This window comes from Cibotium barometz, chromosome 32, assembly GCF_041138505.1.
Source record: "Cibotium barometz isolate CiBa-2024 chromosome 32, ASM4113850v1, whole genome shotgun sequence".
In the NCBI taxonomy this organism is placed as follows: domain Eukaryota; kingdom Viridiplantae; phylum Streptophyta; class Polypodiopsida; order Cyatheales; family Cibotiaceae; genus Cibotium; species Cibotium barometz.
In genome coordinates this window covers 20,517,289-20,587,568 of record NC_141077.1, presented here as the reverse complement: position 1 = coordinate 20,587,568, position 70,280 = coordinate 20,517,289, and the positions used below count along the sequence as shown (strand labels likewise).

General features: G+C 50.0%; 5 protein-coding genes across 5 annotated transcripts; 2 read left to right on the top strand and 3 right to left on the bottom strand.

Annotated features, from left to right (window-relative positions):
- The first annotated feature begins 13,516 nt into the window (after positions 1–13,516).
- On the top strand, positions 13,517–25,735 carry LOC147619937 (uncharacterized). Its single transcript, XM_086772752.1, has 2 exons — positions 13,517–14,371; positions 24,371–25,735. The coding sequence occupies exon 2, from the start codon at positions 24,398–24,400 to the stop codon at positions 25,733–25,735; it is 1,338 nt and encodes a 445-aa protein (XP_086628878.1). The 5' UTR covers positions 13,517–14,371; positions 24,371–24,397.
- Positions 25,736–31,009: 5,274 nt separating this feature from the next.
- On the top strand, positions 31,010–32,432 carry LOC147619936 (uncharacterized). The gene has a single exon (XM_086772673.1). It carries the CDS (start codon positions 31,409–31,411, stop codon positions 32,291–32,293), a length of 885 nt encoding a protein of 294 aa, XP_086628799.1. The 5' UTR covers positions 31,010–31,408; the 3' UTR covers positions 32,294–32,432.
- Positions 32,433–36,600: 4,168 nt separating this feature from the next.
- Positions 36,601–38,073, bottom strand: LOC147619935 (uncharacterized). Its single transcript, XM_086772672.1, has one exon. It carries the CDS (start codon positions 37,672–37,674, stop codon positions 36,790–36,792), a length of 885 nt encoding a protein of 294 aa, XP_086628798.1. The 5' UTR covers positions 37,675–38,073; the 3' UTR covers positions 36,601–36,789.
- A 2,821-nt stretch (positions 38,074–40,894) lies between these two features.
- LOC147619934 (uncharacterized) lies at positions 40,895–43,895 on the bottom strand. The gene is made up of 3 exons (XM_086772669.1): positions 43,272–43,895; positions 41,727–41,783; positions 40,895–41,367 (listed from the first exon to the last, which is right to left on the bottom strand). The coding sequence occupies exons 1-3, from the start codon at positions 43,386–43,388 to the stop codon at positions 40,930–40,932; spliced, it is 612 nt and encodes a 203-aa protein (XP_086628795.1). The 5' UTR covers positions 43,389–43,895; the 3' UTR covers positions 40,895–40,929.
- LOC147619933 (uncharacterized) lies at positions 43,850–54,685 on the bottom strand. The gene is made up of 2 exons (XM_086772671.1): positions 54,618–54,685; positions 43,850–44,559 (listed from the first exon to the last, which is right to left on the bottom strand). Exon 2 carries the CDS (start codon positions 44,243–44,245, stop codon positions 43,850–43,852), a length of 396 nt encoding a protein of 131 aa, XP_086628797.1. The 5' UTR covers positions 44,246–44,559; positions 54,618–54,685.
- Positions 54,686–70,280: the final 15,595 nt, after the last annotated feature.

Below are 70,280 nucleotides of genomic sequence, written 5' to 3'. Positions count from 1 at the left end.
AGTGATCGGTGTGGGAGAGCGGGGCTCTGGAAGTCTCCTCCAAGCAGTGGCCACATCACTACTCATAAGCATGTGGTATGTGTCCCGGTACTGAGCCTCCTTATAAGCTCACCGTTTACGGCGAGTAAGGGTGTGCATCCTCCTACCTGCCTGTCTCTGCGTGATCTCCCCACGAGCCCTCTGTACTCGAAGACTGCGATAGAGGTCTCTGCACTCGTCATCATACCATCGGTTCTGGGGCATTCTCCTAGATGTAGGTGGTCGTCCTGTCTGTATGTGGTGTGGGAAGCTCCTCGCAGCCCGCTGCCCACAATGGCTGTGGGTGATTGGAGGAGTGTCTCTCTGTGTCTCTGTATCTCCAGTAGTAAGTGACCAAGCTGTCGCTGATCTCTCGACTCCATCATCTCTTTGAGTGTGGGCTGTCCTGAAAACAAAGCAGTATAGTGGCTCCGTATGCCCTCATAAGCTCTACATCTGCATACATAATGCTCCTCATCCTCTATCTCCTCTGTGCATAGTCTGCAAAGCCTCTCTGCTCTAGGTATGCCCGTGGCTCTACCAGTCTCTATCTCCAATCTATGTGATGACACTCTGAGCTGTCCAATCGCTACTCGTGCACTGTGTGGTAGATGTATATCCCTATCTCCAATCTTTGTGATGACACTCTGAGCTGTCCAATTGCTACTCGTGCACTGTGTGGTAGATGTATATCCATGTAGCCTGGTCTCTGTATGAACCCATCTTCTGATATATGCATGAACTTCTCTCTATAGTATGACATCTTCGGTCTTGAACTTGGCCTTAAGGCCTTGTTCCCCCACCACTGCTGCTGCAGCCTTTTGTATACCCCCTGTTATGTTAGTCTTCTGTGTCTCTGGAGCTTTTCCTCCCAGTACTCATTACATTTTATTGGAGGTTTTTTACTCCAGATGTATCCATTGTTTGGCCATCGGCTGTCTTGTATACTTTTCAGTATTAATGAATGGGAACCAGCCCACCTCTTTTCATCAAAAGAGAGAGAGAGAGAGAGAGAGAGAGAGAGAGAGAGGAGGTCAGTCTTGCCGCTATCTGGGTTTTCAGGTCGGCTTGGACATTACTCCTGAGCAGCAGTTTGCGCCGGTTATGCAGTCGCTTCGCAGGAAGCTTTGTCACTGGTCTTCCCAGCATTTGTCTCTTGCTGGGCGGGTCCTAGTTGCCAATCAGGTGCTTTTGGCATCTGTTTGGTACATTGCTTCCTGTTGGATGCTTCATACAGGAGTGATGCGACAGGTACGCCGCCTGATTCGCAACTTCCTGTGGAGTGGCCATGATGGCACTGTTGACACTAGAGCTAGAGTTTGTTGGTTGACGATTATCAGGCCCATTACTGAGGGGGGCCTTGGCATTATTGATCCAGAGATGCAGTGTCGTGCTTTGCTTACCAAGTTCATTGTCCGTGCACTGTTCCCGGGGAATGAAACTTGGAAGCTACTTTTCCGATCAGTCTTGCACACAGTCACCCCACAGTTGGGGACTCGCGATGGTCATGCTTGGGCTTTGAGTATGCGCTACATTTTATCAGATGCTCCTTTGCATACCGCTCATTTGTCACCCTTCATGCGTTCCCTTCTACAGATTTGGATCTCCATGAGACAGGGCATGCACAGACGTCCTCCCACCTCTCTGCCTGAGATTGAGCGTCAGCCCTTGATCTGGAATCCCCATGTACTGGACGGTGAGGGTCGACAGCTTGGCCAGCGGACACATATGGACTGGGCATCTTGGGATAGAGGCCCTGCTGCGTCGATGCATACTTGGTCACAGACACGGCAGCTCCCGGCAGACTTTATCGGGGAGGAGTTCTCCATTGGCAGGGGTGTTGTGCCTCGGATTGCAGAGATTGATGCAGCTATTCCAGAGCTCTGGGACCGTGCCATTCGGGGCTTACATGACACGCCTCGGCACTTGGGTTGGTTATGCATGTTTGGTGCGGAGGGCACTCCCTCTCTTGTTTGGAGCTCACATTGTTATTGGCCTATGCTTTTTATTCCGGTAGGCATGCCAGATGCTTTTGGCCACGTCAGGCTACAGTTTCATGGATTGGGTTGCCGGGAGGAGCTACGACAGTCCGATTGGACTCCCATCCGTGTTGTAGGCTCCCACAGGAAAAGACGGGAGGTGGACCCGTCTTTTCACCTTGATATGGCCAGCCGCTTGAGATTATGGATCTGGGAGGGACGGCCTCTCTCGCAGCTCACTTGGGACCCCGGGGAGTGGGAGTGGCCTGCTGTGGAGACCGGTGCTAGGCATGCCTCCTTTTTCGGGTACACAGTTTGGATTGGGAGACATTGTTTGCTTCGACGACAGTTACATAGACCTACGCGTTTGGGCCCCTGGCTACATGCAGGTCTCTCTCATGCTTTCCTGGCACAGTATTGGGCATCTATCTGGAGACCGAGGACTGCTCGTCAGATTACCCTCTTCTTCTGGTTGATTGCTCATGCAGGTCTTGCAGTCGGCATTTGGGGTGCCTTGATGAGGCATGATCCCACTTGTATACGTTGTGATCGCCAGGTACAGGAGTCACAGGCCCATTGCCTCTGGTCGTGTCCTGCGGCTTTCTCTGTTTGGCGAGCAGTGGCATTATTACTCAGCAGGGCTGGCCGACATGCTGGCTTTCTCAGTTGGGGGTCAGTGTTATGGCTTCTTCCTTGGCCAGGCTCACATATGTTCTTTGAGGGTGAGGGCACGGATACTGTGCTCATGTTTACAGCGACGGGGTATCGGCGGGGGCACCTCAGTACGATTCCACCAGCTGCTCATCACATGGAGCATTGGTATAGAGATGAGGTATTCACGGTGATTACTGCGATTGCGATGTGGAACATCTGGAGAGCTCGTTGTCTCCATGTTCTTAGTCATGTGCAGCCTTCCACTTGTGATACTCTTGTCCTCATTTGGCTTGATCTTATCCGGACATTGCGGTCCATGTACGATGACTCTTCTCGGCCATCACGGACAGCTCAGGACAGGCACCAGACCTTCATTTGTAGATGGAGGCGCACGGGCATTTTCTTCAGGATTATTGAAGGACATGCCAGATGGGAGTACACTCCTCCACAGTGGTTTATATTGCACACATCACATCCACCACCCTGATTTAGCACTGATAGCTCACAGGCTACACGCCATTGGTTGTACCGTTTGTATGCCCCTTGAGTAGGCCACCATTGGCACTCTAGGGGATTTTCCATACTCAGTAATATAGCTATGTGCTTTCCTCAAAGAGAGAGAGAGAGAGGAGAGAGCGTGTCGTGCGAGAGCTTCCTGCTTCTCTTGCGTGTCTGCACCCGCCCCGCCCCCGCCCCCGCCCCCGCCCCCTTCCCCAGCCCCTTGCTCCTATTGCCCCTCTGCGCCCCTCCCGCTTCCCCCTTCGCGCGCCTCTTCCCCCTGTCTCCCCTGCGCCCCCTGCACCCCCCGTTTACCCTGCCCCGCTGCCCCCCTCGCCCTGTGCCCTTTCTCCCCTGCGCCCGCCCCCCTTGTCCCCCGCTTCCCCTGAGCCCGCCCTTGTTTCCCGCTTCCCCTGCACCCTTTGCCCCTGCGCAGCCCCTTTCCCCCCCTTTTTTCCCCTGCGCAGCCTGCCCTTTCCCGCTGCCTGTTGCCCCTCGCGCTGCCCCGCCCCTGCCCGCTGCCCCTCGCGCTGCCCGCCCCTGCCTGCTGCCCGCCCGCTGCCCCCACCCCACCCCTGCCCGCCCCTGCCCGCTGCCCCCTTCCCGCTGCCCGCCCCTGCCCGTTCCCCTTCCCCTTTCCCCTTTCCCTGGCCCCCGTTCCTCTTCCTCTCCTAGTTCCCTTTCCCCTTCCCCTTCTTTTTTTCCCCTCTCCCTTTCCCCTTCCCCTCCCCGTTCCCTTTCCCTTTCCCTCCCCTTTCCCCTTCCCTTCCTCTTCTGTTTTTTCCCCCCTTTTCCCTTTCCCCTTCCCTTCCCCTTTTGTTTTTCTCCCCTTCCCCTTTCTTCTTTCCGCGGGCATGGCTGCAACACCGGGAGATGTTTCTTTTGATGCTGATACGCGCAGGGATATGGCTCCCTGTGCTCTGCTGCGTCGCGTCGCGCCTTCCATGCCAAGCCTCTTCGCGCCCTCGCTGCCCTCTTCAGCCTCCTCGCGCATGCCCTGCTTCCGCCCTCCATCGCGCGCGTCCGCCTCCCTCTACACGCCCTGCATCCGCCCTCCATCGCGCCCCCCCCCCCCCCCCGCTCCCTCTACAGTCGCCCCCCGCCACCCTTCCGCCCTCCCTGCTGTGCCTCCCCTATGCCCTCCCCCCCTCGCGCGCTTCAGCCCTTCCGCCCTCCGCCTGCCTTGTCAGCCCCCGCTTCTCCACTCTGCTGCGCCTCCCCTATGCCCTCCCCCCTCGCCTCGCCTTCGCCTTCCTCAGCAGTCCCCCCTCCTTGGAGGCCCTCTACCCCCGCCTTTCCCGTCGCCTTTCCTTCCTCAGCCTTTCCAGCCCCCGCTTCCCCTCCCTTGGGTGCCCTCGGGTGCTCCCGCCTTTCTCCACCCACCTAGGACCTCCCTCTTCTTCGTCGGCTGGCCCCTCCGATCGCATATCTGTAACAGGTGTCAGCCCTCTCTCTCCCCCGTCGGAGCAGTTTGCCTATCTTTTGGAGGGTTGGTAGCCTCGGGAAGTGATCCCCGGCTTCATTTTTGGGCTCCTGGTCTTTCAGGTTATGGTCTCTCTTCTTCAGTTTGGAATGACGGCTGTTTCTTCTGCTAGGAGATTGTAGGAGGCCTTATGTTATATCTGTGGCCCGATCTCCGGTCCAGTGAAGGTGCTCTCATCTCAGATTTGTGGCACATTGGGTTTGCTGTCGCTACGAAGGGTAATCCGTGGCGAAGCATGGTGGAGATTCTTCCTTTTTCTCATTCTGAAGTTGATGGGTGACAGTATTATTTGAGGAGCTCAGTTCAGAGGGTTTGTCCTCCGGATATACTACCGCTTGCTTTTTGGCAGATTGGAGGACAGTTCTTGGCCAGGGTAACCTGGCTGTGTATTCAGATTAGGCACAATTGGTTATTACAGTGTGGCAGTGTGTATCTGGAGATTGCAGTTGGGAGGACTCAGCCCTCTCGGTTTTGAAGCTTGGCCTCAAGTTTCCCTTACCACTTCTCTGCAGCCCTTTGTTTACCCTCTGTTGTATGATTGGTTTCTGTGTCTCTGGAGCTTTTCCTCCCAGCTTATATGTATATTTCATGGAGGTTTTTACTCCAGGTTGATCTTGTATGTGGGCCCAAGGCCGTTTTGTAATGCTTTTAAGTATTAATGTAATGGGAACCGGCCCACCTCATTCTCGCAAAAGAGAGAGAGAGAGAGAGAGAGAGAGAGAGAGAGAGAGAGAGAGAGGATTTGGCTGGAGGTTATCTCCTCGCTTCGCAGCCAATGGGACTTATCAGATGGTTACTCCGGGGCAGCGGAGGAGAGACGGGCTGCATTCCTTCATCGTTGGTCTTGCTTCCAGTTATTCTTTTCCTACTCTCAGGGACACATAGAGTGGCAGTACTCTCCACCACAGTGGTTCATTCTTCACTCCTCACATCGACCTCCATGATGTACATAGCCTTCTGTTGTACACAGCTTGAGGGCATTTTGCCTCCCGCTATCAGCTTTTGGCCTCCTTCTGGCATCTCTTGGGACTTTCAGTACACAGTAATATAGCCCTGTTTCCCTCCCCTCCCCCCCCCTCCCCCCCCCCCCCCCCAAAAAAAAAGGGGAGAGAGAGAGGAGAGAGAGAGAGAGAGAGAAGACGATGCGTGGATCCTTGCCTCTCCTCAGATGACGCCCCCTCATGGCGCCTTTGGATTTGGGAGGGTAGACCTCTCTCTCAGCTTTATTGGGATCTAGGTGAGTGGAGGTGGCCTCACTCTGACCCTTCATGTGCTCCAGTCTCCTTTTTTGAGTACTCTGTCAGGATTGGCCGACTCTCTTTGATCAGACAGCAGACAGAGCAGCCGACTCGGATGAGAGTTTGGTTACACGAGGGTCTCTCACATGCTTATTTGAGACAGTTCTGGACCACTCTTTGGGATCTCCATGTGGCTCGCCGCATTTCCTTCTTTGTTTGGCTGTCTGCACATGCTGGCCTTCCTGTGGGGGGTCATGATCCAGTATGTGTCAGATGCAGGCCTCGCACTGATGAGTCCATTATTCATTGCTTATGGATTTGCCCTACTTCACACTTGGTCCGGAGAGCAGTTTGTCTTCTTCTGAGCAGGGCAGGTGTCCAGTTTGGTTTTGTGACTTGGGGGTCGGTTTCTTGGCTGATGCATCTTCCGGGCCCCCATCTTTTCTTCGAGGGGTCTGAGTCTGACCCGGTTTTCATGCTCACATCTTCCGGATATCAGAGGGGCACTTTGAGTATGATTCCTCCCATTGTTAGGGATGGTGATCCACAGTCTCGTGATGTGCGGTTCTCCACTATTGTTAGCGTGGCACTCTGGAATGTTTGGAAGGCCCGCTGCCTTCACGTTCTCAGTGCTGCTCCGCCTTCCTTAGTGGACATCCTTTCCGGTTTATGGATTGATATAGTGCACTCACTTCGTGGGCAGTGGGAGGCGTCAGTTGGCTCCTCTAGGGCAGCAGGGGAGCGCAGACATGCATTCATCAGACGATGGTATCCATCTCAGCTGTTTTTCTCTTTTGGGAGAGGTCATATCGAGTGGCGGTACACTCCACCTCAGTGGTTCTTACTACACTCCTCCTACAGACCTCCGTGATTTCCATGTTCCTGTAGGGCACCTCTATATCTTTCAGTTTTGTACACCCCAGTAGACAGGCCTTGTGGCATCTCATGGGGATTTCTGTACCTAGTAATACAGCTCTGTTTTTTCAAAAAAAGAGAGAGAGAGAGAGAGAGAGAGAGAGAGAGAGAGAGAGAGAGAGAGAGAGAGAGAGAGAGAGAGAGAGAGAGAGAAGTGTGTGTTCGAGCGGCCTTTTTGCATTCACTCGTCATGGCGGCTTCGCCGGTCTTGGGTGCTTCGCATGGCGCCCCTCCACCATCTACATGCCGTATTGAGTGCACTGGAGACGTTTTCGCTCGGGTGGATGCTAGAGCCCGATTACTCGTTGATTGCGCCTTGGTGGGTAGGATGGCTGGTCACTCTCAATCCAGGACCTCTCTTCGCGATTGGTGCCAGTCTACTTTGGGGGCCTTCCAGGGTAGGATAGTTGATCTAGCCTTGTGGGCAGAGGGACCTTTATGGTGTGATTATCTGATCTAGCAGCAGCGTCACGGGTATCTCCCTCGAATCTCATAATATACTTGGCATTTGCATACATAATACTTCTCAGTCTCCACGTCTATGTGACATAGTCAGCATATGCGAGCCTCCCTCAGTACTTGAGTTGCAATGTAAGAAGAAACTCTAAGCTGGCCCATTGTGACTCACGTGGCATGGGACATGTATACATCCATATATCCTTGCCTCCGGATGAAACCATCCTCTGTCAATTGTAAGAAGTGATCCATATAGTGTGCCTCTAAATGTATAGAGGGTGTTTAGAGTTGATCCATGTACCTCTTAATGTGTGTAACTGTGTTAGGTCATACCTGATGAGAGAGAGAGAGAGAGAGAGAGTGGCGTGCTCTGCGAGTCGTGGCGTGCTCTGCGTTCCCTGCTCCCCCGCTTCCCCTTTCCCCCCCTGCTCCCCTGCTCCCCCGCTTCCCCTACCCCCGCCCCCGCTTCCCCTTCCCCCGCTCCTGCTCCCCCGCTTCCCCGCTTCCCTTACCCCCGCCCCCGCTTTTCCGCTTCCCCACCCCCGACCCTGTTCCCCCGCTTCCCCGACCCCCGACCCTGCTCCCCGCCCTTGCTCCCCCGCTTTCCCTCTCTCCCCCCCTGCTCCGCCCCTGCCCGTCGCTTTGCCCTTGGCCCCGCCTGCTCCCTCCTGCCGCCCTTGCTCCCCTCGCTTTGCCCAGCCCCTGCCTCTGCCGCCCCCCGCTTGCCCCCTGCCCCCGCCTCCTCTTGCCCCCCGCCTCTGCCGCCCCCGCTTGCCTCCTGCCCCCGCCTCTGCCGCCCCTCGCTTGCCCCTGCCCCCGCCTCCTCTTGCCCCCCGCCTCTGTCGCCCCCCGCTTGCCCCCTGCCCCCTCTTGCCCCCTCTTGCCCCCCCCTCTGCCCCCCCCGCTTGCCCCCCCCCCCCCCCGCCGCCCTCCCCCTCCCCTTTTTTTCGCTTTTTTTTCATGGCCGCCTCCCCCGCTCCCGCTCCTTTCTCTTTCGATTCCGACACTCGCAGGGATATTGCTGAGCACGCAGATATTTTAGCCTCCAGAGGCGTGATTGGACGACTAGTTGGACATTCAGCACGTCGGTGTTCCATCAGAGACTGGGTTCAGTCGGCCCTCAACCCTCATTCAGAGCAGCTTCAGAGTATTATCTCGCTGGGTAGAGGCTTGTTTATTATGGTTTTCTCTCCGCAGCAGGTGCGCACTCTCTCGCAGCAAGGTGTCCTCTCCCCATTCAGCACCGGATATTATTTGGTGTCCCGTGGTATCCGGATTTCGAGATTTCCACCTTTGATGAGCGTCATCAGATCCCTAGGTTTCCAGTGAAGCTATCTTTTCCGGAGCTTCCAGCCCAGTTCAGGGTTGCTTCTGTGCTACAGAGTTTTGGTTCCATTTTTGGAATCCCTTTTCCGAGCTCCGCAGATTTGGGATCTTCTGTTCCTTCCATCAGGGTGGCTACTCCCCCCGCTCATGTGTTTCCAGCAGCCATCTCTTATGAGTGGGAGGGTGTGATCAGGGACCAGAGGTTGCTTGTTACTGGCAGGTATAATCAGTGCTTCTCTTGCCAGGCTTTAGGACACCTCGCGAGAGACTGTCCTAAGGCTTCTTCTAGACGTGCCAGTCGTCGCAGCCCTCAGTTGCAGCAGCAGAGCCAGCAGGAGAGAGCTCCTGTGGCAAAGGATAGAGTTTGTGTTAGCCAAGGTACCCGGAAAAGTCAGTCTTTGCAGCAGCAGCAGCCTCCTGTGATGGTTTACAGGAGGAAGGCCCCCTTGGCGGCACCACTTTCTGAGCTTTCTCGGCCTCCTGAGGTCCGGCCATCAGTCCCTCAGCCCCCTGAGCCTGACGACCCTTCGGCCTCATGTGGCTCTGCTTTTCCTTCTGCTATTGACGAGACCCCGGCTGTTCCTCCTACCAGTTTCCAGAGTCTGGAGGACGGGGCTCAGAGTCAGTCTGCTTCTCCTCCTCTCCATGTTTTTCCAGAGATATTTTTCAGAGAGGGTCCTTGGAGATCTCCTCTTCAGCAGATCAGGGCAGGACAGCTCCTTTGCGACATCATCCTCTTGCAGGATTCCAGACGGAAGGGTCCACATTTCCTTGGCAGCAGTGGTGGGCCCTTCCATAGATTCACTTTCGATTCTCAGTTCTTGGGGAGTGTCGCTTGGGACCCAGGTATGATTGCAGATGCCCTTTATTTCCAGGTGGAGGAGAGATTGGAGGACTTGGTTGGCAGTTCAGCTTCCGAGCTATTGGATGATTTTGAGCTGGGCATTGGGAGGTTGTTCTGGAGCGACTCCCTTTCTGCTTGGCTTCTCCCTGTTTCATTTATCATAGACAGTGATAAATGCTTTCCTCATCGCCTTTTCTTGCTGTCTCCTCGCCAGGCTGCTCCCGTTCTAGGGATCCAGGAGCATATTTTAGCAGACTGGATGACAGGGATGATACAGGGTCTTGGTCCAGGGTATTCTTTGCCCTGGGCAGTGGTTTCAGATTAGACACAGTATGTTGATGACAGAGGGACAGAGTGTTTCTGGAGATTGCAGTTGGGAAGACTTGTCTTCTCGGTCTTGAGGCCTGCATGGCTTCCCCTACCACTTCTCTGCAGCCTTTTGTATACACCCTGTTGTTATGTTTACCTGTTCTGTGTCTCTGGAGCTTTTCCTCCTAGCCATTGTATATTTGTGGAGGTTTTTACTCCAGGTTGATCTTCGTTTATGGGCCAAAGGCCGTTTTGTAATTTTTTAAGCATTAATGTTATGGGAACCAGCCCACCACTTTTTCTAAAAAAAAAGAGAGAGAGAGAGAGAGAGTATATGAAATGGCCAAAATGACCTATGAGTCAAAATCAGGTATACAAATTGCCCATGTCTAGAGCAAAAAAAATGTAAAAAAGATTTAAGAAACCACAAAGGTAAAATTTTTATTTAGGAGGTATAATTTGCATCTACTACCCGGGTGGAGAGTGGACTATGCCTAAGCTCTAATTTCAAATGAACTAGATCAAGTATGCTATATCAAATACAACCTCGAAGAAATGCAAGTTGTCACAAAGTGGAAGCACACTTGAGCTTTATTAATTGCATTGAATACACAAAACAAAGAGAGAGAGAGAGAAGATTGACACATCATTGGGGACCAGAAGCACACTTGAGCTTTATTAATTGCTTTGAATACACAAAACAAAGAGAGAGAGAGAAGATTGACACATCATTGAAATGATACACTCCTGCCTCTTAGTGAAACCGTAAGAATGGAGTGGATACTATCAACACTCCTTTCTCTTACCTTAACCTTAAGATTGAAGTGTAAACTTTCTAACTAGGCAAGAATGACAAATTAGAAATGATACACTTTGCCATCTCAATTTGAGACCTCTCTCTCTCTCTCTCATACACATTTTGAGATCAAAACAAAGCTCTCTTGCTTGTCATCTCTCCTTTATAATTAAATGCAATACTCTAGACAAAGATCTCCTCTCTCTCTCTCTCTCTCTCTCTCTCTCTCTCTCTCTCTCTCTCTCTCCCCGGAACCAAGATGAAAAAATCCCTCGAAATAGAGCATAAAGTACAACAGCTGAGGGGAAAAATCTCTTCGACAAATAGGGTAGAAATGATGTGTCAATCTTCTCTCTCTCTCTTAGTTTTGTGTATTCAATGCAATTAATAAAGCTCAAGTGTGCTTCCGCTTTGTGACGCAAGCTCTCTATCCTCATCCTAAATATATTGTAGGGTGTAAGAGGTCATACATTTGGCTCTTTTTGATATATCCAAAATGGGTTGTTGAGAGGCCTCCAATATCTTGTGTATGTGTCTCTGCTGATGAGGGTGTCCAGGGTAATGGTATGGTATTTGGAGTTTGCATGTAGCTTGTACCTCCATAACTCTAGGCAGTCGCAAGTGTGTCTCCACTAGTGGTGTTTGTATTGTGTGGATGAAGCTTTGACATAGGTATCATGGCTATGGACGATGGCTATGGACGGCATAGACTTCATTTGAAGAATCCCTACTATTGAGTCTGGTAATCTAGGTTTAAGCAGACTCGGATTGCACTCGATGTTTCTGTAGAATACCCTCTATATGTCTACAAGTCTCCATAAGAAACAGTACCAAGCATCTTTGGTCTAGGTAGCTCATGGTATGACTAAATTAGCCAAACCCCTCTTAGAATAGGCAATGGTATTTCCCTCTTATCTCATAATATGCTAGGCATTTGTATGTATGTATGTATGTATGAATGCGTTTATATATATATATATATATATATATACAGAGAGAGAGAGAGAGAGAGAGAGTATTAATGTCTATTGAAGGCATAGGCCAATATGGCCTATGAGACAAATCCAATTACAAGTATCCATGTCCGTGTGCATCATGGATTAATGAAAAAGAAAAATTGGATATGACAAAAATGTGAATGTAAAAGTGGCTCATAGCTATGCATCTCCGAACCCATGCATCCTACCCCTATCATGCTATAGGTATACAACCATGCTTAGTACTCTATGACCCCCATCGTGTGGATATCTCTGGGTGTAATATGAAGTACATAGGTGTAATATGAAGTACATATCTCATAGGCCGATATGGCCTATGAGACAAATCCAATTACAAGTATCCATGTCTGTGTGCATCATGGATTGATGAAAAAGAAAAACTAGATACAACAAAAAATATGAATGTAAAAGTGGCTTATAGCTATGCATCTCCAAACCCATGCATCCTACCCTTATCATGCTATAGGTATACAGCGATGCTCTAGTACTCTGTCCCCCATCCTGTGGATATCTTTGGTGTAATATGAAGTACATGGGTGGTGGTGCGATAGGTGTGCTGAAAGCTGCAGTGAAGGATGATGGGGAAATAGGGAAGGAAGTGAGATGTCTCTCTTTGTGCCAGGCTAGTAGCCCCTCCACCACTAGGGTGTCGGGGAAAAGGTCCTAGTGGCCATGGTCGGCGAGTGGCTCGTACCCTCAATGCTCTTCCAGTGGTGAATTCCCTACTAGATGTATGGGTCTGTGTAGTTGTAGTAGATGTGGCCGGTCCCTCTACTAGCATGAAAAAAGTGGTAATCCAGGTTGGGCCTTGACTTGTGAGTGTGATTGCTCCTAAAGTGCACTCTCTCTGTATTGGTGCATCCCCACGAGGAATAGTCCCAAGCAGCTTTGGTCTGAATCCTCCATGATCCTCTGTAATGGATGAAACCCCTCTTTGAAGAGACAATGGTATCTCCCTTCAATCTTGTAACATATGGGGCATCTGCGTATGAAGTACTCCTCAGACTCCACCTCCTAATGACATAGTCTGCATATCGGATGCTCTCTAGCATCCCCTCTTGCCCAGCCAACCTCAATCTCGAGTGTGTGAGATGATACCCTTATTTGACCAATGGTCCTCTCCATAGTATGGGACATATATATATATCCATATATTATGGGCGCTGGATAAGATCCTCCTCCGTGATCCCTAGAAAATGATCTCTATCGAATTGCATCCATGTCCTCCATGTGTAGAGCTATAATACATCACATCTCATCACCCGATTTCTCTCCACTCTGATGAATGGAGAATCACGGTCATATTGGAAAGGGGGAAGTCTATTAATATCAATCCCATGCTCTGTGAACTATCTCACCACGGCAGCATACCATGTGTGTCCTCTCCCCTGTGATGCTAGTCTTTGTGATGCCTTCCATGCTCTGTAGGTGATCCGATCCACATCCATCACCCGGTTCCTCTGTATGAAGCTTATGGTTTGAAATAATGCATCAATCATCATAGGAGAAGCTGCAAAATCTACCCTTACAGTATCGTGTGGTATTGATGGTTTGCTCCTGATCATCCATGATAGCATCGCAATCTGGGGCCCCTCGATGTATCCCCAATCCTCCATTGAAAGCTTTGGGGCCCAAACTGGTGTGACATATATCAATGCCGGTGTAACAATAGTGTCGAAAAGCCACTTAGTCATAGGCTCGTGGAAATGTGCATGATGACACTATCTGTCTAGCATAGCTGGTGCTGCATAACCTCGTGTCAATTAGGCTTGGCATGCCTGTTGCGCATGGAGAAGCGCCCACTCGGTCGGTGAAAGTGATTCCTAGATATACATATGATGTCAACACCTCCACCACCCTCCTCCATAAGTGATATGTGTCCTCTTTCTCACCCTTGTAGATGTTCAAAAAATCATGACCTTGGTTTTCTCTAGGGTCACCATGTGTCTGTAACCCCTCAGCTGACTTGGATATCAACACATCGTCATCGGCATATAATAAAATGGAGATCATCCCAGTAAGAGAATATCCAACCCCTCCCCCTCTAGCAATGAAGTTGTCAACCATCAATGTACAATCCAAATAGTGTAGGAGATACCCCTGCTTCACCCCGATAGTGCTCTTGATCACCTTAGACCATGCTCTTGGGCATCTCACCCTCCCAATCACCTGCTTATAAAGTCTTACAATGCTCCATACCATGTCATGTAAAACACCTAATGTGTGCAATAGCAATAATAGGTTGGCCTTGGGTCTTTGCGAAATCCACAAAGCAGCAATATAGTCTCCTTCCCTTTGCCTACTCAACTAAGCTCCTCAAAGTGAAGATGTGGTCCAAAGTAGAGTAATGTCTCAGAAAACTTGCCTGACCTCTAGCGTGTAGCCCCTCCCTCTTGGCAATATCACTAAGCTTTGTCTCTAGTACTGATCCATATAGTTTGGCCAAGAGGTGGCCGACCATGATTGTCCTATAGTTCCCGGCATCCAAGACATCTCCGAAATTATGAATAGGTGTGATGTTATTTATGGTCTAGGAATGGGGAAATCCCTCGACAATGGCCCATTTAAACATATGGGCAGAAGATCTTCAAGACAAACTTCACTGGCAAAAATGCCAATTTTGTACTTTAAAATCCCAATTATCTTGTAATTTTGGGGCTATTACGGCTTCCAGCTTGTACATTTGAGTTAGAATAGCAGCCCTTGATAGATTTCGGATGTTACATTTTCAGTGATCAGTGCCAGGTATAAATACCAGCACTTGTAATTTTGTAAAACACTTTTTGGAGCTAAGTAAAGAGAGAGAGCTTTGTTTAAAGAGAGCGCGTATTTTCTCGTGCTTGCTACACACAAACGGGTAAGCATTTCCATTTGAGCTTTCATACATGCATTCTTTAGTGTTTAATCTACATGTTGATGTGCTTCATGCGTGCAATGTGTGCGTTTATGCGTCGTAGTCGTCACGCATAAGTGCGTACTACTCGTGGCCATAGCTACTTGTAGGAAGCTCCGATTTGCGATTCAAGACCGTAGATGCAATCCTTAGAGCATGTAGAATAGGAATATGTGCTCAATCGACTGAAGCAGTGAGACTTTTTCGACTGGGTCATTTTTGTCTCACCTGTATGATTAACTGCCTTCCCCCTCTGTAATCTATGTGTAGCTCTTTCCACCAGACACTGTAAAGAGAGTAGAGTGGGAGGGGGATGGCTCTTGTGGGTAAGCTAACGGGGGCTGATTTGGTATTTGATATAATGAAGTAGCATATGTGTGTACTAGTATCTGAGATAGGAATAGGGGGGCACTGCTCACGAAATCTCTTCCAAGTGTGAGCCGAGCGATCGCTCAAGAACAGTTGGCACAAGTCCCAATATCATATGCTTGTTTCTTATGAGGAATGAAGGACTGGTTAAGTCTTTGTGCCCGACGGGCTGAGATTTTCCCATCCTTCATTTTCCGCTTGATCGATGCATGGTTTTGTTGACATCCGTTATTGTACCAACCATTCTAGGGCATCGTCCCGGTCTTGGCTCTTCCAAGATTTCGTGATGAGAGAGAGAGAGAGAGAGAGAGAGAGAGAGAGAGAGTGCTTAGAGTCTGCAGCTCTCCGGTTACAAGGTTGCGGACCAGGCGTTTTGGCTTATTGGGGTAGCTTTTCCTCACTTCATGTTAGCAAGGCTTTTGCCTTAGGTTTTGGCGCTGCTCTGCTGGAGTCCTCTCTGCAATCGTGGCCTCTACTTCAAATGCCCCCCACCGCTCGCGCTGCATGTTGTTGTTCTGGATCCCTGCCCAGATCTCCCTTGTGGTCTGTCAGAGGTTTTTCCCCTCATCTATGTGCTTCAAGTTTATCTTGAGGGGTTTTTTAATCTCTGCTCTTCTAATCTTGGCCTTTTGGCCGTTCATTGGCTTTTTAGCCGTTCATTTGTAATTGCCTTCGGGCTTTTTCAGTAATGTTAATGGGAACAAGCCCACCTCTTTCCACCAAAAGAGAGAGAGAGAGAGAGAGAGAGAGAGAGAGAGAGAGAGAGAGGAGTCGTACTGGTAGTATTCGGTACATTTTCTCGGATGCTCCCTTGTGTACTGATCACCTATCACCTTTCATGCGCTCTATTTTACAGATCTGGATTTCCATGAGACACAGTTTGCGCAAACGTACCGCCTGCCTCTCTTCCAGAGATTGAGCGATAGCCCCTCATCTGGAACTCATATGTTTTAGATGCAGAGGGTCGTCAGCTTGGACAGCGGACTCATATTGACTGGGCTACTTGGGATCGTGGCCCTGCTAGTTCAGTGCATGGATGGGTTCAGACATGCCAGTTGTCAGCGGATTTCATTGCAGATGAGTACTCCATTGGCAGAGGTGTCATCCCACGGATGGCAGAGATTGATGCAGCTATGCCTGAGCTTTGGGACAAAGCCATTCGAGGTGTGCACGTGATGCCGGTGCATATTGGCTGGTTATGTATGTTTGGCGAGGAGGGTACACCCTCTATTGTTTGGTGTGCGCATTCTTGTTGGCCTATGCTATTTATACCTCTGGGTTCTCCTGACTCCTTTGGGTATGTTAGACTACAGTATCATGGTTTGGGATGCCGGGAGGAGCTGCGGGGCAGTATGATTGGACTCCCATTCATGTGGTTGGATCTTACAGGAAAAGGAGGGAGGTGGACCCCTTTTTTCACTTTGATATGGCTCCTCGTTGGCGACTGTGGATTTGGGAGGGGCGCCCACTTTCACAGTTATCTTGGGATCCTGGTGAGTGGGAGTGGCCTGCTGTGGAGGCAGGAGCTAGACATGCTTCCTTTTTTGGCTATTCTGTGCGGATTGGGAGGCATTGTCTACTTCGTCGCTCGCTGCATAGACCCACCCGATTGGGTACCTGGTTACACTCCGAGCTATCACATGCTTTTCTGGCTCACTTTTGGAGTTCCATTTGGGGGTGGAGGATCCCTCGCAGGATCACTTTCTTCTTCTGGATGGCTGCTCATGGAGGATTGCCAGTTGGGACTTGAGGAGCATTGATGGGCCATGACCCTGTTTGTATGCGCTGTGATTTGCACACTTCTGAGTCTCAGGCCCACTGCTTGTGGTCATGTCCAGCAGCATTTTCGGTGTGGAGAGCGGTTGCTCTATTGCTTAGCAGAGCAGGTGTGCATGTCGGCTTTCTCAGTTGGGGTTCTGTTCTCTGGCTTCTCCCTTGGCCTGGGCCGCATATATTCTTTGAGGGAGAGGATACAGACAGTGTTCTTTTTTTTTTCCGAACAGAGATCCTGACATTAGTTAACAAAAAACTGCCCAGTGGGCTACAAAACACTCCACAGAATAGGAGTATAAAAGACTAGGCTACCCGGGAGACTCTCCCAAGGTGCAAGACAAAAGGAGTACAAATGAGGCTAAATCATATAATGGGAGGGGGGAAAAGCCACACAGGTGGCCTGTAATGCCAGACAGGGGTGTCCGCGCGAAGGCTGTAGAAAGGTCCCTGCCTCCAAGTGGAGTGAAAGGCCTGTCGCCGAAGAATGGCCCGATCCGAGTCACCCCGAATGCGGTCATACTGTCCTCTGAGAGTATGTATCAGCTCCTGCCAAATAGCACGGACAGTCTCTACAGGAGGCTCGGGCCGTCCCTCAAAAACCGGGAAGCAGCGAGCCCTCCAAATAAACCATGGGCAACTGTGGCGCGGGAGCATCCACAAGGCCTCCCTCAGCTTTGCATCTGAAAGGGGCAAGGCCAGATCAGCTCTCATCTGCTCAGTGACTCTCCTCTGCACATGTGTCCAAATAGTCTGTCGACAAGTATCTCGGACCTCAGACGGCGGCTCCGCCGAGAGAAGGTTCCGATAAAAGACAGTGGCTATACTACGAACCTCCTCTGGCTCACAAGCAACCGATCCATCATGCCGCACGAGGTACCGCACGCCTGCCCTCGAATGTCTCGGTCCTGTAATCTCAAAGAACTCGCCCGAAACCCTGTCCCCAAGCTGGGTCCACTGTGAGGCCTGTCTATGAAAATAGAAATTATGTCGCCTCTCCTCGATATCACGCACATCCTGACGAGCCTGTCTCAGCTGAGCCTCCACCCACTCACAGGCAGGTTGCTGCTCCTGCAGACGCTGGAGAGAGGAAAGGCCACGCCGCAAACTCTACTCCCTCTCCCTAAGCTCACCCAAGCGGGAGAGGGCTGCCTCATGAAGAAAGGTGCTAATAGTCGAGATCCCCTGGGCGCACTGCTCTGCTGCATCGCAAGCAGTGCTCTGACTAGCCTACCAAAGCCGCTCAATATCCGCAGATAGACTCTCATCTAGGAGCACCCTGTCGGGAATATGCAACTGCAAACGAGGCGCACGCACCTGCTCCTCCAACGTCAACACGACTGGCGCATGATCAGAGAAAGAAGTGCCAGCAAGAATCCCAACAGAACCTCCCCTCTCACCGAGAAGGTCCCCCGCATAGAACCGATCAATACGAGAAAGATTAACTCCTCCCTGACGGCGGTCAGAACGGGAGAAGCTCAGACTGCCCTGCAGCCGATGAAAGGACGCAAGCTGCCAAACATCCGAAATCCTCAAAGTCATACATAAATGCTCCCAAGCAGCAAGCTCCGCTCCGTGCAATGTGGCACAACTACCACCCACCCGGTCAGCTGGGTCCTCAAGCATATTAAAATCACCTCCAATGCACCAATGGTCCACAACAGCAGGCAAAGCATCCACAATACATGACCAAAAGTCTGCCCGAGCACTCGCATGATTAGGCGCATAAACATTGAGCACTCCAATGTGCTCACCATGCACTCGCATCGAAATGAACTGTGCTCTACCAGGCACAATAATACCTCTGTCCACAATGGCCTGCCGCCAAGAGTCCCCAATAGCCATACATACACCTCCTTGCCCACTCATGGGGCCAAAGCCTACAGACCAGAACATATCCCACTGCCCAGGCATCAAAGAACCGTATCTACGAATCCGTCCCTCGCTCAAGTGGTGCTCCTGAAGCATCAAAATGTCAATCCTGCCTCCCACCAAGCATCTCTGTAACTCTTGCCGTAGGCGGCCTCGGTAACGCATGAACTGAGAGCCCCCTAGGCCCTGGACATTCCAGGAAATAATCCTCATGGGGGACAACCTGCAGAAACAATGGCTGGCTCAGCCACATGGCGGGACTTAGCCAGAGGCTTGGAGGGGGAGTAATCCCCATCCGAGCGACTCCGGCTCTGTCCCCCCTGAAAGCCACAAGCTCCCCTAATAAGTCGCCAATGACGATGGCCCATGGAGACAGCCTCTCCCTTTGGCAGATGATCCTCATGTATACATACATAACCAGGGCCCCGCGCAAGGGTAGCAACAATCCTGACAACCAAATGGCGAGTCCCTGCACTGTCCACACTCCCTGTGACAAAGAATTTTGCTAGCTCCCAGAAACGGTCTAGCAAATCAGTAACCTCAAGATCATCAACATGGTGAGAGAACTCCACAGCCTGCGTACGCAGACTATAGAGCGCAGAGTCCAGAGTCCACTCGCGGTCGCAAGAGCCACACAGGGGGAACGAGAAAGCCACAGCTGAGTCGAGTGCCTCCTCTCCCCGAGCCGGGAGAACAACCACATGAACTCTGATAGGTGCCGGCTCATGAGGGCCCTCCACTCCAAACAAGCGCGTGAAGGAGTAGTCGAAGGCCTCCGAGCGCTGCCGAATATCAAAACTGAGCAGACGGCTCCGGATCGAAGAAATGCGTGAAGCCCTAACCGGCATGGCCCCCCGGAGCGGAGAGCCAGAAGCAAGAGCCGAGGAGAGCGAGCGCCGAACTGCAGGAGAATGCCAGGAGAAAGTCGAGTCGCCCGGGGGGGGAGGGGGGGGGAGAGAAGAAGGGGTGCAAGGGGGAGACGCAGAGGGAGGGGGAGGAGGAGGAGGGGGGGGGAGAGGAAGAGGGGGGGAAGAGGGGGGTGGAGGAGAGGCAGAGGGAGGAAGAACCGAAGGGGAACGGGAGGGGGAGGGAGGGGGTGGGGGAGGAGAGGGGAGGGGGGGGGGAAGAGGCGGCAAGAGGAGGGGGAGGAGGGGGAGGGGGGGGAGGGGGACCCGACATCTCCTGATCCACGGTCGAGGGAATAGGGGCCTCCTGCTGCTGCTGGAGAGGCTCAAAGCTGTTCCGCAAGGGAACCCACTGATGCTGCTGCCTCTGCTGAGGCTGACGAGGGGCCTGCAGCGGCAGAGGCGGATGCGGATGCGGCTACCGATGGTCCCTGCGGCGTCCCTGAGTCTGCCACTCAGGGGCCGTCGGCTGAGCGTCAGGCGCAGGCTGCGGCTGCTGCTGCGGCTCAGGAGCGGACGCACCCCCACTAGCTGCAGTAGGCTGAGAGGGCTGAGTACGGGGTCTCCGACGAGGACAGGCCTTGGCCAAGTGGCCGACCTGACGACAAACAAAGCACTGGTTCGGGAGCCCCGAGTACTCAACCCTCTGATCAATCCATCCTCCTCCTACCTTAGGCAGCTGAATAACCTTCGGTAGAGAGGAGACATCTGGCACCAAAACACGAACATAAGGAAGTCCAGCTGCCCTGGCCACCACGGAAGCGGCTGTCGGCTGGCTGGCCTCCAAAAGAGATCCCACCACAGAACCAATCCGGGAGAGAAGGGGCAGATACTCCCGCCTGAGTCCAGGAAAGCAAACAGTGAGGAGGAAGAGCTTCTCGCCACTCGCGGAGGCTGCCGTGGGATCAAAGCCATGTTGCCAATGGTTGAAAAAGGCTCGAGCCCCCCGAATATCTAAGGGGCTCATAGCAAGCACCTGGGCCACACTCTGTACCGTCTCAAACTCTATCTGATAGTGTCCACGGCCCAAGAACTGAATGTCGGTGATCTTGCCCACATCGGCCAAAAGGCGGGCCTGAAGAAGATCACGAGCTCCCCTCTGTTGGGGCGGGTGCCGACTATCCTGCAGATAGTGGAGAGCACCTGGAGACGCTCCACTTCTGCCGTGAGGCTCGCTTCCTCCGCCGGCGTGAGAGAAAGCCTGATAGGGGGATCCTCAGGGGCGGGGGCGAGGAGGCTGCCGAAGAGTCCCTCTGTGGTGGGGCGGAAGAATCCTCCATTAGAGTCTGAAGCTCGAAACAGTCGGTGGCGTTGGAGAGGCGGCGCGAAGGAACGAAAAAAAAACCCCCAACCCGCAAGAGCACAGGCGAAACAGAAGAAGCCTGCACCAAAGCAGGGGGGCGGCAAAAAAAGGGGGGGTAGGCCAAAAAAGGGGGCGGCAAAAAAGAGGGGAGGGGGGGGGCGGGCGGCGCTGTCCAAGCTGAACAGCAGGGAAGAGGGCGGGCGCGAAGAAGGGGGGGGGGAGGGGTGGCACGAGGAAGAAAGCTGCTGGGCAGCTGACGCGCGAGCAGGGGGAAGGAGGGTGGGGCGGCTGAGAACTGACGCGAGCGAGGGGGGAAGCGCGCGAAGAAGCAGCAGAGAGGGGGGGGGCGAGTGGTGAGCGTTGAGCTTCAGCGAGCGCTTGTCACCGTTATTATCTGCATTTACAGACAGTGTTCTTATGCTGACATCACTGGGGTATTCGCGGGGATGCCTTAGTATGATCCCTCCAGTCTCATGGCAGCTAGAGCATTGGCACATGGATGAGGTTTTCACGGTTATCGTGGCTATTGCGATGTGGAACATTTGGAAGGCTTGCTGCCTTCATGTTCTTAGTCGCACTCAGTCATCGACTCACGACACCCTTGTCATGATATGGATGGATTTAGTCCACACACTGCGATCTATGTATGAGGATACTTGCCGGCCATCGCGCTCTGCAGGCGAGGCGACAGACTTTCATTCGCAGATGGGGGAGGACATCCTTGTTCTTCACGATGGTGGGAGATGTTGTCAGCTGGGAGTATACACCTCCGCAGTGGTTCATACTGCACTCCTCACACACGCCGCCTTGATCTAGCACTGCCTGCTTGCAGGTTCCTTACTCATGTATAGTTTGTATGCCCTCTGAGCAGGCTCCATTGAGCACTCTGGGGATTTCTCATACTCAGTAATATAGATCTGTGCTTCCCCCCCCAAAAAAAAAAAGAGAGAGAGGAGCCGTGGCGGGGAGCACGCTGCAGAGCGCGCGCGCTCCCCGCCCTCTGCTGCGCTCTTCCTTTCCCCCCCCTTGCTGTCTGCGCGCCCAGCGGCTGCAACGCGCGTGCGCTCACAGCAGCAGCACTGGTAGGGAGCTCGTGCGCAGCTCCCCTTTCCCGTCCAGCAGCGTGCTTGCACCTGCAAGGCGCAAGCGTGTGTGTGAGAGAGAGGGTGCTATCGAGCGTGCGCCCGTCAATTGGTTCCCCTCCCCTTCCATCTGCTTTGTTCTACAGTCTCCTTTCTGCTTTGTGTGTTGGTCGGTGTGCATTTCTGTGCGTGTTTGTGTATGTTTGTATCCGTGCATTTGTGTGGCTTTGCGTGTGTGCGCGTGTGTGTGTTGGTCGGTGTGCATTTGTGTATGTGTGTGTATGTTTGTATGCGTGCGTTTGTGTGCCTATGTGTGCCTATGTGTGTTTGCATGTTTGTGATTTGTGCATCTCTCTGTTGAGTGGCTGTGCGGATGTGTGTGTTTGTGCGTGGTTGTTGGTGTGGGTGTGTTTTTCTGTGCGGTAGTCTATGTGCGGGTTGTGTCCTTGTGTGCGAGTGTGCCAGTGCGTGTGATATGTGTGTGTTTTTGTGTGTTCTGTGTGTGTTATTTTGTGTAGTTGTGTGTTTTGTGGGTGTGGTTGTGGGTGCTTGTTGTCTTCTGTGGGTGCGTGGGCTCTCAACGGGTTGGGTATCTAGTGTTTCCGCCTCCTTGCCGGCCAGGGTGTTTCCTTCCTCCAATTTGTCCTTCCAGTCAAAGCGTCACTGCTGTTAGTCTGTTGGTGCTCTGCTCACCCCCAAGCCGCTCTTTCGGTTGCAGACTTCCGAGCTTTTACCGCTGGCGTTCAGCTCTTGGTGATTGGGAGTTTCGCCTCTTCTGCTTCACGCCTTCCGTTTCTTCCTTCGCACTGTGGGCCTCATTTCCAGGGATTCTCTTGTCGGCTTCCGGATTGTCTGCCCCAGTCGCCGCCCCGTCAGTTGGTTCCTGCTTTTGTTATCTTCCTGTCCCTTGGTGGTTTCTGTGGGCTCCAGCAGCGGGTCTGGCCCTCTCACTTGCCACCTCTTTCCTCTTTTGTCGGGGATTTTGTAGCCTCTCCATCGGTACTTCTCTTCGGTCTCCTTGGTGGGCTGCGGTTTCCTCTTCCTCCCTTGTAGCTGCGTCTCTTCACATCCTGGTCCGGTTCCGTATCTTCAGGTGTAGTCAGCTTGCTGATTACGAGCTTTGGTCTTCTTCATAGATCACCTTCTCTTCTACTGTTGATACTTCTCGACTATCGATGTGGGGTGCCTATCCTCCAGATGCTGCTGCTTGGAGCTCTCTCTTCTTTCAGGTCCTAGGGCACTTTTTACTCTCTTTAGGAGAGGTTTTTTCCCCTGGTTTCTTTCCAATTGTATAGGCCTTTGGCCCATCTTATTCCAGGTTGTAACAGTTACCCTTGTCTCCTTGGTTTTTTCCCAGCTTATTTAGGCCTTGTGCCTTAGTTGTTCCAGTTCTTGGCTTTGGCCGCTTTGGCGGCTCTGCTCAGTTGTACTGCCCCAAAGACGGGCTTATTCAAGCATCTTTGGGGGGTTTTGTACTCAGTAATATAGCACTGTGTTCCATCAAAAAGAGAGAGAGAGAGAGAGAGAGATCTGCTAGAGCATGTTGGTTGGTAGGGTCTCTTCGCTCCTCAGGGTACACCAATGCTAGTGAGATTTGGATGTATGCTCTTCACTATTGCATTGGATTAGGATTCCTCGCACCATGTCTGGATCTGTTTTTCAGAGGCTTTAGAGGAGCATGTTGAGAAGCGCCGTGTGGTTGATCCTCTTTTTCCCCCTGAGGAGACCCACAGTTGGCGCTTATGGATGTGGGAGGGCCGTCCCATCTCTCAGTTGTATTGAGACTGTCTCGTTCTTTGAGTACTCTGTGCATATTGGTCGCATTGGCTTTGCTAGTGGGGACTTGGGCAGCCATTTTGGGGCACAATTCTTCGTGTTCCAGATGCGACTTGGACGTCCCAGAGTCTATCTCCCATTGCTTAAGGTTCTGCCAGGATTCGCACATGGTTTGGCATGCAGTCTGCATACTACTCAGTAGGATGGGCATTCAGCAGGGTTTTCTCACTTGGGGAGCTGTCTCTTGGCTGATGCATCTCTAAGGACCCCAGTTGTTTATCGAGGGGGAGGGTGCCGATCCTGCTTTTATGCTTATACCTATAGGATACATTTGTGGATCACTTGATATTTCCACCAGCTGCCACAGAGGATGTGTCTCAGGCCCAAGATGTAGTCTTCTCCACCATTGTAAGTATCACCTTGTGACTTCTTTGGAAGGCCCGCTGTTCACGTATTCTAGGCCACTCGCCTTCTTCCACAGTACATATTTGCCCAGGGATTTGGCTGGAGGTTATTTCCTCCCTTTGCAGCCAATGGGTTCCTCCGGGGCAGCGGAGGAGAGCCGGACTGTGTTCCTTTGTCGTTGGTCACGCTCCTAGCTATTCTTTTCCTACTCTCAAGGGCACATACAGTGGCAGTACACTCCACCACAGTGGTTCATTCTCATTCTTCACTCCTCACATTGGCTTCCGTGATGTACATAGCTTTCTGATGCATTTCCCCTCTCCCATCAGCTTTTGTACTACCCTTGGGATAGGCCGCCTTCTGGCATCTCCTGGGATTATGGTACTCAGTAATATAGCCCTGTTTTCACCAAAGAGAGAGAGAGAGAGAGAGAGAGAGAGAGAGAGAGAGAGGTTTCAATTTAATGATGTACTTGAAACAGCTTGCAAGCTTGGCCCATGAGCAGAACATGTTGTACCTTCAGTGTGTGTTCACAAGAGGAGCTACAGATGAATCACAAAGCACCAGTGATACCATGTTTGTGCCAAGAAATAAGTTTTTTGAGCAGCCTGTCAAAAATCTTGGAGACAAATGGTTTAAGGTCATTGACCCTTTGGGGGTTTGCAGTTTTCAACCAGTTTCAACAACTGGATTCCGTGCTGGCAGAGAAGCAGGTGAATGTTGGCCTCTTGATGCAACAGAGGCCTTCCTATTGGCAATTGATCTATGGCTTTTACTTGGTCAGAATAGGGAAAATATGGAGGTGAATGTGGAGGTAGCTGTTTTGATTATTGTCTTGTACTCTGTTGCCGCGTGGAAGAAATCTCACTGGAATGCGATTAGCTTTGTACTGAAGCTGATTAAAGCACCTGTGGCAGCCCTCTGCATGTCCTTTTCTGATATTGAAGCTGCATTTAAAATTTTCTTAGGAAGCAATGATATTGCGTCATCAACGGCATTCTGTAAAGGAATACCACATGTGTGCTCAGATCTAGGCCAATTGACAGAATTTGAGGTTTGGCATGTTCTTGGCCTGGCCTTTTGGGATACGTTTTTGGGTTGGGCCAAGCAGCAGTTGAGAAACAAACCTTCCAATGCAAGCTCAGTTCAACGTTCCTTACAGTGGGGTGCAACTCATAAGGATCCCTTAAAAGCTTTGGAATGTGTTTCTTCTTTCTTTCAAAGGAAGCTGGTATTCTATCTCAACTCCACTGTAGGTGGGGGCCAGGGGGCTGCCGGCCCCCCCAACACAACTTCTCTAAGCAGCTGGCTTTTGGGTAATCGTAATATCAAAGAAACCCCCCAAGGCAAATTACTAGGACAAACATCAAGTGTGCCTTCAGTCTCTGATTCGACAGATATCTCTCCCTTCATCCCACACACCCCCACGCCGCCTTTGAGCAACCCCGTTGATGAGGCTTGTAAGGAGCTACTGGTTCCTAGCCGCATTCGTTCAGCTCTAGAATTGGGAGGTGCTAAACTAACCACCAGTGAGGGTAGGAAAGGTACCCCTAGCAAGGACTCATCGAAGCCAGTAAAGAGACACGAGATAAATGAAAGTGCTCCACATGATCGAGAAGGGGTTATTACAGAGAAATTAATAGGCTCTGTTATGCCAAATGATAACAATGAGATTGCTGCCAGATCAGCTGCCTTGCAAAGGATGACTCTCAGCATTCATTACAGAGACGGGGAGGAAATTTTCCATTCCAATGGGGACTTGCTGGAGGTTTTTGCTCTTACCCTGTTTGTTTATATTCATGCCTTCCTTGTTAAAGGTCCAAGCGTGTTAACTTGTTGTGCTTGAATGCATGTTTAGGTCTGCATGCCTCGTTAAGAAGGGGAGAGCAAAAGTACATATGAATCTCATGCTGTATTAGCACTCCTTGATAATGTGTTTGGTCCATTTTAAGCATTCATTTAAGGGTGGTCCAAATTCTCTTGAAGAGCTTCATGTTTTATTCCAACAACCCAGCTCCAAGCACAAGAAGGTTTAGATATTTTCCCACTATTTCTCCCACTTTGTGGATTACGACAACATCATGAGCTTCTGCAGGCCAGCTGTAGCATAGCTAGCTAGGTGTGGTGGGGGAGCCGACGCCCCCTGCCCCCACCGCACCTAGTACACAGAGCCTCGTCTGCAGAAGCTCATGATGTTGAACACTATAGGCAGACATAAGGGAAAGGGGGACCTCTTTCCCACAAGGGAAAACGTCCAAAACTTCTAATGTATATTCCAAGTCATGAATAGAGGTTTTATTCCTGTTTGTGTCACTTATGCCTAAAGTGTGGTCATAGTTCTTGGAATTCTCTAATGTCAAAAAATGCCATCAAGTGAAGGATGATCCACAATTGTTGGAGCAGAGGCTTTCTTAGGTGTGAACAAAAAGTGTGGGTAAACACTCATTGAGAGAGTGGAATGCAAGGAAAGGCAAGCTATAGCTTTTTTTTTTGTTTTCTTGAAAAGATCTTTGTGTTAGGAACAAAATGCTCCGAGGGCACAGGCGACAAGGCAAAATGACATAAAATGAGCGTTACAATAGAGGCAAGCTATAGCTTTGAAGCTCATTTTGTAAAAATTGTATAATGTCAAAACAGATTGTTGTCCTATGCAGTGTGGCGCTACCTTCCTCCCTTGTGCTTGCTCAATGTATGCTATCACTTCTGACATGGTATCAAGCAAAGCTTTCCTTGGCTGTCTCTTGAGCAAGCTAGAAAAGCTTGCTAGATGATCAAGGCAATATCATGCCATTGTAAATATCAGAGAACAGAGTGTGAGGAGGGACAAATCTTCTTGTCATGGTATGCTATACCTTGGGGATGTGGTATCATCTCTTTGAAGCACATATGCCTACAAGGAGAATTACCCTCATTCCCTTCCCTTGGTGTAAATTTCTACGTGTACATTTGAGACATTGAACTGTCTAATGTCCATGGATTGTTTTTTGCTTTTTCAATTTTTAATCTTTCCGTTAGTTGACAATTGATATATTTTTGCTGATTAATATTTAAGTGCTGAAAGAATTTGTGAGAATATACTTGTGGAATCTTTTGCACCACACACCCCCACGCCCCCATTCCACACCTCTCACTTCATCTCACACACCCCCATGCCCCCATTCCACAAGTATATTCTCTAGTGTTAGGGAACACTGTGCTAATGATCTATCCTTTGTGGCTCTTATAGGCTGTTTGTGTGAATTCATGTTGTCCAGAGCAAGTTGTGGTGTCTTGCAGTCGAAAGGTACATAAAAAGTTTCTGCTCAAGTCTTATCACAAGAAGTTTTAGACATTTTCCCACTAGAATTCCCGCATCGTGGATTACGACAACATCATGAGCTTCTGTGGGGGCGAAGCGTAGCATACCTAGCTGGGTGCAGTGGGGGGAAGGGGGCTGCCATCTCCGGATGGGGCCGGCAGCCCCCCACCCTCAACCACACCTAGCTAGGTATGCTACGCCTTGTCTGCAGAAGTTGAACACTATAGGGAAACATAAGGGAAAGGGGCCCTCTCTCCCACAAGGGAAAATTCCCAGAACTTCTTGTGTATCATCGTTTTTCATCTGGCAAGGACTTAATGATTTTTCTTGTGCATGATCTGCAGGGACTGCTGTATTTTGATCTTACCACCCACAAAAGCTTTTCAATAATGGAGTCAAATCTATGGAGTCAAGCAGAGTGGCCAAAAAATGGCTGGGCCAACTCAGAGTCGACCCCAATCCCAACATTTGTCTCTCCGGGAGTTGGGTTGAAAAGCAGAGAAGGCCCAAGTTTGGGCCTTGGTGGAGCAACTGTGGGCGTAGGAATGCTGACAAATGTAGGAAAGGAGTCTTCATTCAAGGGTCCAGGTGTTGGTGTCCCAGGTTATGGGGGTATGGGTGCTTGGGGACTTGGATGGGAAGAATGGGACGATTTTGATGGTGTCATTGATCCTCTTGCTACCATGGAGAATGTAAACACCCAAGCAATGGATTCACATCCATTACGACCACTTTTTTTAGTTGGGTCACGCAACACACATGTTTATCTATGGGAGGTATAAAAGCATTTATGTTGTTTTTGCTAGCCTTACTTATAATTGGTGATTGTTGTGTTAAAGAACATTTTTTAGAGAAGACAATTCGCAATTTTATTACTGTTTTAATATTTAAGTAGAGAAGGCTTAATAAGGTTTCAATCATTCCTTTATGGAAGCAAGAAAAAGATTACACTAACAAGTAGTTTTTCATATTTTCCCAATATAATTCCCACTTTGCGGATCACGATAGCATCATGAGCTTCTGCAGGTGAGACGTAGCATACCTAGCTAGGTGTGGTGGGGTGCAGGGGGACTGTCGGCCCTAGGAGCGCCCCAGGAGCGGCGGGGGGCCGGCAGCCTGCTGCCCCCCACTGTACCTGGCTAGGTATGCGGAGCCTTGCTTGCAGAAGCTCATGATGTTGAACACTATCGGGAAACATAAGCGAAAAAGGACCTCTTTCCCACAAAGGAAAATGCCTGAAACTTCTCGTGACTTTGTAAGCCTCAGGTAGTTTGTGTAGTGCTTTCTTTCTTAAAGATGTGTAGTGGGGTTGCTGTAAAGAAAAATGGTGCCTTAGTCCTTTGAGGCAGCTTTTAGACTCACCTTGTTGGCATGTTGTCATATATAGGTAGTGATGTGTGTGAACACACTTAGGACCGCGGGGGCACTTTTTCCCTCACTAGGAGGTTTTTTCCCCGTGCATTGTATATACGCCCATCATTCTAGGGCCAACTTATCTTTGTATTTTGCACACTTATCAATACACTCTCCTGTGTTGAAGCAGTCCTAAGTGTGCACACACACATCACTACCTATATATGGCAACAAATCACCCTTGGGAGTGATGGTATGAACGAGAGGAGTGATGGTATGAATGAGAGCTGGCACTCATGTATAGTGAAATATAGATCAGTCCACAAAGGGGAGCAAGCCCAAAGCTTTGCGAAAGCTTTGAACTTCTCACGAGGAAGCACCTTTGTGAAAAGATCAATGAGGTTGTCTTGTTCAGCATTGGATAAAACAGTAGCAACAACAACAGTAGTAGAGCTGCCTGAACCTGCAACAATAGTACCGGTAGAGCCATCTAGACCTGCAACATTCTCAACAGATCCTACATCCACAGAACTTGGACGTACATCTATACCTTGCACAATGTTCCACACTCCTTTTGCAACCAAAACATGCTACATCATGTATATCCATAGTGGGTAATGGTTGTCCCCATCCAATTTGTCCTTAGCAGACAACATGCGAAATACATCATTGCTGTTATGAACCAAAGCTAATGACTGAAACTGATGCAAAAGTTACATGTAATGAAGTAAAAATTGAACAAAAAACAACACGTGCTATGTAGCACGATCCACAATAGTATACATATGTCTGTTTTGCAGAGTATAGATACTTGTGAAAGCTCGTGAAAGCTTACCTCAATTTTAGAACGGGAGTTGGAGGGTGTTGGCGGCGCTGCTAGGGAAGTCGATGTCTGCTTTGATATCAACTGCTGGAGTTAGGGTTGTAGACAATGCACACACGAAGCTTGACATGAAGTGGGTTCTATTAAACAAATAATCACACTTAAAGACGCCCAACAGAAATGATTACAATTGAATCATAGTAGAGGCAAGTGCGTCAATGTTGTGATGGTAGGAGTTGGGGCAAGAGAGATGCAAGTTAACTTCTGGAGTTAATCTCATCTTTAAGGTGTGTAGAGTTTCATCACATACACTTGAGATTGAGGCTGAGTGTGTAGCATGGATACCTAGAAGCGTTCTTATGCAAACTATGCTACAGAGCAGGATAGAGATAAAGGATCACTTTGTCTGCAGCAGGCGCCTTGAGATACCATATTCAAGGAGGGATTTCCAACTATGATGTTCCTTATCGAAACACGCAGGCATAGAGAGTACCTACTCTAGGCACAGATTCCATGGCCTAGCTCAACTTCGACTCAGATCACTAGCTTCTTTTGACTGTCCATTGAGGGAGTGCACGCGTGCCTCCCAACCGGCCCTCTCCCCAACACACACATACACAAAAGTCAACTCCAAAGCTGGTCTTGGTTACCAGTAGAGGACTCTCCCTCTAGAGAGCCACAGACATTTTAGCACCCCAGAGACAACTTCTTACTGGACCTCACCTACCACGACCACAACAGGCTTAGATTGATAAGATCATTTGAGAGCTATGGAGGAGGCATGGGTGCTTTTTCGCCTTGATCAAGTAGAGATAGAAGCACTTCTCGTTCCCGACTCAATGTATGACATCCTACACCCTCCCATCAATGTAGGATGGAGATCGGATCTTTCATGATGTAGAGTTTTACATTAATCTTACCCTTTCCACCTTGGTTGCAATCTAGACCCGTTTTTTGGGAATATAATATTGTGCACCTTTTTTTTAATAGCTTAAGATGTCTAGAGGACATGGACACATTCTACTTGCATGTTTTGACTCGCAGGGCCTTTATAGACGTAAATTCAACTTTCTTTCTTTCTTTTTGTTTTTTGCCATTGGTCAGCTTAGAGTATCATCACACCAGCTTGAGATCAAGGCATTACACATCCCTCGAATTGAGAGGGTTCCTAGAAAGACCTCTTGGTAATGATTGAATATTGTACGTTAAAATTGTATTAATAAATAGTATTTAGTATCTTTTTTTTTACAAAATTCTAAGCCAAAAGAACACGCTTTATCCATGGCACTTCTTCAAAAAAGAAATTTTCCTACCTGAGAAATCAAAGGTAACCTGTAAAAGAACTTGGGGTTTTTGATATTTTTGTTGGGATTCGGAACTAAAATGCCTATGTTCTATCAAATAACGGTGAAGTAAATTCAAAATCTATCAAAGGTAACCTGTAAAAGCACTTCGGGTTTTTGATATTTTTGTTGGGATTCGGCCTATGTTCTATCAATAATGGTCAAGTAAATTCAAAATCTTGCGTAAGATTTCTCAATTTCAGTCGGGGAAATTTACAATACAAACTTGGGTGATTTTCAAGCGTATGATTTTCAAGCACTAACGTTTAGGCAGCACTCTAGTTTTGGGGGTCAGGCCCATCTTAACTCACACGCTTTCCTAGGTCAAAAATCAATTGCACGTATCTTTTGCGGCCTGGCACATCTTTTCCTTTTCGCCAGTTTGTGCTCTCCTGCTCTTTTGGCCATAGCCATGCTTTTTGCAAGTTTGTTCTCTCCTGCTCTTTTCGCCATAGCCATGCTCTCCTACTCTCTCTCTCTCCCCTTCTCACCATAGCCTTAAAGCCATTATGCTCTCTCCCTCTCAGATCAGGCCTCTCTCTCTCACACACATAAATAGCCTTGCTATCTTGAGAGCTTTTTGCCATAGCCTCTGTAATCTGCCTTCAAGCTTTTTGCCATAGCCTTTCTTCTTAATTCGTTTTTTTGTCCATTCGAAACTTGCTTTTTCTCCATAGGCTTTCTTCTTCTATTATAGAAACTATGCTTTCTCACGCATCTTTGTCACCTGCTTTACATCGCATTCACCACGGATCTCCCATGAAGGTGCACACACCAAAGCGCATCTTCGACATGGCAGGTGAAGAAGGGACAGTGGTATGGAAAGCTAAGAAGGTTACACACCCCGAAAGCTTGCAGTCTGGAGAAGTCTACATTACGCACTGCCGTGTTCGCGATGACACAGATTGCAACCTACTTTTAGCCAGGATTGATACCTCGGAGTCAGTGCTTGTCTCAGAAAGCTTGGCAATACTAGCAGAAGATGCAGATGCTGTTTATCAGTCGCTATCGCGGATGAAAGATTTCAAAGATGATGCAGAAATAATCATTTCAAGCATTGCAACCATCCCAAGACTCCAAGGTAAGGGTTCATTCTGCAGATATGCATATGCTGTGTATATTGGATGCAAAGAGGATGGCACACCATATGATGCAATTCAAAGAAGTGGCATGCAACTTTTCTGGGAGGTTTTGCAAAGCTTGGCAGAGGAACACCTGGAGAATACTTCTTTGGAGTGGTTGAGCAGATGTGAAGGTGAGGATGAGATCGTTCCGCTCCAAGCATTTGCGAGAATGTTTGCTTTGCTCCATGAGCGGCACCAGAAGTCCCACCCCTTCAGTTTTATTTGCGGAGATGTGGATCTCGCCGAAGCAGCTCTCCAAGTTCTGAAATATCTCGTTGAAGACGCGAAAAGGGAGAAGTTCAAAGAGATCACTCATTTGATTCGGGCGACTATTCCTCTTATTGAAGGCCGGATTCATGCAAAGAAGAAGGCCGACTTGGAGGAGAGAATGAGAGTACTGTTGGACACAACCATTATCCAAGCAAGGCAGCCTAAGCGCAAACTAGTATGGAAAGAAAGTTAGAATAGTTTCATTAGAGTCACTGTTTGTGAATAGCTAATAGAAAGATAAAAGATAATCAAAATATACAGCGCTAATGTGATTAGAGCAATGATAGAGTTGCAATAAGATTTTGTCGTAATTGTAATCATAATAATCGTAAGTCTCGAATCTGTACAATTTTTTACTGCAGTTTGGAAAGATGATCTTTTAGCTTTGGCTGTAACAGTAGCTTTGTCACCTAGCTAAGGATATGGTGTGGTCTCTGTGGTAGCATGGGACATCTAAGCATTCTGATGATGTAAACAAAATCTCAAGTGAATCCAAGGGTAGAGCTGATCCAAGGCTCTGTTGAACACAAGCCACTAAGCTATAACCATGCCAGTAATGGTCAGTGTGCATGTGGAATGTGGTGAGCTAATGAAAGCAACACCACAGGCTCTTAGTTTTACATGCTGTCTCTTGGACTGCACTAATTGTTGCATCTGCACAACAGAGCCAGTAGCAAGATTGTTCTGAATAGATGTGGCAACGAGGCCTCTCTCTCATCTCGCGACATACACACATTTTGACTCGACTTGGGTGGACTTGAGTGTGTTGCTGCATAGGAGCAATTGACAATGGGTTCACTATGAATGAGTTCTTGAAACTCTGGTTCACCAAGTTAGAGAGAGAGAGAGAGAGAGAGAGGCAGCGTGGAGAGTCAGGCAGCGTGGAGAGAGAGAGAGAGAGAGAGAGAGGCAGCGTGGAGAGAGAGAGAGAGGCAGCGTGGAGAGTCAGGCAGCGTGGAGAGAGAGAGAGAGAGATTCGTGCTCTCAGCCTGCACGTCTCAGCCTGCACGCTCGGAGAGAGAGAGCAGCAGCTCACGTCAGCAGCTCTCGTCTGTCACCACAGGGGAAGAGAGAGAGAGAGAGAGAGAGAGAGACACACACACATACACACGCGCCTTCATTAGAACAGAAAAATCTGAACTTACGAATTAAGAGTTTGAAGGAAAGCATTCAAAAGGAAATATAACAAAACACGAAAACAAAACACATAGAAAGAACAACAATTCTTAAGTAAAGAAAACTCCAAAAAAAAAAACATAATTAAATTTTTTTAAAAACACACACACACACACACACACACACACACACATATACACACACACACAATCATACACACATTATCATTAATTAGGACTTTAACTCATGTGCTGAGATACTGTACGATAACGTAAATAGCAAAACGAAGAACTATAAAATCTAGTCCTAGAGTACTTACAAACAAGAACAAAACATTAACTCGAAACTTTAACAGAATTGCACTCGAAAGTGCAACTATTAACTCCAATGTTTGTCCACATTTGAAGTGTAGGTTCATCAACTCTATCATGCATAGCGTGGAACATAAGCTACAACATCCCTACTCACATCATCAGTGCCCAAGAGTAGGTGCAGGTTTGTATAAGGTTAGTTCATAAGAACATTCTTTATAAAACCAACGAGCCGAGTTTCTATCACGAGTTTCTATCACTCTCCGAAGGTGATGGGCATACTCAGCCATGATAGAGTCTAGAACTAAAAGACTACTCTAAGCCAACAAAGGAACACAAACAAGGGAAATAACTAAACTAATTCGTAGACATTTGGGCATCAAAAGCACCACACCATATGTACTTATGCTTTTGGAAACCGGCCGTCGGCCAATTGAGGTACATGCTATGATCCGAATACTAAGATATGCCACCCGAGTACGTCAAATGGATCACAGTAGGCTTCCCAAACAGGCATGGGATGCTAGCACACACCTACTAAAAACATGGAAAAGTAAAGTGCTTTCAACAGGATGGGTGCTGGATATGCGAAAATGGTTTAACGGGTGGGGAGTGGACAGATATCTAGATATGGCACTAGAAGATATATGCATGGACACATTTCAATCAGACCTCTTACGAGTGTATCAAGCAAAACATCAAAGCAAGGGAGCAAATGGCAAACTTGCTTATTACAGTAAGCATATCTATCCTTCATGTTGGGAATCCTACATAGCCAACCCGCTCTCAGTGGTATTTAGACGGAGTATTGCACGACTTCGAACTCGATCACACACTTTATTGATCGAGACAGATGCATGGAATGGACAGGCATGAGAGACGAGGTTATGCAAGCTGTGTGGACTACAGAGTGTAGAATCAGAGGAGCACATGATTATGACATGCCCAGCATATGCACACATACGGGCTGACTTTGATATCCCTTTACAGGGGCCACTTCACCAGTTTCTGACCACTACTCCTACATCGAAGTTCGGGGCTCTCATCACCCGCATGTTACGCTTTTGGGAGAACCACGCTGCATAGATCGTTCTTTCACCGCTACTACCCTTTCCCACCATGGGGGAGGAGACTCATTGTCAATCTGGAAAGGTACCATGGGTCATAATTTGGCCTTCCGCGGACGATAATAAACTACTCTACTCTACTCTACTCTACTTTTCTCTCTCTCTCTCTCTCTCTCTCTCTCTCTCTCTCTCTCTCTCTTTTGGGGGGGAAGCACAGATCTATATTACTAAGTACGAGAAATCCCCAGAGTGCTCGATGGAGCCTGCTCAGAGGTGGGCTGCTCTCTGGCTTCTCCCTTGGCCTGGGCCACACTGTACTAAGACGAGCCAAAGGCCTATAGAACTGAGAAAAAAACCAAGGGAAAAACCTCTCCTAAAGAGAGTAAAAGTGCCCTGGGACATAGGAAGAAGAGAGATCTCCAAGCAGTAGCATTTGGAAGATAGGCACTCCACATCGATATTCAAGAAGCATCAGCAGTAGAAGAGAAGGTAGCCTCTAAAGAAGACCAAAGCCCGTAATCAGCAAGCTAACTACACCTGAAGATACTAAACTAGGACCAATTAAGTGAAGCTGAGAGTGAAGACAGCTGCAAGGGAGGTTGAGGAAACTATAGCCATCCAAGGAGACCGATCCAAGGATACCGAAGAGAGATGTCGATGGAGAGACTACAAAATTCTCAGCAAGAGAGGAATGAGCAGGGGCCGAGTGAGCCAAACCACTAGACCATACCCGCCTCTGGAACCTGCAAAAACCACCAAGAGACAGGAAGACAACAAAACATGAACCCAACCGACGGGGTAGAGAGTCTGGAAGACGACGACAGAATATCTGGTAATGAGGCTCCATAATGTGAAGGAAGAATCAGAAAGCCCGAAGCAAAAGATGCTAATCTCCAACTACTAAGAGCTGAACACCAATCGGTAAAAACTCGGAAGTCTACAACCGGAAGAGCGGCTTGGGGGTGGGCAGAGCACCAACAGGCTAACAGCTTCGACTCTTTGACTAGAAGGACAGGGTAGGAGGATTAAGGGAGAACCCCCGGCAGGTAAGGAGGCAGAAAGGTATGCGCAGCCTTGTTTGCAAAAGATCATGATGTTGAACACTATAGTGAAACGTAAGGGAAAGGGGGCCTCTTTCCCATATGGGAAGATATTTAAAACTTCTTGTGAATGCTCTTATCTATGGGGATTTGAATAACTTGCCTTATCTATGGGGATTTGAATAACTTGCCTTTTCCTCAAGATGATTCTTGAGGTAATTCCCATATTATATTGGCATCGTAACCCGCTAACAGAGGATAGCAATTGGACACAAGATTAGAGCATGATTGTCTTCTGAATTTGCAAAAAATGAGGCAGCACTACCTCAAATGACTCTTGACGTTCATTCATTTTGGCCTATGATTGAAGAGCCAGGCGACGGCTGTGGCAGTCCTCACTCCGACGCTGCAGTGGAGAAGCTTGGGTTCACAATGCAGCAACACACTCAAGAACTCATAGTGAACCCATTGTCAATTGCTCCTATGCAGCAACACACTCAAGTCCACCCAAGTCGAGTCAAAATGTGTGTATGTCGCGAGATGAGAGAGAGGCCTCGTTGCCACATCTATTCAGAACAATCTTGCTACTGGCTCTGTTGTGCAGATGCAACAATTAGTGCAGTCCAAGAGACAGCATGTAAAACTAAGAGCCTGTGGTGTTGCTTTCATTAGCTCACCACATTCCACATGCACACTGACCATTACTGGCATGGTTATAGCTTAGTGGCTTGTGTTCAACAGAGCCTTGGATCAGCTCTACCCTTGGATTCACTTGAGATTTTGTTTACATCATCAGAATGCTTAGATGTCCCATGCTACCACAGAGACCACACCATATCCTTAGCTAGGTGACAAAATACCCCACATTACTCTTCATCCACTCCAACAAACATAAATTTGTACCTATCATACAGGAGGATTCAAAGAAATTAGAGAAACTATTGAAGCTACTGTTACAGCCAAAGCTAAAAGATCATCTTTCCAAACTGCAGTAAAAAATTGTACAGATTCGAGACTTACGATTATTATGATTACAATTACGACAAAATCTTATTGCAACTCTATCATTGCTCTAATCACATTAGCGCTGTATATTTTGATTATCTTTTATCTTTCTATTAGCTATTCACAAACAGTGACTCTAATGAAACTATTCTAACTTTCTTTCCATACTAGTTTGCGCTTAGGCTGCCTTGCTTGGATAATGGTTGTGTCCAACAGTACTCTCATTCTCTCCTCCAAGTCGGCCTTCTTCTTTGCATGAATCCGGCCTTCAATAAGAGGAATAGTCGCCCGAATCAAATGAGTGATCTCTTTGAACTTCTCCCTTTTCGCGTCTTCAACGAGATATTTCAGAACTTGGAGAGCTGCTTCGGCGAGATCCACATCTCCGCAAATAAAACTGAAGGGGTGGGACTTCTGGTGCCGCTCATGGAGCAAAGCAAACATTCTCGCAAATGCTTGGAGCGGAACGATCTCATCCTCACCTTCACATCTGCTCAACCACTCCAAAGAAGTATTCTCCAGGTGTTCCTCTGCCAAGCTTTGCAAAACCTCCCAGAAAAGTTGCATGCCACTTCTTTGAATTGCATCATATGGTGTGCCATCCTCTTTGCATCCAATATACACAGCATATGCATATCTGCAGAATGAACCCTTACCTTGGAGTCCTGGGATGGTTGCAATGCTTGAAATGATTATTTCTGCATCATCTTTGAAATCTTTCATCCGCGATAGCGACTGATAAACAGCATCTGCATCTTCTGCTAGTATTGCCAAGCTTTCTGAGACAAGCACTGACTCCGAGGTATCAATCCTGGCTAAAAGTAGGTTGCAATCTGTGTCATCGCGAACACGGCAGTGCGTAATGTAGACTTCTCCAGACTGCAAGCTTTCGGGGTGTGTAACCTTCTTAGCTTTCCATACCACTGTCCCTTCTTCACCTGCCATGTCGAAGATGCGCTTTGGTGTGTGCACCTTCATGGGAGATCCGTGGTGAATGCGATGTAAAGCAGGTGACAAAGATGCGTGAGAAAGCATAGTTTCTATAATAGAAGAAGAAAGCCTATGGAGAAAAAGCAAGTTTCGAATGGACAAAAAAACGAATTAAGAAGAAAGGCTATGGCAAAAAGCTTGAAGGCAGATTACAGAGGCTATGGCAAAAAGCTCTCAAGATAGCAAGGCTATTTATGTGTGTGAGAGAGAGAGGCCTGATCTGAGAGGGAGAGAGCATAATGGCTTTAAGGCTATGGTGAGAAGGGGAGAGAGAGAGAGTAGGAGAGCATGGCTATGGCGAAAAGAGCAGGAGAGAACAAACTTGCAAAAAGCATGGCTATGGCCAAAAGAGCAGGAGAGCACAAACTGGCGAAAAGGAAAAGATGTGCCAGGCCGCAAAAGATACGTGCAATTGATTTTTGACCTAGGAAAGCGTGTGAGTTAAGATGGGCCTGACCCCCAAAACTAGAGTGCTGCCTAAACGTTAGTGCTTGAAAATCATACGCTTGAAAATCACCCAAGTTTGTATTGTAAATTTCCCCGACTGAAATTGAGAAATCTTACGCAAGATTTTGAATTTACTTGACCATTATTGATAGAACATAGGCCGAATCCCAACAAAAATATCAAAAACCCGAAGTGCTTTTACAGGTTACCTTTGATAGATTTTGAATTTACTTCACTGTTATTTGATAGAACATAGGCATTTTAGTTCCGAATCCCAACAAAAATATCAAAAACCCCAAGTTCTTTTACAGGTTACCTTTGATTTCTCAGGTAGGAAAATTTCTTTTTTGAAGAAGTGCCATGGATAAAGCGTGTTCTTTTGGCTTAGAATTTTGTAAAAAAAAAGATACTAAATACTATTTATTAATACAATTTTAACGTACAATATTCAATCATTACCAAGAGGTCTTTCTAGGAACCCTCTCAATTCGAGGGATGTGTAATGCCTTGATCTCAAGCTGGTGTGATGATACTCTAAGCTGACCAATGGCAAAAAACAAAAAGAAAGAAAGAAAGTTGAATTTACGTCTATAAAGGCCCTGCGAGTCAAAACATGCAAGTAGAATGTGTCCATGTCCTCTAGACATCTTAAGCTATTAAAAAAAAGGTGCACAATATTATATTCCCAAAAAACGGGTCTAGATTGCAACCAAGGTGGAAAGGGTAAGATTAATGTAAAACTCTACATCATGAAAGATCCGATCTCCATCCTACATTGATGGGAGGGTGTAGGATGTCATACATTGAGTCGGGAACGAGAAGTGCTTCTATCTCTACTTGATCAAGGCGAAAAAGCACCCATGCCTCCTCCATAGCTCTCAAATGATCTTATCAATCTAAGCCTGTTGTGGTCGTGGTAGGTGAGGTCCAGTAAGAAGTTGTCTCTGGGGTGCTAAAATGTCTGTGGCTCTCTAGAGGGAGAGTCCTCTACTGGTAACCAAGACCGGCTTTGGAGTTGACTTTTGTGTATGTGTGTGTTGGGGAGAGGGCCGGTTGGGAGGCACGCGTGCACTCCCTCAATGGACAGTCAAAAGAAGCTAGTGAGCTGAGTCGAAGTTGAGCTAGGCCATGGAATCTGTGCCTAGAGTAGGTACTCTCTATGCCTGCGTGTTTCGATAAGGAACATCATAGTTGGAAATCCCTCCTTGAATATGGTATCTCAAGGCGCCTGCTGCAGACAAAGTGATCCTTTATCTCTATCCTGCTCTGTAGCATAGTTTGCATAAGAACGCTTCTAGGTATCCATGCTACACACTCAGCCTCAATCTCAAGTGTATGTGATGAAACTCTACACACCTTAAAGATGAGATTAACTCCAGAAGTTAACTTGCATCTCTCTTGCCCCAACTCCTACCATCACAACATTGACGCACTTGCCTCTACTATGATTCAATTGTAATCATTTCTGTTGGGCGTCTTTAAGTGTGATTATTTGTTTAATAGAACCCACTTCATGTCAAGCTTCGTGTGTGCATTGTCTACAACCCTAACTCCAGCAGTTGATATCAAAGCAGACATCGACTTCCCTAGCAGCGCCGCCAACACCCTCCAACTCCCGTTCTAAAATTGAGGTAAGCTTTCACGAGCTTTCACAAGTATCTATACTCTGCAAAACAGACATATGTATACTATTGTGGATCGTGCTACATAGCACGTGTTGTTTTTTGTTCAATTTTTACTTCATTACATGTAACTTTTGCATCAGTTTCAGTCATTAGCTTTGGTTCATAACAGCAATGATGTATTTCGCATGTTGTCTGCTAAGGACAAATTGGATGGGGACAACCATTACCCACTATGGATATACATGATGTAGCATGTTTTGGTTGCAAAAGGAGTGTGGAACATTGTGCAAGGTATAGATGTACGTCCAAGTTCTGTGGATGTAGGATCTGTTGAGAATGTTGCAGGTCTAGATGGCTCTACCGGTACTATTGCTCATTCATACCATCACTCCTCTCGTTCATACCATCACTCCCAAGGGTGATTTGTTGCCATATATAGGTAGTGATGTGTGTGTGCACACTTAGGACTGCTTCAACACAGGAGAGTGTATTGATAAGTGTGCAAAATACAAAGATAAGTTGGCCCTAGAATGATGGGCGTATATACAATGCACGGGGAAAAAACCTCCTAGTGAGGGAAAAAGTACCCCCGCGGTCCTAAGTGTGCTCACACACATCACTACCTATATATGACAACATGCCAACAAGGTGAGTCTAAAAGCTGCCTCAAAGGACTAAGGCACCATTTTTCTTTACAGCAACCCCACTACACATCTTTAAGAAAGAAAGCACTACACAAACTACCTGAGGCTTACAAAGTCACGAGAAGTTTCAGGCATTTTCCTTTGTGGGAAAGAGGTCCTTTTTCGCTTATGTTTCCCGATAGTGTTCAACATCATGAGCTTCTGCAAGCAAGGCTCCGCATACCTAGCCAGGTACAGTGGGGGGCAGCAGGCTGCCGGCCCCCCGCCGCTCCTGGGGCGCTCCTAGGGCCGGCAGTCCCCCTGCACCCCACCACACCTAGCTAGGTATGCTACGTCTCACCTGCAGAAGCTCATGATGCTATCGTGATCCGCAAAGTGGGAATTATATTGGGAAAATATAAAAAACTACTTGTTAGTGTAATCTTTTTCTTGCTTCCATAAAGGAATGATTGAAACCTTATTAAGCCTTCTCTACTTAAATATTAAAATAGTAATAAAATTGCGAATTGTCTTCTCTAAAAAATGTTCTTTAACACAACAATCACCAATTATAAGTAAGGCTAGCAAAAACAACATAAATGCTTTTATACCTCCCATAGATAAACATGTGTGTTGCGTGACCCAACTAAAAAAAGTGGTCGTAATGGATGTGAATCCATTGCTTGGGTGTTTACATTCTCCATGGTAGCAAGAGGATCAATGACACCATCAAAATCGTCCCATTCTTCCCATCCAAGTCCCCAAGCACCCATACCCCCATAACCTGGGACACCAACACCTAGACCCTTGAATGAAGACTCCTTTCCTACATTTGTCAGCATTCCTACGCCCACAGTTGCTCCACCAAGGCCCAAACTTGGGCCTTCTCTGCTTTTCAACCCAACTCCCGGAGAGACAAATGTTGGGATTGGGGTCGACTCTGAGTTGGCCCAGCCATTTTTTGGCCACTCTGCTTGACTCCATAGATTTGACTCCATTATTGAAAAGCTTTTGTGGGTGGTAAGATCAAAATACAGCAGTCCCTGCAGATCATGCACAAGAAAAATCATTAAGTCCTTGCCAGATGAAAAACGATGATACACAAGAAGTTCTGGGAATTTTCCCTTGTGGGAGAGAGGGCCCCTTTCCCTTATGTTTCCCTATAGTGTTCAACTTCTGCAGACAAGGCGTAGCATACCTAGCTAGGTGTGGTTGAGGGTGGGGGGCTGCCGGCCCCATCTGGAGATGGCAGCCCCCTTCCCCCCACTGCACCCAGCTAGGTATGCTACGCTTCGCCCCCACAGAAGCTCATGATGTTGTCGTAATCCACGATGCGGGAATTCTAGTGGGAAAATGTCTAAAACTTCTTGTGATAAGACTTGAGCAGAAACTTTTTATGTACCTTTCGACTGCAAGACACCACAACTTGCTCTGGACAACATGAATTCACACAAACAGCCTATAAGAGCCACAAAGGATAGATCATTAGCACAGTGTTCCCTAACACTAGAGAATATACTTGTGGAATGGGGGCATGGGGGTGTGTGAGATGAAGTGAGAGGTGTGGAATGGGGGCGTGGGGGTGTGTGGTGCAAAAGATTCCACAAGTATATTCTCACAAATTCTTTCAGCACTTAAATATTAATCAGCAAAAATATATCAATTGTCAACTAACGGAAAGATTAAAAATTGAAAAAGCAAAAAACAATCCATGGACATTAGACAGTTCAATGTCTCAAATGTACACGTAGAAATTTACACCAAGGGAAGGGAATGAGGGTAATTCTCCTTGTAGGCATATGTGCTTCAAAGAGATGATACCACATCCCCAAGGTATAGCATACCATGACAAGAAGATTTGTCCCTTCTCACACTCTGTTCTTTGATATTTACAATGGCATGATACTGCCTTGATCATCTAGCAAGCTTTTCTAGCTTGCTCAAGAGACAGCCAAGGAAAGCTTTGCTTGATACCATGTCAGAAGTGATAGCATACATTGAGCAAGCACAAGGGAGGAAGGTAGCGCCACACTACATAGGACAACAATCCGTTTTGACATTATACAATTTTTTACAAAATGAGCTTCAAAGCTATAGCTTGCCTCTATTGTAACGCTCATTTTATGTCATTTTGCCTTGTCGCCTGTGCCCTCGGAGCATTTTGTTCCTAACACAAAGATCTTTTCAAGAAAACAAAAAAAAAAGCTATAGCTTGCCTTTCCTTGCATTCCACTCTCTCAATGAGTGTTTACCCACACACTTTTTGTTCACACCTAAGAAAGCCTCTGCTCCAACAATTGTGGATCATCCTTCACTTGATGGCATTTTTTGACATTAGAGAATTCCAAGAACTATGACCACACTTTAGGCATAAGTGACAAACAGGAATAAAACCTCTATTCATGACTTGGAATATACATTAGAAGTTTTGGACGTTTTCCCTTGTGGGAAAGAGGTCCCCCTTTCCCTTATGTCTGCCTATAGTGTTCAACATCATGAGCTTCTGCAGACGAGGCTCTGCGTACTAGGTGCAGTGGCGGCAGGGGGCGTCGGCTCCCCCACCACACCTAGCTAGCTATGCTACAGCTGGCCTGCAGAAGCTCATGATGTTGTCGTAATCCACAAAGTGGGAGAAATAGTGGGAAAATATCTAAACCTTCTTGTGCTTGGAGCTGGGTTGTTGGAATAAAACATGAAGCTCTTCAAGAGAATTTGGACCACCCTTAAATGAATGCTTAAAATGGACCAAACACATTATCAAGGAGTGCTAATACAGCATGAGATTCATATGTACTTTTGCTCTCCCCTTCTTAACGAGGCATGCAGACCTAAACATGGAGATCTTATGGCAGTAGACCTAAACATGCATTCAAGCACAACAAGTTAACACGCTTGGACCTTTAACAAGGAAGGCATGAATATAAACAAACAGGGTAAGAGCAAAAACCTCCAGCAAGTCCCCATTGGAATGGAAAATTTCCTCCCCGTCTCTGTAATGAATGCTGAGAGTCGTCCTTTGCAAGGCAGCTGATCTGGCAGCAATCTCATTGTTATCATTTGGCATAACAGAGCCTATTAATTTCTCTGTAATAACCCCTTCTCGATCATGTGGAGCACTTTCATTTATCTCGTGTCTCTTTACTGGCTTCGATGAGTCCTTGCTAGGGGTACCTTTCCTACCCTCACTGGTGGTTAGTTTAGCACCTCCCAATTCTAGAGCTGAACGAATGCGGCTAGGAACCAGTAGCTCCTTACAAGCCTCATCAACGGGGTTGCTCAAAGGGGGCGTGGGGGTGTGTGGGATGAAGGGAGAGATATCTGTCGAATCAGAGACTGAAGGCACACTTGATGTTTGTCCTAGTAATTTGCCTTGGGGGGTTTCTTTGATATTACGATTACCCAAAAGCCAGCTGCTTAGAGAAGTTGTGTTGGGGGGGCCGGCAGCCCCCTGGCCCCCACCTACAGTGGAGTTGAGATAGAATACCAGCTTCCTTTGAAAGAAAGAAGAAACACATTCCAAAGCTTTTAAGGGATCCTTATGAGTTGCACCCCACTGTAAGGAACGTTGAACTGAGCTTGCATTGAAGGTTTGTTTCTCAACTGCTGCTTGGCCCAACCCAAAAACGTATCCCAAAAGGCCAGGCCAAGAACATGCCAAACCTCAAATTCTGTCAATTGGCCTAGATCTGAGCACACATGTGGTATTCCTATACAGAATGCCGTTGATGACGCAATATCATTGCTTCCTAAGAAAATTTTAAATGCAGCTTCAATATCAGAAAAGGACATGCAGAGGACTGCCACCACAGGTGCTTTAATCAGCTTCAGTACAAAGCTAATCGCATTCCAGTGAGATTTCTTCCACGCGGCAACAGAGTACAAGGCAATAATCAAAACAGCTACCTCCACATTCACCTCCATATTTTCCCTATTCTGACCAAGTAAAAGCCATAGATCAATTGCCAATAGGAAGGCCTCTGTTGCATCAAGAGGCCAAATTCACCTGCTTCTCTGCCAGCACGGAATCCAGTTGTTGAAACTGGTTGAAAACTGCAAACCCCCAAAGGGTCAATGACCTTAAACCATTTGTCTCCAAGATTTTTGACAGGCTGCTCAAAAAACTTATTTCTTGGCACAAACATGGTATCACTGGTGCTTTGTGATTCATCTGTAGCTCCTCTTGTGAACACACACTGAAGGTACAACATGTTCTGCTCATGGGCCAAGCTTGCAAGCTGTTTCAAGTACATCATTAAATTGAAACCTCTCTCTCTCTCTCTCTCTCTCTCTCTCTCTTTGGTGAAAACAGGGCTATATTACTGAGTACCATAATCCAGGAGATGCCAGAAGGCGGCCTATCCAAGGGTAGTACAAAAGCTGATGGGAGAGGGGAAATGCATCAGAAAGCTATGTACATCACGGAAGCCAATGTGAGGAGTGAAGAATGAGAATGAACCACTGTGGTGGAGTGTACTGCCACTGTATGTGCCCTTGAGAGTAGGAAAAGAATAGCTAGGAGCGTGACCAACGACAAAGGAACACAGTCCGGCTCTCCTCCGCTGCCCCGGAGGAACCCATTGCTGCAAAGGGAGGAAATAACCTCCAGCCAAATCCTGGGCAAATATGTACTGTGGAAGAAGGCGAGTGGCCTAGAATACGTGAACAGCGGGCCTTCCAAAGAAGTCACAAGGTGATACTTACAATGGTGGAGAAGACTACATCTTGGGCCTGAGACACATCCTCTGTGGCAGCTGGTGGAAATATCAAGTGATCCACAAATGTATCCTATAGGTATAAGCATAAAAGCAGGATCGGCACCCTCCCCCTCGATAAACAATTGGGGTCCTTAGAGATGCATCAGCCAAGAGACAGCTCCCCAAGTGAGAAAACCCTGCTGAATGCCCATCCTACTGAGTAGTATGCAGACTGCATGCCAAACCATGTGCGAATCCTGGCAGAACCTTAAGCAATGGGAGATAGACTCTGGGACGTCCAAGTCGCATCTGGAACACGAAGAATTGTGCCCCAAAATGGCTGCCCAAGTCCCCACTAGCAAAGCCAATGCGACCAATATGCACAGAGTACTCAAAGAACGAGACAGTCTCAATACAACTGAGAGATGGGACGGCCCTCCCACATCCATAAGCGCCAAGTGTGGGTCTCCTCAGGGGGAAAAAGAGGATCAACCACACGGCGCTTCTCAACATGCTCCTCTAAAGCCTCTTGAAAAACAGATCCAGACATGGTGCGAGGAATCCTAATCCAATGCAATAGTGAAGAGCATACATCCAAATCTCACTAGCATTGGTGTACCCTGAGGAGCGAAGGAGACCCTACCAACCAACATGCTCAAGCAGATCTCTCTCTCTCTCTCTCTCTCTCTTTTTGATGGAACACAGTGCTATATTACTGAGTACAAAACCCCCCAAAGATGCTTGAATAAGCCCGTCTTTGGGCAGTACAACTGAGCAGAGCCGCCAAAGCGGCCAAAGCCAAGAACTGGAACAACTAAGGCACAAGGCCTAAATAAGCTGGGAAAAAACCAAGGAGACAAGGGTAACTGTTACAACCTGGAATAAGATGGGCCAAAGGCCTATACAATTGAAAGAAACCAGGGGAAAAAACCTCTCCTAAAGAGAGTAAAAAGTGCCCTAGGACCTGAAAGAAGAGAGAGCTCCAAGCAGCAGCATCTGGAGGATAGGCACCCAACATCGATAGTCGAGAAAGTATCAACAGTAGAAGAGAAGGTGATCTATGAAGAAGACCAAAGCTCGTAATCAGCAAGCTGACTACACCTGAAGATACGGAACCGGACCAGGATGTGAAGAGACGCAGCTACAAGGGAGGAAGAGGAAACCGCAGCCCACCAAGGAGACCGAAGAGAAGTACCGATGGAGAGGCTACAAAATCCCCGACAAAAGAGGAAAGAGGTGGCAAGTGAGAGGGCCAGACCCCTGCTGGAGCCCACAGAAACCACCAAGGGACAGGAAGATAACAAAAGCAGGAACCAACTGACGGGGCGGCGACTGGGGCAGACAATCCGGAAGCCGACAAGAGAATCCCTGGAAATGAGGCCCACAGTGCGAAGGAAGAAACGGAAGGCGTGAAGCAGAAGAGGCGAAACTCCCAATCACCAAGAGCTGAACGCCAGCGGTAAAAGCTCGGAAGTCTGCAACCGAAAGAGCGGCTTGGGGGTGAGCAGAGCACCAACAGACTAACAGCAGTGACGCTTTGACTGGAAGGACAAATTGGAGGAAGGAACACCCTGGCCGGCAAGGAGGCGGAAACACTAGATACCCAACCCGTTGAGAGCCCACGCACCCACAGAAGACAACAAGCACCCACAACCACACCCACAAAACACACAACTACACAAAATAACACACACAGAACACACAAAAACACACACATATCACACGCACTGGCACACTCGCCACAAGGACACAACCCGCACATAGACTACCGCACAGAAAAACACACCCACACCAACAACCACGCACAAACACACACACTGCACAGCCACTCAACAGAGAGATGCACAAATCACAAACATGCAAACACACATAGGCACACAAACGCACGCATACAAACATACACACACATACACAAATGCACACCGACCAACACACACACGCGCACACACGCAAAGCCACACAAATGCACGGATACAAACATACACAAACACGCACAGAAATGCACACCGACCAACACACAAAGCAGAAAGGAGACTGTAGAACAAAGCAGATGGAAGGGGAGGGGAACCAATTGACGGGCGCACGCTCGATAGCACCCTCTCTCTCACACACACGCTTGCGCCCTGCAGGTGCAAGCACGCTGCTGGACGGGAAAGGGGAGCTGTGCGCGAGCTCCCTACCAGTGCTGCTGCTGTGAGCGCACGCGTGTTGCAGCCGCTGGGCGCGCAGACAGCAAGGGGGGGGGAAGGAAGAGCGCAGCAGAGGGCGGGGAGCGCGCGCGCTCTGCAGCGTGCTCCCCGCCACGGCTCCTCTCTCTCTTTTTTTTGGGGGGGGGGAAGCACAGATCTATATTACTGAGTATGAGAAATCCCCAGAGTGCTCAATGGAGCCTGCTCAGAGGGCATACAAACTATACATGAGTAAGGAACCTGCAAGCAGGCAGTGCTAGATCAAGGCAGCGTGTGTGAGGAGTGCAGTATGAACCACTGTGGAGGTGTATACTCCCAGCTGACAACATCTCCCACCATCGTGAAGAACAAGGATGTCCTCCCCCATCTGCGAATGAAAGTCTGTCGCCTCGCCTGCAGAGCGCGATGGCCGGCAAGTATCCTCATACATAGATCGCAGTGTGCGGACTAAATCCATCCATATCATGACAAGGGTGTCGTGAGTCGATGACTGAGTGCGACTAAGAACATGAAGGCAGCGAGCCTTCCAAATGTTCCACATCGCAATAGCCACGATAACCGTGAAAACCTCATCCCTGTGCCAATGCTCTAGCTGCCATGAGACTGGAGGGATCATACTAAGGCATCCCCGCGAATACCCCAGTGATGTCAGCATAAGAACACTGTCTGTAAATGCAGATAATAACGGTGACAAGCGCTCGCTGAAGCTCAACGCTCACCACTCGCCCCCCCCCTCTCTGCTGCTTCTTCGCGCGCTTCCCCCCTCGCTCGCGTCAGTTCTCAGCCGCCCCACCCTCCTTCCCCCTGCTCGCGCGTCAGCTACCCGGCAGCTTTCTTCCTCGTGCCACCCCTCCCCCCCCCCTTCTTCGCGCCCACCCTCTTCCCTGCTGTTCAGCTTGGACAGCGCCGCCCGCCCCCCCTCCCCTCCCCTCTTTTTTGCCGCCCCCTTTTTTGGCCTACCCCCCCTTTTTTTGCCGCCCCCCCCTGCTTTGGTGCAGGCTTCTTCTGTTTCGCCTGTGCTCTTGCGGGTTGGGGGTTTTTTTTTCGTTCCTTCGCGCCGCCTCTCCAACGCCACCGACTGTTTCGAGCTTCACACTCTAATGGAGGATTCTTCCGCCCCACCACAGAGGGACTCTTCGGCAGCCTCCTCGCCCCCGCCCCTGAGGATCCCCCCATCAGGCTTTCTCTCACGCCGGCGGAGGAAGCGAGCCTCACGGCAGAAGTGGAGCGTCTCCAGATGCTCTCCACTATCTGCAGGATAGTCGGCACCCGCCCCAACAGAGGGGAGCTCGTGATCTTCTTCAGGCCCGCCTTTTGGCCGATGTGGGCAAGATCACCGACATTCAGTTCTTGGGCCGTGGACACTATCAGATAGAGTTTGAGACGGTACAGAGTGTGGCCCAGGTGCTTGCTATGAGCCCCTTAGATATTCGGGGGGCTCGAGCCTTTTTCAGCCATTGGCAACATGGCTTTGATCCCACGGCAGCCTCCGCGAGTGGCGAGAAGCTCTTCCTCCTCACTGTTTGCTTTCCTGGACTCAGGCGGGAGTATCTTCCCCTTCTCTCCCGGATTGGTTCTGTGGTGGGATCTGTTTTGGAGGCCAACCAGCCGACAACCGCTTCCGTGGTGGCCAGGGCAGCTGGACTTCCTTATGTTCGTGTTTTGGTGCCAGATGTCTCCTCTCTACCGAAGGTTATTCAGCTGCCTAAGGTAGGAGGAGGATGGATTGATCAGAGGGTTGAGTACTCGGGGCTCCCGAACCAGTGCTTTGTTTGTCGTCAGGTCGGCCACTTGGCCAAGGCCTGTCCTCGTCGGAGACCCCGTACTCAGCCCTCTCAGCCTACTGCAGCTAGTGGGGGTGCGTCCGCTCCTGAGCCGCAGCAGCAGCCGCAGCCTGCGCCCGACGCTCAGCCGACGGCCCCTGAGTGGCAGACTCAGGGACGCCGCAGGGACCATCGGCAGCCGCATCCGCCTCTGCCGCTGCAGGCCCCTCGTCAGCCTCAGCAGAGGCAGCAGCATCAGTGGGTTCCCTTGCGGAACAGCTTTGAGCCTCTCCAGCAGCAGCAGGAGGCCCCTATTCCCTCGACCGTGGATCAGGAGATGTCGGGTCCCCCTCCCCCCCCTCCCCCTCCTCCCCCTCCTCTTGCCGCCTCTTCCCCCCCCCCTCCCCTCTCCTCCCCCACCCCCTCCCTCCCCCTCCCGTTCCCCTTCGGTTCTTCCTCCCTCTACCTCTCCTCCACCCCCCTCTTCCCCCTCTCTTCCTCTCCCCCCCCCTCCTCCTCCTCCCCCTCCCTCTGCGTCTCCCCCTTGCACCCCTTCTTCTTCTCTCCCCCCCCCTCCCCCCCCGGGCGACTCGACTTTCTCCTGGCATTCTCCTGCAGTTCGGCGCTCGCTCTCCTCGGCTCTTGCTTCTGGCTCTCCGCTCCGGGGGGCCATGCCGGTTAGGGCTTCACGCATTTCTTCGATCCGGAGCCGTCTGCTCAGTTTTGATATTCGGCAGCGCTCGGAGGCCTTCGACTAATCCTTCACGCGCTTGTTTGGAGTGGAGGGCCCTCATGAGCCGGCACCTATCAGAGTTCATGTGGTTGTTCTCCCGGCTCGGGGAGAGGAGGCACTCGACTCAGCTGTGGCTTTCTCGTTCCCCCTATGCGGCTCTTGCGACCGCGAGTGGACTCTGGACTCTGCGCTCTATAGTCTGCGTACGCAGACTGTGGAGTTCTCTCACCATGTTGATGATCTTGAGGTTACTGATTTGCTAGACCGTTTCTGGGAGCTAGCAAAATTCTTTGTCACAGGGAGTGTGGACAGTGCAGGGACTCGCCATTTGGTTGTCAGGATTGTTGCTACCCTTGCGCGGGGCCCTGGTTATGTATGTATACATGAGGATCATCTGCCAAAGGGAGAGGCTGTCTCCATGGGCCATCGTCATTGGCGACTTATTAGGGGAGCTTGTGGCTTTCAGGGGGGACAGAGCCGGAGTCGCTCGGATGGGGATTACTCCCCCTCCAAGCCTCTGGCTAAGTCCCGCCATGTGGCTGAGCCAGCCATTGTTTCTGCAGGTTGTCCCCCATGAGGATTATTTCCTGGAATGTCCAGGGCCTAGGGGGCTCTCGGTTCATGCGTTACCGAGGCCGCCTACGGCAAGAGTTACAGAGATGCTTGGTGGGAGGCAGGATTGACATTTTGATGCTTCAGGAGCACCACTTGAGCGAGGGACGGATTCGTAGATACGGTTCTTTGATGCCTGGGCAGTGGGATATGTTCTGGTCTGTAGGCTTTGGCCCCATGAGTGGGCAAGGAGGTGTATGTATGGCTATTGGGGACTCTTGGCGGCAGGCCATTGTGGACAGAGGTATTATTGTGCCTGGTAGAGCACAGTTCATTTCGATGCGGGTGCATGGTGAGCACATTGGAGTGCTCAATGTTTATGCGCCTAATCATGCGAGTGCTCGGGCAGACTTTTGGTCATGTATTGTGGATGCTTTGCCTGCTGTTGTGGACCATTGGTGCATTGGAGGTGATTTTAATATGCTTGAGGACCCAGCTGACCGGGTGGGTGGTAGTTGTGCCACAGTGCACGGAGCGGAGCTTGCTGCTTGGGAGCATTTATGTATGACTTTGAGGATTTCGGATGTTTGGCAGCTTGCGTCCTTTCATCGGCTGCAGGGCAGTCTGAGCTTCTCCCGTTCTGACCGCCGTCAGGGAGGAGTTAATCTTTCTCGTATTGATCGGTTCTATGCGGGGGACCTTCTCGGTGAGAGGGGAGGTTCTGTTGGGATTCTTGCTGGCACTTCTTTCTCTGATCATGCGCCAGTCGTGTTGACGTTGGAGGAGCAGGTGCGTGCGCCTCGTTTGCAGTTGCATATTCCCGACAGGGTGCTCCTAGATGAGAGTCTATCTGCGGATATTGAGCGGCTTTGGTAGGCTAGTCAGAGCACTGCTTGCGATGCAGCAGAGCAGTGCGCCCAGGGGATCTCGACTATTAGCACCTTTCTTCATGAGGCAGCCCTCTCCCGCTTGGGTGAGCTTAGGGAGAGGGAGCAGAGTTTGCGGCGTGGCCTTTCCTCTCTCCAGCGTCTGCAGGAGCAGCAACCTGCCTGTGAGTGGGTGGAGGCTCAGCTGAGACAGGCTCGTCAGGATGTGCGTGATATCGAGGAGAGGCGACATGATTTCTATTTTCATAGACAGGCCTCACAGTGGACCCAGCTTGGGGACAGGGTTTCGGGCGAGTTCTTTGAGATTACAGGACCGAGACATTCGAGGGCAGGCGTGCGGTACCTCGTGCGGCATGATGGATCGGTTGCTTGTGAGCCAGAGGAGGTTCGTAGTATAGCCATTGTCTTTTATCGGAACCTTCTCTCGGCGGAGCCGCCGTCTGAGGTCCGAGATACTTGTCGACAGACTATTTGGACACATGTGCAGAGGAGAGTCACTGAGCAGATGAGAGCTGATCTGGCCTTGCCCCTTTCAGATGCAGAGCTGAGGGAGGCCTTGTGGATGCTCCCGCGCCACAGTTGCCCATGGTTTATTTGGAGGGCTCGCTGCTTCCCGGTTTTTGAGGGACGGCCCGAGCCTCCTGTAGAGACTGTCCGTGCTATTTGGCAGGAGCTGATACATACTCTCAGAGGACAGTATGACCGCATTCGGGGTGACTCGGATCGGGCCATTCTTCGGCGACAGGCCTTTCACTCCACTTGGAGGCAGGGACCTTTCTACAGCCTTCGCGCGGACACCCCTGTCTGGCATTACAGGCCACCTGTGTGGCTTTTCCCCCCTCCCATTATATGATTTAGCCTCATTTGTACTCCTTTTGTCTTGCACCTTGGGAGAGTCTCCCGGGTAGCCTAGTCTTTTATACTCCTATTCTGTGGAGTGTTTTGTAGCCCACTGGGCAGTTTTTTGTTAACTAATGTCAGGATCTCTGTTCGGAAAAAAAAAAGAACACTGTCTGTATCCTCTCCCTCAAAGAATATATGCGGCCCAGGCCAAGGGAGAAGCCAGAGAACAGAACCCCAACTGAGAAAGCCGACATGCACACCTGCTCTGCTAAGCAATAGAGCAACCGCTCTCCACACCCAAAATGCTGCTGGACATGACCACAAGCAGTGGGCCTGAGACTCAGAAGTGTGCAAATCACAGCGCATACAAACAGGGTCATGGCCCATCAATGCTCCTCAAGTCCCAACTGGCAATCCTCCATGAGCAGCCATCCAGAAGAAGAAAGTGATCCTGCGAGGGATCCTCCACCCCCAAATGGAACTCCAAAAGTGAGCCAGAAAAGCATGTGATAGCTCGGAGTGTAACCAGGTACCCAATCGGGTGGGTCTATGCAGCGAGCGACGAAGTAGACAATGCCTCCCAATCCGCACAGAATAGCCAAAAAAGGAAGCATGTCTAGCTCCTGCCTCCACAGCAGGCCACTCCCACTCACCAGGATCCCAAGATAACTGTGAAAGTGGGCGCCCCTCCCAAATCCACAGTCGCCAACGAGGAGCCATATCAAAGTGAAAAAAGGGGTCCACCTCCCTCCTTTTCCTGTAAGATCCAACCACATGAATGGGAGTCCAATCATACTGCCGCAGCTCCTCCCGGCATCCCAAACCATGATACTGTAGTCTAACATACCCAAAGGAGTCAGGAGAACCCAGAGGTATAAATAGCATAGGCCAACAAGAATGCGCACACCAAACAATAGAGGGTGTACCCTCCTCGCCAAACATACATAACCAGCCAATATGCACCGGCATCACGTGCACACCTCGAATGGCTCTGTCCCAAAGCTCAGGCATAGCTGCATCAATCTCTGCCATCCGTGGGATGACACCTCTGCCAATCGAGTACTCATCTGCAATGAAATCCGCTGACAACTGGCATGTCTGAACCCATCCATGCACTGAACTAGCAGGGCCACGATCCCAAGTAGCCCAGTCAATATGAGTCCGCTGTCCAAGCTGACGACCCTCTGCATCTAAAACATATGAGTTCCAGATGAGGGGCTATCGCTCAATCTCTGGAAGAGAGGCAGGCGGTACGTTTGCGCAAACTGTGTCTCATGGAAATCCAGATCTGTAAAATAGAGCGCATGAAAGGTGATAGGTGATCAGTACACAAGGGAGCATCCGAGAAAATGTACCAAATACTACCAGTACGACTCCTCTCTCTCTCTCCTCTCTCTCTCTCTCTCTCTCTCTCTCTCTCTCTCTCTCTCTCTCTCTGTCTCTCTCTCTCTCTCTCTTTTGGTGGAAAGAGGTGGGCTTGTTCCCATTAACATTACTGGAAAAGCCCGAAGGCAATTACAAATGAACGGCTAAAAAGCCAATGAACGGCCAAAAGGCCAAGATTAGAAGAGCAGAGATTAAAAAACCCCTCAAGATAAACTTGAAGCACATAGATGAGGGGAAAAACCTCTGACAGACCAGAGGGGAGATCTGGGCAGGGATCCAGAACAACAACATGCAGCGCGAGCGGTGGGGGGCATTTGAAGTAGAGGCCACGATTGCAGAGAGGACTCCAGCAGAGCAGCGCCAAAACCTAAGGCAAAAGCCTTGCTAACATGAAGTGAGGAAAAGCTACCCCAATAAGCCAAAACGCCTGGTCCGCAACCTTGTAACCGGAGAGCTGCAGACTCTAAGCACACTCTCTCTCTCTCTCTCTCTCTCTCTCTCTCTCTCTCTCTCTCTCTCTCTCTCTCTCTCTCTCTCTCTCTCTCTCTCTCTCATCACGAAATCTTGGAAGAGCCAAGACCGGGACGATGCCCTAGAATGGTTGGTACGATAACGAATGTCAACAAAACCATGCATCGATCAAGCGGAAAATGAAGGATGGGAAAATCTCAGCCCGTCGGGCACAAAGACTTAACCAGTCCTTCATTCCTCGTAAGAAACAAGCATATGATATTGGGACTTGTGCCAACTGTTCTTGAGCGATCGCTCGGCTCACACTTGGAAGAGATTTCGTGAGCAGTGCCCCCCTATTCCTATCTCAGATACTAGTACACACATATGCTACTTCATTATATCAAATACCAAATCAGCCCCCGTTAGCTTACCCACAAGAGCCATCCCCCTCCCACTCTACTCTCTTTACAGTGTCTGGTGGAAAGAGCTACACATAGATTACAGAGGGGGAAGGCAGTTAATCATACAGGTGAGACAAAAATGACCCAGTCGAAAAAGTCTCACTGTTTCAGTCGATTGAGCACATATTCCTATTCTACATGCTCTAAGGATCGCATCTACGGTCTTGAATCGCAAATCGGAGCTTCCTACAAGTAGCTATGGCCACGAGTAGTACGCACTTATGCGTGACGACTACGACGCATAAACGCACACATTGCACGCATGAAGCACATCAACATGTAGATTAAACACTAAAGAATGCATGTATGAAAGCTCAAATGGAAATGCTTACCCGTTTGTGTGTAGCAAGCACGAGAAAATACGCGCTCTCTTTAAACAAAGCTCTCTCTCTTTACTTAGCTCCAAAAAGTGTTTTACAAAATTATAAGTGCTGGTATTTATACCTGGCACTGATCACTGAAAATGTAACATCCGAAATCTATCAAGGGCTGCTATTCTAACTCAAATGTACAAGCTGGAAGCCGTAATAGCCCCAAAATTACAAGATAATTGGGATTTTAAAGTACAAAATTGGCATTTTTGCCAGTGAAGTTTGTCTTGAAGATCTTCTGCCCATATGTTTAAATGGGCCATTGTCGAGGGATTTCCCCATTCCTAGACCATAAATAACATCACACCTATTCATAATTTCGGAGATGTCTTGGATGCCGGGAACTATAGGACAATCATGGTCGGCCACCTCTTGGCCAAACTATATGGATCAGTACTAGAGACAAAGCTTAGTGATATTGCCAAGAGGGAGGGGCTACACGCTAGAGGTCAGGCAAGTTTTCTGAGACATTACTCTACTTTGGACCACATCTTCACTTTGAGGAGCTTAGTTGAGTAGGCAAAGGGAAGGAGACTATATTGCTGCTTTGTGGATTTCGCAAAGACCCAAGGCCAACCTATTATTGCTATTGCACACATTAGGTGTTTTACATGACATGGTATGGAGCATTGTAAGACTTTATAAGCAGGTGATTGGGAGGGTGAGATGCCCAAGAGCATGGTCTAAGGTGATCAAGAGCACTATCGGGGTGAAGCAGGGGTATCTCCTACACTATTTGGATTGTACATTGATGGTTGACAACTTCATTGCTAGAGGGGGAGGGGTTGGATATTCTCTTACTGGGATGATCTCCATTTTATTATATGCCGATGACGATGTGTTGATATCCAAGTCAGCTGAGGGGTTACAGACACATGGTGGCCCTAGAGAAAACCAAGGTCATGATTTTTTGAACATCTACAAGGGTGAGAAAGAGGACACATATCACTTATGGAGGAGGGTGGTGGAGGTGTTGACATCATATGTATATCTAGGAATCACTTTCACCGACCGAGTGGGCGCTTCTCCATGCAACAGGCATGCCAAGCCTAATTGACACGAGGTTATGCAGCACCAGCTATGCTAGACAGATAGTGTCATCATGCACATTTCCACGAGCCTATGACTAAGTGGCTTTTCGACACTATTGTTACACCGGCATTGATATATGTCACACCAGTTTGGGCCCCAAAGCTTTCAATGGAGGATTGGGGATACATCGAGGGGCCCCAGATTGCGATGCTATCATGGATGATCAGGAGCAAACCATCAATACCACACGATACTGTAAGGGTAGATTTTGCAGCTTCTCCTATGATGATTGATGCATTATTTCAAACCATTAGCTTCATACAGAGGAACCGGGTGATGGATGTGGATCGGATCACCTACAGAGCATGGAAGGCATCACAAAGACTAGCATCACAGGGGAGAGGACACACATGGTATGCTGCCGTGGTGAGATAGTTCACAGAGCATGGGATTGATATTAATAGACTTCCCCCTTTCCAATATGACCGTGATTCTCCATTCATCAGACTCTCCCTAGTGGAGAGAAATCGGGTGATGAGATGTGATGTATTATAGCTCTACACATGGAGGACATGGATGCAATTCGATAGAGATCATTTTCTAGGGATCACGGAGGATGATCTTATCCAGCGCCCATAATATATGGATATATATATATGTCCCATACTATGGAGAGGACCATTGGTCAAATAAGGGTATCATCTCACACACTCGAGATTGAGGTTGGCTGGGCAAGAGGGGATGCTAGAGAGCATCCGATATGCAGACTATGTCATTAGGAGGTGGAGTCTGAGGAGTACTTCATACGCAGATGCCCCATATGTTACAAGATTGAAGGGAGATACCATTGTCTCTTCAAAGAGGGGTTTCATCCATTACAGAGGATCATGGAGGATTCAGACCAAAGCTGCTTGGGACTATTCCTCGTGGGGATGCACCAATACAGAGAGAGTGCACTTTAGGAGCAATCACACTCACAAGTCAAGGCCCAACCTGGATTACCACTTTTTTCATGCTAGTAGAGGGACCGGCCACATCTACTACAACTACACAGACCCATACATCTAGTAGGGAATTCACCACTGGAAGAGCATTGAGGGTACGAGCCACTCGCCGACCATGGCCACTAGGACCTTTTCCCCGACACCCTAGTGGTGGAGGGGCTACTAGCCTGGCACAAAGAGAGACATCTCACTTCCTTCCCTATTTCCCCATCATCCTTCACTGCAGCTTTCAGCACACCTATCGCACCACCACCCATGTACTTCATATTACACCAAAGATATCCACAGGATGGGGGACAGAGTACTAGAGCATCGCTGTATACCTATAGCATGATAAGGGTAGGATGCATGGGTTTGGAGATGCATAGCTATAAGCCACTTTTACATTCATATTTTTTGTTGTATCTAGTTTTTCTTTTTCATCAATCCATGATGCACACAGACATGGATACTTGTAATTGGATTTGTCTCATAGGCCATATCGGCCTATGAGATATGTACTTCATATTACACCTATGTACACCCAGAGATATCCACACGATGGGGGTCATAGAGTACTAAGCATGGTTGTATACCTATAGCATGATAGGGGTAGGATGCATGGGTTCGGAGATGCATAGCTATGAGCCACTTTTACATTCACATTTTTTGTCATATCCAATTTTTCTTTTTCATTAATCCATGATGCACACGGACATGGATACTTGTAATTGGATTTGTCTCATAGGCCATATTGGCCTATGCCTTCAATAGACATTAATACTCTCTCTCTCTCTCTCTCTCTCTCTCTGTATATATATATATATATATATATATATATATATATATATAAACGCATTCATACATACATACATACATACAAATGCCTAGCATATTATGAGATAAGAGGGAAATATCATTGCCTATTCTAAGAGGGGTTTGGCTAATTTAGTCATACCATGAGCTACCTAGACCAAAGATGCTTGGTACTGTTTCTTATGGAGACTTGTAGACATATAGAGGGTATTCTACAGAAACATCGAGTGCAATCCGAGTCTGCTTAAACCTAGATTACCAGACTCAATAGTAGGGATTTTTCAAATGAAGTCTATGCCGTCCATAGCCATCGTCCATAGCCATGATACCATCTGAAACCACTGCCCAGGGCAAAGAATACCCTGGACCAAGACCCTGTATCATCCCTGTCATCCAATCTGCTAAAATATGCTCCTGGATCCCTAGAACGGGAGCAGCCTGGCGAGGAGACAGCAAGAAAAGGCGATGAGGAAAGCATTTATCACTGTCTATGATAAATGAAACAGGGAGAAGCCAAGCAGAAAGGGAGTCGCTCCAGAACAACCTCCCAATGCCCAGCTCAAAATCATCCAATAGCTCGGAAGCTGAACTGCCAACCAAGTCCTCCAATCTCTCCTCCACCTGGAAATAAAGGGCATCTGCAATCATACCTGGGTCCCAAGCGACACTCCCCAAGAACTGAGAATCGAAAGTGAATCTATGGAAGGGCCCACCACTGCTGCCAAGGAAATGTGGACCCTTCCGTCTGGAATCCTGCAAGAGGATGATGTCGCAAAGGAGCTGTCCTGCCCTGATCTGCTGAAGAGGAGATCTCCAAGGACCCTCTCTGAAAAATATCTCTGGAAAAACATGGAGAGGAGGAGAAGCAGACTGACTCTGAGCCCCGTCCTCCAGACTCTGGAAATTGGTAGGAGGAACAGCCGGGGTCTCGTCAACAGCAGAAGGAAAAGCAGAGCCACATGAGGCCGAAGGGTCGTCAGGCTCAGGGGGCTGAGGGACTGATGGCCGGACCTCAGGAGGCCGAGAAAGCTCAGAAAGTGGTGCCGCCAAGGGGGCCTTCCTCCTATAAACCATCACAGGAGGCTGCTGCTGCTGCAAAGACTGACTTTTCCGGGTACCTTGGCTAACACAAACTGTATCCTTTGCCACAAGAGCTCTCTCCTGCTGGCTCTGCTGCTGCAACTGAGGGCTGCGACGACTGGCACGTCTAGAAGAAGCCTTAGGACAGTCTCTCGCGAGGTGTCCTAAAGCCTGGCAAGAGAAGCACTGATTATACCTGCCAGTAACAAGCAACCTCTGGTCCCTGATCACACCCTCCCACTCATAAGAGATGGCTGCTGGAAACACATGAGCGGGGGGGAGTAGCCACCCTGATGGAAGGAACAGAAGATCCCAAATCTGCGGAGCTCGGAAAAGGGATTCCAAAAATGGAACCAAAACTCTGTAGCACAGAAGCAACCCTGAACTGGGCTGGAAGCTCCGGAAAAGATAGCTTCACTGGAAACCTAGGGATCTGAATCCTGATGACGCTCATCAAAGGTGGAAACCTCGAAATCCGGATACCACGGGACACCAAATAATATCCGGTGCTGAATGGGGAGAGGACACCTTGCTGCGAGAGAGTGCGCACCTGCTGCGGAGAGGAAAACCATAATAAACAAGCCTCTACCCAGCGAGATAATACTCTGAAGCTGCTCTGAATGAGGGTTGAGGGCCGACTGAACCCAGTCTCTGATGGAACACCGACGTGCTGAATGTCCAACTAGTCGTCCAATCACGCCTCTGGAGGCTAAAATATCTGCGTGCTCAGCAATATCCCTGCGAGTGTCGGAATCGAAAGAGAAAGGAGCGGGAGCGGGGGAGGCGGCCATGAAAAAAAAGCGAAAAAAAGGGGAGGGGGAGGGCGGCGGGGGGGGGGGGGGGGGGCAAGCGGGGGGGGCAGAGGGGGGGGCAAGAGGGGGCGGGGGCAGGGGGCAAGCGGGGGGCGACAGAGGCGGGGGGCAAGAGGAGGCGGGGGCAGGGGCAGGGGCAAGCGAGAGGCGGCAGAGGCGGGGGCAGGAGGCAAGCGGGGGCGGCAGAGGCGGGGGGCAAGAGGCGGGGGCAGGGGGCAAGCGGGGGGCGGCAGAGGCGGGGGCTGGGCAAAGCGAGGGGAGCAAGGGCGGCAGGAGGGAGCAGGCGGGGCCAAGGGCAAAGCAAGGGGCAGGGGCGGAGCAGGGGGGGAGAGAGGGAAAGCGGGGGAGCAAGGGCGGGGGAGCAGGGTCGGGGGTCGGGGAAGCGGGGGAACAGGGTCGGGGGTGGGGGAAGCGGAAAAGCGGGGGCGGGGGTAAGGGAAGCGGGGAAGCGGGGGAGCAGGAGCGGGGGAAGGGGAAGCGGGGGCGGGGGTAGGGGAAGCGGGGGAGCAGGGAACGCAGAGCACGCCACGACTCGCAGAGCACGCCACTCTCTCTCTCTCTCTCTCTCTCTCTCTCTCTCTCTCACATCAGGTATGACCTAACACAGTTACACACATTAAGAGGTACATGGATCAACTCTACACACCCTCTATACATTTAGAGGCACACTATATGGATCACTTCTTACAATTGACAGAGGATGGTTTCATCCGGAGGCAAGGATATATGGATGTATACATGTCCCATGCCACGTGAGTCACAATGGGCCAGCTTAGAGTTTCTTCTTACATTGCAACTCAAGTACTGAGGGAGGCTCGCATATGCTGACTATGTCACATAGACGTGGAGACTGAGAAGTATTATGTATGCAAATGCCAAGTATATTATGAGATTCGAGGGAGATACCCGTGACGCTGCTGCTAGATCAGATAATCACACCATAAAGGTCCCTCTGCCCACAAGGCTAGATCAACTATCCTACCCTGGAAGGCCCCCAAAGTAGACTGGCACCAATCGCGAAGAGAGGTCCTGGATTGAGAGTGACCAGCCATCCTACCCACCAAGGCGCAATCAACGAGTAATCGGGCTCTAGCATCCACCCGAGCGAAAACGTCTCCAGTGCACTCAATACGGCATGTAGATGGTGGAGGGGCGCCATGCGAAGCACCCAAGACCGGCGAAGCCGCCATGACGAGTGAATGCAAAAAAGGCCGCTCGAACACACACTTCTCTCTCTCTCTCTCTCTCTCTCTCTCTCTCTCTCTCTTTTTTTTTGAAAAAACAGAGCTGTATTACTAGGTACAGAAATCCCCATGAGATGCCACAAGGCCTGTCTACTGGGGTGTACAAAACTGAAAGATATAGAGGTGCCCTACAGGAACATGGAAATCACGGAGGTCTGTAGGAGGAGTGTAGTAAGAACCACTGAGGTGGAGTGTACCGCCACTCGATATGACCTCTCCCAAAAGAGAAAAACAGCTGAGATGGATACCATCGTCTGATGAATGCATGTCTGCGCTCCCCTGCTGCCCTAGAGGAGCCAACTGACGCCTCCCACTGCCCACGAAGTGTGTGCACTATATCAATCCATAAACCGGAAAGGATGTCCACTAAGGAAGGCGGAGCAGCACTGAGAACGTGAAGGCAGCGGGCCTTCCAAACATTCCAGAGTGCCACGCTAACAATAGTGGAGAACCGCACATCACGAGACTGTGGATCACCATCCCTAACAATGGGAGGAATCATACTCAAAGTGCCCCTCTGATATCCGGAAGATGTGAGCATGAAAACCGGGTCAGACTCAGACCCCTCGAAGAAAAGATGGGGGCCCGGAAGATGCATCAGCCAAGAAACCGACCCCCAAGTCACAAAACCAAACTGGACACCTGCCCTGCTCAGAAGAAGACAAACTGCTCTCCGGACCAAGTGTGAAGTAGGGCAAATCCATAAGCAATGAATAATGGACTCATCAGTGCGAGGCCTGCATCTGACACATACTGGATCATGACCCATGGCAGCCCCCCAAGTCCCCACAGGAAGGCCAGCATGTGCAGACAGCCAAACAAAGAAGGAAATGCGGCGAGCCACATGGAGATCCCAAAGAGTGGTCCAGAACTGTCTCAAATAAGCATGTGAGAGACCCTCGTGTAACCAAACTCTCATCCGAGTCGGCTGCTCTGTCTGCTGTCTGATCAAAGAGAGTCGGCCAATCCTGACAGAGTACTCAAAAAAGGAGACTGGAGCACATGAAGGGTCAGAGTGAGGCCACCTCCACTCACCTGGATCCCAATAAAGCTGAGAGAGAGGTCTACCCTCCCAAATCCAAAGGCGCCATGAGGGGGCGTCATCTGAGGAGAGGCAAGGATCCACGCATCGTCTTCTCTCTCTCTCTCTCTCTCTCTCTCTCTCTCTCTCTCTCTCTCTCTCTCCCTTTTTTTTTGGGGGGGGGGGGAGGGGGGGGGAGGGGGGGGGGGAGGGAAACAGGGCTATATTACTGTGTACCGAAAGTCCCAAGAGATGCCAGAAGGAGGCCAAAAGCTGATAGCCGGAGGCAAAATGCCCTCAAGCTGTGTACAACAGAAGGCTATGTACATCATGGAGGTCGATGTGAGGAGTGAAGAATGAACCACTGTGGTGGAGAGTACTGCCACTCTATGTGTCCCTGAGAGTAGGAAAAGAATAACTGGAAGCAAGACCAACGATGAAGGAATGCAGCCCGTCTCTCCTCCGCTGCCCCGGAGTAACCATCTGATAAGTCCCATTGGCTGCGAAGCGAGGAGATAGCCTCCAGCCAAATCCTCTCTCTCTCTCTCTCTCTCTCTCTCTCTCTCTCTCTCTCTTTTGCGAGAATGAGGTGGGCCGGTTCCCATTACATTAATACTTAAAAGCATTACAAAACGGCCTTGGGCCCACATACAAGATCAACCTGGAGTAAAAACCTCCATGAAATATACATATAAGCTGGGAGGAAAAGCTCCAGAGACACAGAAACCAATCATACAACAGAGGGTAAACAAAGGGCTGCAGAGAAGTGGTAAGGGAAACTTGAGGCCAAGCTTCAAAACCGAGAGGGCTGAGTCCTCCCAACTGCAATCTCCAGATACACACTGCCACACTGTAATAACCAATTGTGCCTAATCTGAATACACAGCCAGGTTACCCTGGCCAAGAACTGTCCTCCAATCTGCCAAAAAGCAAGCGGTAGTATATCCGGAGGACAAACCCTCTGAACTGAGCTCCTCAAATAATACTGTCACCCATCAACTTCAGAATGAGAAAAAGGAAGAATCTCCACCATGCTTCGCCACGGATTACCCTTCGTAGCGACAGCAAACCCAATGTGCCACAAATCTGACATGAGAGCACCTTCACTGGACCGGAGATCGGGCCACAGATATAACATAAGGCCTCCTACAATCTCCTAGCAGAAGAAACAGCCGTCATTCCAAACTGAAGAAGAGAGACCATAACCTGAAAGACCAGGAGCCCAAAAATGAAGCCGGGGATCACTTCCCGAGGCTACCAACCCTCCAAAAGATAGGCAAACTGCTCCGAAGGGGGAGAGAGAGGGCTGACACCTGTTACAGATATGCGATCGGAGGGGCCAGCCGACGAAGAAGAGGGAGGTCCTAGGTGGGTGGAGAAAGGCGGGGGCACCCGAGGGCACCCAAGGGAGGGGAAGCGGGGGCTGGAAAGGCTGACGAAGGAAAGGCGACGGGAAAGGCGGGGGTAGAGGGCCTCCAAGGAGGGGGGACTGCTGAGGAAGGCGAAGGCGAGGCGAGGGGGGAGGGCATAGGGGAGGCGCAGCAGAGTGGAGAAGCGGGGGCTGACAAGGCAGGCGGAGGGCGGAAGGGCTGAAGCGCGCGAGGGGGGGAGGGCATAGGGGAGGCACAGCAGGGAGGGCGGAAGGGTGGCGGGGGGCGACTGTAGAGGGAGCGGGGGGGGGGGGCCGATGGAGGGCGGATGCAGGGCGTGTAGAGGGAGGGCGGACGCGCGCGATGGAGGGCGGAAGCAGGGCATGCGCGAGGAGGCTGAAGAGGGCAGCAAGGGCGCGAAGAGGCTTGGCATGGAAGGCACGACGCGACGCAGCAGAGCACAGGGAGCCCCATCGCTAGGGCTCCCCTCCCGTCTCTCTCTCTCTCTCTCTCTCTCTCTCTCTCTCTCTCTTTTTGAGGAAAAGAGGTGGGCTGGTTCCCATTCATTAATACTGAAAAATATACAAAACGGCCGATGGCCAAACAATGGATACATCTGGAGAAAAAACCTCCAATAAAATACAATGAGAACTGGGAGGAAAATCTCCAGAGACACAGAAGACTAACATAACAGGGCATATACAAAAGGCTGCAGCAAAAGTGGTGAGGGAACAAGGCCTTAAGGCCAAGTTCAAGACCGAGAAGAGTAATCTTCCCAACTGCAATCTCCTGATACACACTGTCACAAACTCAACAATCTGTGTCTAATCCAAATCCGCAGCCCAGGGCAAGGAATACCCTGGTCCAAGACCCTGAATCAAACCTGTCATCCAATCTGCTAAAGAGGATTCGAGAATCCCCAAAGAAGGTGCAGCATCTCGAGGAGAAAGGAGGAACAGGCCGCAAGAGTTACACCAGTCGAAGTTCAAGACGAATGTAACCGGGAGAAGCCAAGCTGAAAGTGCATCTCTCCAAATCAATCTCCCAATGCCAAGATCAAAATCAGCCAAGAACATACTGGCTGATGACAAACCCACAAGATCCTCCAACCTCTCCTGGACCTGGATGAAAAGGGCATCATAAATCGACTCTGAATCCCATGTGGCACCCTCGTAAAACTCAGGATCAAAGACGAATCTGTGAAAGGGGCCCTCACTGCTGCCAAGGAAGTGAGGCCCCTTCCGCCTGGAGTCCTGCAAGAGAATGATGTCACAAAGGAGCTGTCCTGTCCGAATCCTTTGAGAAAGAGACCTCCAAGGCCCACTGGAAAAGAAAACCTCTGGAAGTACACGTGGAGGTGGAGCTGAAAACTGACCCCTGTCCTCAGGAAGTGGAAGCGAGGAAGGCACAATAGGGGTCTCCTCAACAGCAGAAGGAGAAACTGAAAAAGACCCACTGGAAGCAGAAGTGTCCAGGTCAGAGGTCCTAGACGCAAAAACTGGGTCCGAAGGTTGAGACGAAGACAAATGAGTCTCAGGGGGACGGTGAAGCTCAGAGGGAGGTGCTGCCGGGGCTGCCTTCCTCCTATAAACAAGTATAGGAGGGTGCTGCTGCTGCTGCAAAGACTGCGGCTGTCGACGTCGAGATCCCTGGCTAGCAAAACCTCCAACCTGGCCAGCAGGAGCCACATCCGCATCCTGCTGACGCTGCTGCTGCTGAAACTGCTAACTGAGAGAGGAGGGTGGCCACTGGCATGGCCCCTGGCACGTCTGGAAGTAGCTTTTGGACAATCCCGCGCAAGGTGCCCAAAAGCCTGACAAGCAAAGCACTGATTGACCCTGCCAATAACCACCAGCTTCTGTTCCCTAATAACTCCCTCCCACTCAAAAGAAAAAGCTGTTGGAAACACCTGAGCAGGACGAGTGGCCACCCTGATAGACGGCACAGGAGATCCCAAAACAATGGAGCTCGGAAAAGGGAAGCCAAAAATAGAGCCAAAACTTTGAAGAACTGAGGCAACCCGAAACTGAACCGAAAGCTCCGGAAAACATAACTTGACTTGAAACCTGGGGATCTGATGTCGGTCATCAAAGGTTGCCACCTCAAAATCCGGATACCAAGGAACAGCAAAAAGGATCCGGTTTTGAACGGGGAGAGGACACCTAGCTGTGAGAGAGTGAGCACCGGCTTCTGTGGTGAAAATCATGATGAACAAACCTCTACCCACCAGCGGAAGAAGACTCTGAAGCTGCTCTGAACAGGGGGTGAGGTTTGCCTAGATCCAGTCTCGAAGAGAGCCTTTACGAGTAGAATGTCCGACCAGTCTTCCAATCACTCCTCGCGAAGCCAAAACGGCGGTGTGCTCTGCAATATCCCTGCGCGTATCAGCATCAAAAGAAACATCTCCCGGTGTTGCAGCCATGCCCGCGGAAAGAAGAAAGGGGAAGGGGAGAAAAACAAAAGGGGAAGGGAAGGGGAAAGGGAAAAGGGGGGAAAAAACAGAAGAGGAAGGGAAGGGGAAAGGGGAGGGAAAGGGAAAGGGAACGGGGAGGGGAAGGGGAAAGGGAGAGGGGAAAAAAAGAAGGGGAAGGGGAAAGGGAACTAGGAGAGGAAGAGGAACGGGGGCCAGGGAAAGGGGAAGGGGAACGGGAACGGGCAGGGGCGGGCAGCGGGAAGGGGGCAGCGGGCAGGGGCGGGCAGCGCGAGGGGCAGCGGGCAGGGGCGGGCAGGGGTGGGGGCAGCGGGCGGGCAGCAGGCAGGGGCGGGCAGCGCGAGGGGCAGCAGGCAGGGGCGGGGGCAGCGGGCGGGGGCGGGGCAGCGCGAGGGGCAACAGGCAGCGGGAAAGGGCAGGCTGCGCAGGGGAAAAAAGGGGGGGAAAGGGGCTGCGCCGGGGAAAAAAGGGGGGGAAAGGGGCTGACAAGGGCGGGCTCAGGGGAAGCCGGGGACAAGGGGGGCGGGCGCAGGGGAGAAAGGGCACAGGGCGAGGGGGGCAGCGGGGCAGGGTAAACGGGGGGTGCAGGGGGCGCAGGGGAGACAGGGGGAAGAGGCGCGCGAAGGGGGAAGCGGGAGGGGCGCAGAGGGGCAATAGGAGCAAGGGGCTGGGGAAGGGGGCAGGGGCGGGGCAGGTGCAGACACGCAAGAGAAGCAGGAAGCTCTCGCACGACACGCTCTCTCCTCTCTCTCTCTCTCTTTGAGGAAAGCACATAGCTATATTACTGAGTATGGAAAATCCCCTAGAGTGCCAATGGTGGCCTACTCAAGGGGCATACAAACGGTACAACCAATGGCGTGTAGCCTGTGAGCTATCAGTGCTAAATCAGGGTGGTGGATGTGATGTGTGCAATATAAACCACTGTGGAGGAGTGTACTCCCATCTGGCATGTCCTCCAATAATCCTGAAGAAAATGCCCGTGCGCCTCCATCTACAAATGAAGGTCTGGTGCCTGTCCTGAGCTGTCCGTGATGGCCGAGAAGAGTCATCGTACATGGACCGCAATGTCCGGATAAGATCAAGCCAAATGAGGACAAGAGTATCACAAGTGGAAGGCTGCACATGACTAAGAACATGGAGACAACGAGCTCTCCAGATGTTCCACATCGCAATCGCAGTAATCACCGTGAATACCTCATCTCTATACCAATGCTCCATGTGATGAGCAGCTGGTGGAATCATACTGAGGTGCCCCCGCCGATACCCCGTCGTTGTAAACATGAGCACAGTATCCGTGCCCTCACCCTCAAAGAACATATGTGAGCCTGGCCAAGGAAGAAGCCATAACACTGACCCCCAACTGAGAAAGCCAGCATGTCGGCCAGCCCTGCTGAGTAATAATGCCACTGCTCGCCAAACAGAGAAAGCCGCAGGACACGACCAGAGGCAATGGGCCTGTGACTCCTGTACCTGGCGATCATGCCTCATCAAGGCACCCCAAATGCCGACTGCAAGACCTGCATGAGCAGTCAACCAGAAGAAGAGGGTAATCCGACGAGCAGTCCTCGGTCTCCAGAATGCCCAATACTGTGCCAGGAAAGCATGAGAGAGACCTGCATGTAGCCAGGGGCCCAAACGCGTAGGTCTATGTAATTGTCGTCGAAGCAAACAATGTCTCCCAATCCGAACTGTGTACCCGAAAAAGGAGGCATGCCTAGCACCGGTCTCCACAGCAGGCCACTCCCACTCCCCGGGGTCCCAAGTGAGCTGCGAGAGAGGCCGTCCCTCCCAGATCCATAATCTCAAGCGGCTGGCCATATCAAGGTGAAAAGACGGGTCCACCTCCCGTCTTTTCCTGTGGGAGCCTACAACACGGATGGGAGTCCAATCGGACTGTCGTAGCTCCTCCCGGCAACCCAATCCATGAAACTGTAGCCTGACGTGGCCAAAAGCATCTGGCATGCCTACCGGAATAAAAAGCATAGGCCAATAACAATGTGAGCTCCAAACAAGAGAGGGAGTGCCCTCCGCACCAAACATGCATAACCAACCCAAGTGCCGAGGCGTGTCATGTAAGCCCCGAATGGCACGGTCCCAGAGCTCTGGAATAGCTGCATCAATCTCTGCAATCCGAGGCACAACACCCCTGCCAATGGAGAACTCCTCCCCGATAAAGTCTGCCAGGAGCTGCCGTGTCTGTGACCAAGTATGCATCGACGCAGCAGGGCCTCTATCCCAAGATGCCCAGTCCATATGTGTCCGCTGGCCAAGCTGTCGACCCTCACCGTCCAGTACATGGGGATTCCAGATCAAGGGCTGACGCTCAATCTCAGGCAGAGAGGTGGGAGGACGTCTGTGCATGCCCTGTCTCATGGAGATCCAAATCTGCAGAAGGGAACGCATGAAGGGTGACAAATGAGCGGTATGCAAAGGAGCATCTGATAAAATGTAGCGCATACTCAAAGCCCAAGCATGACCATCGCGAGTCCCCAACTGTGGGGTGACTGTGTGCAAGACTGATCGGAAAAGTAGCTTCCAAGTTTCATTCCCCGGGAACAGTGCACGGACAATGAACCCTAATCCAAGACCCTGTAACAAAACTGTCATCCAGTCTGCTCAAGTGGATTCCTGAATCCCCAAAGAAGGTGCAGCATCTCTAGGTGACAGAAGGAACAGGCCGCAAGTGTTACACTAGTCAATGTCCAAGACAAATGTAACAGGGAGGAGCCAAGCTGTAAGTGAGTCTCTCCAAACCAACCTCCCAATGCCAAGATCAAAATCAGCCAAAAGCATACTGGCTGAAACACCAACAAGATCCTCCAACCTCTCCTGGACCTGGATGTAAAGGGCATCATAAATCGTCTCTGGATCCCATGTGACATTCCCGAAAAACTCTGAATCAAAAGTAAATCTATGAAAGGGACCAGCATTGCTACCAAGGAAGTGTGGCCCCTTCCGCCTGGAGTCCTGCAAGAGAATAGTGTCACAGAAGAGCTGTCCTACCCGAATCCTTTGATGAGGAAATCTCCAAGGTCCACCTGAAAAGAAAACCTCTGGTAAAACAAGTGGAGGTGGAGCTAAAAACTGACCCCTGTCCTCAGGAAAAGGTGGAAGAGAGGAAGGCACGACAGCGGTCTCCCCAATAGCAGAAGGAAGAACTGAAACAGACCCACTGGAAGCAGACGTGTCAAGGTCAGAGACCCTAGACCCAGAAATTGGGTCTGGAGGCTGGGACGATGACAATTGAACCTCAGGGGGACGGTGAAGCTCAGAGGGAGGTGCCGCCGGGGCTGCCTTCCTCCTATAAACAAGTATAGGAGGGTGCTGCTGCTGCAAGGACTGCGGTTGTCGATGTCTAGAACCCTGGCTAGCAGAACCTCCAACCTAGCCAACAGGAGCCGCATCTGCTGGCGCTGCTGCTGACACTGCTGTTTGTGAGGAAGGTGGCTACTGACACGTCTGGTACTAGCGTTAGGACAATCCCTCGCAAGGTGCCCAAAAGCCTGACAAGTAAAGCACTGATTAACCCTGCCAGTAACCACCAACTTCTGCTCCCTAATAACTCCTTCCCACTCAAAAGAAAAAGCTGTTGGAAACACCTGAGCAGGAGGAGTGGCCACCCTAATAGACGGAACAAGAGATCCCAAAACAACGGAGCTCGGAAAAGGGAAGCCAAAAATAGAACCAAAACTCTGAAGTACTGAGGCAACCCGAAACTGTACCGGAAGCTCCGGAAAACATAATTTCACTGGAAATCTGGGGATCTGATGTCGGTCATCAAAAGTGGCCACCTCAAAATCCGGATACCAGGGAACAGCAAAAAGAATCCGGTTTTGAACGGGGAGAGGACATCTAGTGTGAGAGAGTAAGCACCGGCTTCTGAAGAGAAAATCATAATGAACAAACCTCTACCCAGCGGAAGAAGACTCTGAAGCTGCTCAGAAGAGGGACAGAGGTGAGCCTGAATCCAGTCTCTAAGTGAACCTTTTCGTGCTGAATGTCCGACCAATCTGCCAATCACTCCGCGGGAAGCCAAAATAGTAGAGTGCTTAGTGATGTCCCTTCGCGTGTCCGCATCAAAAGAAACATCTCCGGTTGCTGCAGCTATGCCGACTAAGGAAAGGAAAAAGGGACGGGAGGAAAAACAAGAGCGGGCGCACAAAGGGGAGGGGGGAGGAGGGGACGGGGCGGGGAAGGGAAAGGGGCGGGGGAGGGGAAAGGGGCGGGGGGGAAACGGGGCGGGGGAGGGGTGGGGGGGAAGGGCGGTCGGGGTGGGGAAGGGAAAGGGGCGGAGGAAAGGGCGGGTTGGGGGTAAAGGGGCGGGTTGGGGGTGGGGCGGGGAGGGGAAACGGGAAAGGGGCGGGGAAAGGAAAATGGGGAGGGGAAACGGGACGGGGGAAGGGGCGGGGAGGAAAGGGGGTCTGGGAACAGGGGCGGGAAAGGGCGGGCAGGGTGGGGGGCGGGGGAACAGGGGCGCAGGGAAAGGGAGAGCAGGGGGGGGGGGCGCAGGGGGGCGGGTAAGGGCAGGGGGTAGGGGAAGCAGGGAGCAAAGGGACGGGGGGAGGAAGACGCAGGGCAGGGGGCGGAGGAAGCAACGAAGGGCGGGGGAAGGGCGGGGGAAGCGAGGGGCTGGGCGGGGGGCGTGGGGGAAGCAAGGCAACAGCGCGCAGGAGAAGCGACAAGCACAGCAATGAGCACGCGACCTCCTCTCTCTCTCTCTCTCTCTCTCTCTCTTTCTCTTTTTTGATGAAAAGAGGTGGGCTGGTTCCCATTCATTAATACTGAAAAGTATACAAGACAGCCGATGGCCAAACAATGGATACATCTGGAGTAAA

Coding starts and splice junctions, on each gene's coding strand:
- LOC147619933 (XM_086772671.1), bottom strand. CDS start 44,245: ATGGAGGTGAATGTGGAGGTAGCTGTTTTGATTATTGCCTTGTACTCT.
- LOC147619935 (XM_086772672.1), bottom strand. CDS start 37,674: ATGCTTTCTCACGCATCTTTGTCACCTGCTTTACATCGCATTCACCAC.
- LOC147619936 (XM_086772673.1), top strand. CDS start 31,409: ATGCTTTCTCACGCATCTTTGTCACCTGCTTTACATCGCATTCACCAC.
- LOC147619934 (XM_086772669.1), bottom strand. CDS start 43,388: ATGCCAAATGATAACAATGAGATTGCTGCCAGATCAGCTGCCTTGCAA. Junction 41,784..43,271: donor CCAATGGGGACTTGCTGGAG/GTTTTTGCTCTT, acceptor TGGCTCTTATAG/GCTGTTTGTGTGAATTCATG. Junction 41,368..41,726: donor TGGTGTCTTGCAGTCGAAAG/GTACATAAAAAG, acceptor CATGATCTGCAG/GGACTGCTGTATTTTGATCT.
- LOC147619937 (XM_086772752.1), top strand. CDS start 24,398: ATGTTGTACCTTCAGTGTGTGTTCACAAGAGGAGCTACAGATGAATCA.